This window comes from Camellia sinensis, chromosome 3 (assembly GCF_055761805.1).
Source record: "Camellia sinensis isolate YWXY chromosome 3, ASM5576180v1, whole genome shotgun sequence".
Taxonomy (NCBI): domain Eukaryota; kingdom Viridiplantae; phylum Streptophyta; class Magnoliopsida; order Ericales; family Theaceae; genus Camellia; species Camellia sinensis.
Window position 1 is genome coordinate 37,698,096 of NC_138963.1, and position 72,089 is coordinate 37,770,184.

Below are 72,089 nucleotides of genomic sequence, written 5' to 3' on the forward strand. Positions count from 1 at the left end.
TAAGCATGGATTAACGTTAATCATGGGTTGGGGTTGTTAGAGTCTTCCCTCCTTAAGGAGTTTGGTCCTCCAAACTCGAATTACCTTCATTTTGGAAGAATACCGGGTCCAAAGAAAATAGTTCTGAGTATATTTTCATCATATCTTCCTTTGTCTCTCAAGTTGCATAGGTCCCTCCATGATTTTGCCAATCGACTTTCACCAATGGGATTTCCTTGTTTCTCGATTTCTTGATTCTTTGGTTAACAATCTGTATCAGTCTCTCTTTATACGTATAATCATCTTTCAAGAGCACATGAGTCGGTTCTATCATATAGAGTGGATCTCTCAAATAATCCCGAAGCATAGACATATGAAATACATTGTGCATATGTTCCATGATTGGTGGTAAAGCTACCTGTAGACACCCCATTTTTGACCGACCTTAAGACTCAGACGTCATCGATTGAGCGCTTGGTGATGTTGCATATCGTGCTCGTTCAAAGGTTTCAGAGTCTCGGCTGCGAGCCTTGCCTCCGGACTTCTAGACTCTTTCATGCTTTGCCTCGGTTTGCGAACCAGGCTCGGTTTTCTCTGTTTTCTCCTCACGAAGGGAGGGAGAGGTCTCGTAGATCATCTCTCAGTGGCCGTAGGCTACGTTTTGTGGTCGTAGGCCATTTTGCTCGTTTGGAGCCCAGTTCCCGATTTTTAGAACCGTCGGCCGTGTGCCTCAGTTCGGGACCGCTTAACCACCTCCATTTGCTTTGATTTTTGGCATACTTCTTATTTGCTCCCTTTTGAGGGACACTGAGGTCCGAGAGACCCACTTCGTGGTTGAATGCCACTTTCGGTGCTTAACAGGCAGTTTTCGGGGCCCCGAACTGCGCGTTCTGGCCCCCGAACATTCGTTTTGCATCGGTTTTCGTTCATTTTTGGCAGGTACCTCTGTTTCATCACCAGGAAGGCTGTAGAAGGGTGAGAGGCCAGCAATTGTTTCAGCAACCAGTTATATTCCTCCGGCGCCCTCCGACACCCGTTTTTCTCACTTCCAAGCCAATGTTGACCACCCTAGGGTCACTTTCTTCAATCCTAACCCCCATATTTGTGTTGTACACACATGGGAGGACACCAAAAGTTGGTGGCCGGCCAGTAATTCCACCTAACCCTTTTGAACCCTTCCTAAAAATGGCCTATTATCTCTCATGTTTTACAGTTGACAATTTTGAACCATAGGGTTGTGTTGAGGGCACCTGGGAGGACACCAATTTGTGGTGGCCGGCCAGAAAATATTCTTGGCCCTTTTGACCCTTGGCCGGTCGGCCATGGGGGGTGGCTGACCGGCCACCTGTAGCTCCAAAAACTGGCCGGCCTTGCTCCTCAGGGTGTGTATATTCCAGCTGTATACTTTTTTCTCCCAAAAAATCTGTATCCGGGGGAGACAACTTTTGGGGGGAAACTTGGCTTGTTTTCCCCCCACTTTTTCCCTCCTTTTCTCCCCCTCTTTGGTCTATATACCTGGCCTCCAGCATTGGTCCAAGGGTTACAAAAATTTCCCTAAGAGCCTCTTGCATTATATCCCTCTCCCTCTCTCATTTCCTTCAAGAAAACAACCAAGTTCTACCATTTTTACACACCACTACCTAGCATCACCACCACTACTCCATTTCTAGTAGCTTGGGGAGCTTTCCAGCAGCTAGGAGGCATCACTTCTCAAGCCAAGAAGCAACCAAGGGTTGGTCTCCAAGGGTAAGTGTCAATTCCCTATTTTTGAGCTTAATTTTGCAACATTTTTCTAGCCATTTTGCTTGCTGTTTTGAGCTCCGACCAAAACTAAAAGTACCCTTTATTTGAGCTCTATTTCATGTTTCATTAAGGGAATTTTGTCATTTAAGGTCCCCATCTTGCACCTCCTTCTTTATCTCTTCTTTAGGCCCTAACCTTGCATGTTATTTTTGGCCTATATGTAATCTGTTTTGGGGCATGTTATAAACTGTAAGTGAGCTTATTTTGATCCCGTCTTCAACATTGAAGAAGGCTCATCACTGTTTGGGACCTCCATGTGCCACTTGTCATTATACCCCTCTTTGGTCCCCATTTTTGCATGATTTATTAGCCTATTGTGTCTCTGTTTTTGGACCTTGGTCCGAACTGAAAGTGGCCATATTTTGACGCCCTTGTCATGTTTCATTAAGAGTCTTTTTATGTTTGAGGCATGATTTGTATACTTTGTGTTATAACCTCTTTTGGGCCCTACCTTGCATGGCATTTTGAGTATGTTTGTATGCTGTTTTGGGGGCTGCCATAAACTGTAAGTAGTCATATTTTTGGTCCCTATTCAGTGTTGTAGAAGGGTATTTTTCTGTTTGGGCTTTGCATCTACCACTTGCTTCATTGCCTCCCTTGCGGAGCCACTTTTGTATGCTAATTTAGCCCAATTTGTGCTTACTATTTGGCCATGCTTTAAACTGTAAAAATTCTTGTCTAGGGGCTGCCTTGCTTCTGTCTTTTCATCCCATGTACCAATTATGCATGCTTTGTATAGCTTTAAGCCATTTCATGTACCTAGTTTTGCATTTCGGGAGAAATTCCATGCATTGGGTGTCATTTCGCCTTGCTTCGGGGCTGTTTTGCCCCTCATTTTGCTACTGATTTTTGCATGTTTGCATATCATATTCCATGTCTTTGCCATGTCTCATTAGGGTGGCATTTCGGTGCCTGAGGGTCGGTCCTCGGTTTGCGTGCACGCGTGCACGCATTTCGAGTTGTCTTGTTTTCATCTGATGGCCTCCTATGTGAGTGTGGCTGAGGCTCTCTCATGTTGGTGTAAGCCCATTATTGCATTGCGTATGCCATCTCATCCATAGCATTGTGTATGCCCGGTTGTGTATTACCTCGTGCAGCTTGTATGCCATTCTATAACATTGTGTATGTTAGGATTGTATCTTAGTTGCATTTCATGCATGTCATGCATATTGCATTGTGTTCGGGATAGGAGTTAACCCGGGCACGGGAAATGACGTGCGTTTCGTACTCCGAGTGACGGAACGTATCTCAATTCCCCCAGTCGCCGACACTCCGGATTATCCATGATGGAGTTAGGTTTTGTTGTGTTTCCATGTGCATTCATCCTATATTGAATTGTGCAATTCGACTCCTCGGCCATCATGCATCAAGATGCGTAATTGGTGGCACGAGGATCGAGGCATGCATACATTTATGAAAATACATTGCTATGTCCCTTTCCTGCTCTCTGTTGCAGCAAATCAAGAACCAGCAGTCTTCCGAGGCTTGGCACGTATTTCAAGAACAAGTGCAAACAGAGGCTAATTGGGGCATCGTCATGGATTTCCACGCAAAGGCAATCCGGGCATGCATCATTCATCATCCGGAATGGAATCAAGGCAGTCCCTGGCTTGCATGCCAGTTTATTTATTTTCTTAGTTAATTTGTTAATTAATTAGGAACTTGTACATATTTGGACTGTAATATTTATTTGGACTGTACTATTCTTTTATTTGGGACTATATATTTATTCGGACCCTCTGCGCGAGGGCAATGCTGTAATAAGTGTGCGTGAGTGTGATGTATGTCTTCCAACCCCACGTCTTTCTCCCTTTTATTTACCTGTTTATGATGGTTAGATTAGGGCATGTTTCAATTAGCATACAGTATGATAGCATGTTTGCATTCATTCATCTGTTTTGCATGCACCGGGCTCGGCGCATCATACTAACTGCATTGTATTTCAATTTCAAAGTTGAATACTTGTTAGCTGTTGCATCTCATATGCCATGTTTAGAATAGCCGAGCCTGCTATAGTTGCATTTTTGCATGTGTTGCATTAGGCATTTCTGTATAGTTAGGATCATGCATGGATTTCTAATTAGCTTCTTTTTTGGCTTGGAGTACTCGGTGAGTTTTATGCTTTAGCATCCTTGCATGCGTGTGAGCGACTGCCATGAATAGCATGTTTACCATGAGGCTATTTGCTTAAGTGATATATCTGCCTTGAATGCCTGTGGGTGAAGGTCGGGTTGTTTAGATTGGAATAAATCATCAACTGTTTGTTTTAAGCCCACTAGATAGTGGCAAAACCATGTTTTCTAAGCCCACTTGAGGGTGGCAAAATCTACATTTTAAGCCTACTTGCGAGTAGCAAACCACCTTTCAAAAACAAACACAAAATGTTTTGTTCCAATTCAGGCGACCCGGTCTATACTTGTATGTTGTGCGTATCACATAGTAATCTAGGCTAATAACCGGAATAAGAACGCATAATGTTTTCAAAAATAGATATCATGGTTAGTAGAGGCCGATCTTTGATCGGGCGAGTGGGGGTGCTCACGAACTGACCTTTCCCAATCGTACCCAAGTTCTCAAGCCGAGGCAACTTTGGTGATGACGGACACGTGGCCTTAGGCAAACGAGTCAGGGTTTCCTAAATTTCCCCAAAATAAAATATTTAGGTGGCGACTCTGTATCTGGCAAAACAGTCCATGTTTGGCACTTCTTTCAAAAAATCTGTTTTCTCAAAACGATTTGCCGGATTTGGACTCTTTGGTTCAGACTTAGAACTGTGACAATTTTAGAGTCTTGAGCTGTAGTGACCCCAAATGAACGGAACGGGACTCACCTTCCCGGGGCGTTCGGGGACGTCTACACTACCCGATACGTCACTGAATTTATCTTCTTAAGGATTTCATAAGGTCCAACATATCTTGGTGCCAATTTGCCTTTCACGCCAAACCGTGTCTAGCCTTTCATTGGAGTTACCTTGATATATACGTGATCCCCAACTTCATATTCCCTATCTCTTCTTTGGACATCGGCATAGCTCTTCTGGCGGCTTTGTGTAGTTTTCAGTCTTTGCTGAATCAATTTCACATTTTCAGTTGTTTCTTGCACAAGTTCTAGTCCCAACAACGGTTTATCACATACCTCAGCCCAACAGATCGAAGATCGACATTTTCTACCATACAAAGCTTCATACAGAGCCATACCAATACTTGAATGGTAGCTATTATTATACACAAACTCGGCCAACGGTAAGTAGGTTTCCCAACTGCCATGAAAGTCTAGAGCACACATCCGTAACAAGTCTTCCAACATTTGAATGGTCTGTTCAGATTAACCATCTGTCTGTGGATGATAAGTACTGCTTAACCTCAATTCAGTTCCCAGAGCTTACTGTAGACTCTGCCAAAATCTTGAAGTGAACTTAGGATCTCTGTCTAATACAATAGATATTGGTATGCCATGTAATCTCACAATTTCGTTAACCAACTTATTTGCATTATATAGTGATTTAACAAGTAAGAAATGTGCGGATTTCGTTAAACAATCAACAACTACCCAAATAGAATCCATACCTCGAGGAGAGCGAGGTAATCTCACAATGAAGTCCATGGTAATGTTTTCCCATTTCCATTCTAGTATTGGAAGCGGCTGTAATAAACCAACGGGTCGTTGATGTTCAACTTTGACTTGTTGGTAGCACAAACATCGGGCTACAAAATTTGCAATGCTCTTTTTCATTCCAGGCCACTAGAAATTTTATTTCAAATCATGATACATCTTTGTGTTTCCTGGATGCATGGCAAATTTGGAGTTGTGAGTTTCTATCCTTAAATCAAAACAATCCGGCACACAAAGACAACTCTGAAATTTCAACACATTGTTTTCAAATACAAACCCGGGCCTTGGTTTTGAGTCAATTTCATTCACAATCTTTTTTAGGAACTCATCTTGTAGTTGTTTCTTTTAAAATTTTTCGATGATTGCAGGCTGGGCAGAGATAGCAGCTAAGGTCCCACCTTGTTCTCGTAGTACAACTTCAATTTCATTCTTTTCCAAATCGCATAACAATTCTGTCTGTCCGGTGAGCAAACATAACAAACTGGCAATAGACTTTTGGCTCAAAGCATCTACGGCTGTATTGGCTTTCCCTGGATGATACAAAATCTGTAAATCATAGTCTTTGATTAACTCTAACCATCTTCTCTGTCTCATGTTCAATTCTTTTTGGGTGAAGAAATATTTGAGTCTTTTATGGTCTGTGTATACTTCACAAGTCACACCAAACAAATAATGACGCAAAATCTTTAAAGCAAAAACCACAGTTGCCAGCTTAAGATCATGAGTCGGGTAATTATTTTCTTGGGGTTGGAGTTGCCAAGAAGCATAAGCAATTACCTTTCCATTTTACATTAATATATAACCTAAGCAGTTATAGGAAGTATCACTATAAATCTGGAACCCATCTATTCTATTTGGCAAAGTCAGGTTTGGTGCAGTTACCAGTCTAGCTTTTAATTATTGGAAGGTGGACTCTCTTTGATCATTCTAATCAAACGCGACATTTTTCTAGGTTAACTGGGTCAATGGCATAGCAAGTTTTGAAAAGTCTTTCACAAATCTTCTGTAATAACCTGCAAGTCCCAAAAAACTTCTAACTTCTGACACATTTGTTGGTTTAGGCCAGTCCATAATAGCTTCAACTTTCTATGGGTCAACAGAGATACCATCCTTGTTGATTACATGCCCCAAAAAGGCCACACTGTCAAGCCAAAATTCACATTTGGACAATTTTGCATACAATTTATTTTCTCTCAGAATCTGTAAGGCAATTCTCAAATAATTCTCATGTTCTTCCCTGCTTTTGGAGCAAATCAATATATCATCAATAAAGACAATAATAAATTCATCCAGAAATTGTTTGAATACCGTATTCATTAAATTCATGAACGTTGCAGGTGCATTAGTTACCCCAAATGGCATTATCAAAAATTCATAGTGTCGATATCTAGTTCTGAATGCAATCTTCTCTATGTCTTCTGCCTTGACCTTTAACTGGTGATATCCAGATCTAAGGTCAATTTTAGAACACACTTGGGCTCCCTGAAGTTGGTCAAACAGGTCATCTATTCGGGGTTATGAATATTTCTTCTTTACGGTTACTTTATGCAAGTCACGGTAATCAATACACAGTCTCAAAGATCCGTCTTTCTTTTTAACAAACAACACAGAGGCTCCTCAAGGCGAGGTACTCGAATGGATGAATTTCTTATCTAAGAGTTGTTGGAGTTGAACTTTTAATTCTTTCAGTTCAGAAGTCGACATCCTATACGGAGTTTTAGAGATAGGTTGTGTTCCAGGTACTATATCAATGGTAAACTCAATTTCCCTATCAATTAACTTGCCAGGTAGGTCATTAGGAAACACATCCGGAAAGTCACAAACCACAGGAATAAGTTCCACACTGGTACTATCCGAAGACATAGCCAACACACCGCATAAGTAGCCCTGACACCCTTTTCTCAAAAATCTTTTGACTTTCATATATGAAATCAAGTATGGTGGAGGAAATATCCCATTCCCTGTGAATACAAACTCAGGCATACCGGGTGGTTTAAACGTGGAGGTTTTATTCACACAATCAATAGTGGCACCATATTTCGACAACCAATCCATACCCAATATACAATCAAAGTGGTCAATGCTCAAAGGCAACAAATCAATGCACAATGTCATATCACCAATCAAAACATCACATGCAGGATATACATAAGTGCACATCATAGAACTTCCTAATGGTGTAAACACAGATAGTATGCAATTCATGCGTTCTAAAAATCTAGCCAACTTTCGAGAAAAAACATGTGATACAAATGAATGCATAAAACCAAAATCAATTAGCACATAGGCATTCTGTGCACAGACAGAAAGTATACCTGACACTACTGGTTCAGTATTTTGTACATCTCCGGGTACTAGAGAAAACACTCTCCCCTGCCTTAGTGTTTCATTCCCGGTGTTATTCTTGGCATTGGTTCTTGCATTGGGCCTCATTACTGGAGTAGATCTAGCCGAACTTGCTGTTGGATGGTTTGCATTGTCAAACCTCATTGGACAACCCTTAATCATGTGACCAGTTTTGTCACAATGAAAACACGCACCCGATGCACGATGACACATGCCTTTATGTTTCCTTCCACATTCTAAACAGATTAGCATAGACTCACTACTTTGGCTTGAGCTGCTTGAAGATCCAGTATTTTGCTTTTTGTTTGCGAAGAAGGAACATCCCTTCCGAAAATTAGACCCAGATCTTTTGCTTCTCCATTCTGTTATTGGTGCCTTGGCTTGTTTCATTGCTGCTATTGTGGCTTCCGCCATTATCACTATGTCTAAGACTTCCACATAGGTAGGCAATTTCAAGACGCTTACTCGGTCAAACACTTCCAAATCCAGTCCGCCTTTAAATTTTCGTGCCTTCTTGTAATCAGTATCCACCATATGTGGAGCAAATCGAGCCAATTCAGTAAATTTGGCCTCATACTCGACCACGGACATCCTGCCTTGTTTAAGTTCTTGGAATTCAGAAACTTTCTGATCCCGAAAGCACTGAAGGAAGTATTTATCATAGAAGATTGCCTTAAATTATGCCCATGTCATATTCCCATTACTGTTTTAGATTAGCAACCACCACCTTCGGGCTTCATCTTTCAGAGTATAGGTGGCCAGAAGAACTTTCTGAACCTTAGAACAAGGGAATACTTCAAATAACTTCTCTATTTCAAGTAACCATGTCTCTGCTTTTAATGGTTCAATACCACCTAAGAAAGTCGGCGGTTTTATCTTCAAGAACTTTTGAGTTAAATTTATAAGATCATTGTTATCCGGCTCCGCTTGGATTGACGGGGATATAGGAGGTAATGGTTATTCCTCTGTTGTTGTTGAGCTATTGCCTTGGTTAAAGCTGCTAGCATTTGTTCCGTGCGACTTATTCGAGCCTCAGATGATTCAGCTGTTCTATCACTTCTTGTATTTTTCATTTACTATAGGTAAACGGAACATCATAAACATAGGCAAATAGTCATTTCTACATTACTCAAATTATTTGTTTCCATATCTTGTGATCATAACCAGATTTATGCTTTCACTTTCAAAAACACACATTCACACATGCAGATGGAATGCCCCTACTTTTTACTAGGACATCCTAAGCTCGTATGGACTTGTGTGTGTGGAAGAACACGTGCTCTGATACCACTCTGTCACGACCCAACCCGCCCCTATAGGTTTAGCGTCATAACTGGCCAGTAATCTTTTGATTACCAAAGGCCTCTTAACATAATAATGTACAATTAGGGACTGCGAAAGCAAATACATAAAATATATATAGTCTATCGAGATGTAAAGATGTACATGAGACAGGTAATCTTAAACTTTTATAAACATATGAGTGACGTCAAAGGATACAGTATTTACACGTCACTTCTCTTCAATTCTTAAGCAAGTCCCACTTTGGTTGAATTCAAGTCTACCTCCCTCTCACTCTCTCTTATGTTTGTGTGTGTGAGTAACTCAAAAATGTGTTCAAAATGAAATAAAAAGATGAGTGGAGCATGTGGGGAGTCTTATATATGCTCACTTGGTGGTAATTAATTAAAGTTAATTAAATGGGCATTAAGTTAATCTAATTTAATTGTTTTGAATCGAATTTCAATTAAACCTACCATAAAATTCTAAAAATTCTAATCAACTTAAAAATCAAGTCAATTTCTGAATCGGATGCTGAAAAGCCTTCAATTCACAAACCGAAACGAAACATGAACAAATCTTCTTACGTTAAACAGATATAAATACAAAAATGCAATGCACATGTAATTAACTCAGAATTTCCTCTTAATTACTTGTAGGCATACTTAAGCATGGATTAACGTTAATCATGGGTCAGGGTTGTTACATTATGCTAATCTCTAGGATTGTCTTCATCATCCTTTCTAAAGTATTCTTGACAATCTTGTTTGTTGCTTCAACCTGCCCATTTGCTTGGGCATAATAGGGTGAAGAATTCAATATTTGAATTCCATACTCCATGGCAAACCCTTTAATCTCATCTCCATTGAACACTGTGCCTTGATCGATAGTAATGGATTGGGGTAAACCAAACCTATGGATCACATTCTTTTTAAGAAACTCAATGACTTGAGTCTATGTCGCCACTTTTAAAGGTACTGCTTCTACCTATTTGGTAAAGTAATCAGTGGCTACTAGCAAATAAGAACGTGCTTTTGAAGAGGCTGGAAAAATTTGCCCTATCAAGTCCATGGCCCATCCTCTGAAAGGCCAAGGTTTCACCACTGAATGAAGATTTATGGCTGGAACTTTTTGAATATTGCCATATTTCTGGCAACTCTGACATCCTTTCACATACATTAAATAATCTTTTCTGATAGATGGCCAAAAATAACCATACCTATTAATCAACCATCTCATTTTATCACCAGGCTGATGGGTCCTACAAATTCCCTTATGTGCTTCAGCCAAGGCTTTCATTTGGTCTAACTTACTAATACAAAGTAAAGTCAAACCATCATGAGCCTTCTTAAATAAGTTATCTCCCATGACAACATAATTTAAGGCTTGACATCGTACCTGCCTATTACTCATTTCACTAGGATTCGACAGGTATTTTATTAAGGGGAATCTCCAATCTTCTTCTATCACATTTAAAGTAAGAATAGGCAAGAAATTTATACACTTATTCCTAAGTGCAGAAAAGTTTTTTCTCTTAATTCGAATCACCTTTTCTTGAGCTCCCTTAAGTATTTTTAAACCAGAAATTGCTTGAGCCATCTCACTGGCTTCTTTATTCTCCAATCTATATCTGTGTGTAAATGTGACATGGTCAAAGAAACTGATTAACCATTTGACCTCAATTAGATACTTCTCCAAAGCAACACTTACACACTTGAATTCTCCCAAGACTTTCTTAATGACCAACTATGAATCCCCAATAACTTGAAGACTTCTAATTTTGAACTCTATGGCCAACTCTAGGCCAATTAACAGAGTTTCATACTCAGTTTGATTACAACACTGAATATGTTGTGCTTCGAACTGATATCCAAATTAGTACATTTGCTTATTTGGTGCAATCAACACAATACATGCTCATACTCCTTCATTTGTCTTTGAACCATCAAACATCAACTTCCAAGGTTCATTCTCCACCATATTGATTTTATATAAATCTAAATCGACAGATGTACAAGGATGTTTTACTAGAAAATTAGCCAAGGCTTGCCCTTTGATTGCTTTTTGTGGCACATACTTGAGACAATATTCAATTAATGCTAAAATCCACTTATCCTGTCTTCCTCTCAAGATTGGTTTAGACAACATGTACTTGATAACATCTATTTCTGCTATCACAAACACCTCTGTGGGCAGCATATAATGTCTCAGTTTAATGGCAGCAAAATAAAGTGCCAAACATAGCTTTTCGACAGAGTTATACCTAGTCTCAACATCATTTAACCTTCTACTTAGGTAGTAAATGTCTTGTTCATGACCCATATCATTTTCTTGAGCCAATAAACAACCAATCAATAGGTCAGAAGCTGAAATGTAGAACTTCAGAGGCTTTCCTGCCATTAGGGGCAAAAGCACTAGAGGGTTTGCCAAATATCTTTTGAGTAAATCAAAAGCTTCTTGATGGCATATTTCACACTTAAACTCATGGTCTGACTTGATTTTCACCAAAGGAGAAAATGCTAAAGTTTTCTTAGCCAAATTGACTATGAATCTCCTTAAAAATTTTACTTTTCCAAGAAAACTTTGCAACTCTTTTTTGTTAGTTGGGGGTTTTGCCTTCAAAATTGCTCTGGCCTTATTAATATCCACTTCTATCCCTTTGTGGTGTACTAAGAAGCCCAAAAAATTTCCAGCAAATACCCCAACTGCACACTTTAAGGGGTTCATTTTAAGTTTGTAAGTCCTCATTCTTTGAAATGTCTACTGCAAATGTTCCATATGTTCATTAAAACTGTCAAATTTGATGGCTACATCATCTATGTAGACTTCTAAATATTTTCCAATCAAATCATGAAAAATAAAGTTCATTGCCCTCTGGTATGTTGCTCTTGTATTTTTTATTCCAGAAGGCATGACTACCCATTCAAATGTCCCTAAAGCACCAGGACACCTGAATGATGTCTTGTGTGTATCTTCTGGGTTAATAAAAATTTGATTATACCCAGTATGACCATTCATAAAGGATAAAATCTTGCTTTTGGCTGCTGAATCCACTAACAAGTTAGTTACTGGCATGGGATATTCATCTTTGGGAGTTGCTTGATTTAGGTTTCTAAAATCTATGCTCACTTTTAATTTGCCATTTTTCTTCATAACAGGGACAATATTAGACAACGACTCAACATATCTGGCTGTTCTAATAAAACTTGCTTTGAGTAATCTTTCAATTTCTTCATTAACCAATAAGGTGATTTCATTGGTTATCCTTCTTAGGGGTTATTTATGGGGAAAGAAATTTCCTTTAATTGGGAGCCTATGCTCTACCAATGTTCTATCTAATCCAGACATTTCTTCATAATTCCATGCAAAGCAATCCACATACTCAGAAAGCAAACCAAATAGTTTGCTCCTACATTCATTAGATAGATTAGTATTGACATAGATGGGCCTTTTACAGGCCTTACTCCCTATTTTATATTCATCTAAAAGATCCTGCACATCTGCCTTGAGGTCATCAAGCTTAGCAGGAGCAGCCTTCAAATGTTCTAGTTGTACATCTTTACAACTCAGAGGGCTACTATCGATAACACATTCTGCCCAAGAACAATTAGGCAAACATTTAGGGCTAAACTTACTCTCTAAGAAGAAATAAGAAAGCCTAGAAAAAGTAGATCTAATTACATTAGTTGTCTCATCCAGCTTCTTCTATCACTTGTACTTGCATTACTCTTTATCTTCAGTAACCTCCTCTATCACAGGGGTAGACACCCCACTTTTGACCACCCGTAAGACTTAGGCACTTGGTCTAGCGCACTCAATGATGAAAACTGCATTGTGTGATTCGAGCTCTCGGCGAAGAAATCCAACGTTGAGTCCTGAAATAATTTCAAAACCTTCCTATTTGTCCTATTCTTACCTCAGATGTTTATTTTTGAACATTGTGCTACCTTACACTAAGCCTGAAACAGGGAAATGATTTAGCATTTTAGGGCCCCGTCGTGCCCCATTGAGAGCCGGTCGTGGCTATTTGGGCCCAGCCGTGCCTTGCTGGCGATACATACTGTTCTGGCCAAGAGCCCTCCAGTTGTCTTTTTTTGAAGATATTTTTGACCTTTTTTTGCTCAAATTCTATAAAAACGAGGTTATATCTCTGTTTTGAGGGCTGAAAAATTTCAAAAGAACATATACACACAAGAGAGATCTCCTTCTTCCTATATATGTCACCTTTGAGCCAACATATCTCTCTTGATCAATATCCACACACAATACATCTGCTTAGATCATAACCTTAGATCTTTGGTTAAGGCTTGGGCATCACAATTCAAGCTTGAGAGTGTGCTTGAACCAAGTTTGTGTTACAAACAAGAGCTTACTTCTTTGAGAGGTATAAGCTTACCACCTTCTCTTTTACTTCTTGTTCTATCTCTTGCTATCTACTTCTTGTGTTTTTATGCTGTCTTGAATCCATTTCAAGTGTTTAAACTTGGGTTTGGATAGCTACCAAAGGATATAGAAGGTTAACACCTTCTCTTGCACTTTGTTTCATAGCTCAGGCCCTTGTTTTTACACTCTTTTATTTGCCTTTTAAACTAATTTTCAGAGCTTGGGAAAGGCTAAAAAAACATGGTTTGAGGTCTCAAAATATGGAGAGGTTAGCCACCTCTCCTTGCTTTTGTTCACTGGCTTTGCTTTGCCTTATTCTTTCCTACCTTTTTATGCTCTCTAACATGATTTTGGGTCACTGTTTTTAGCATATTAGGGGCTGTTTTAGGGTTGTTGCAATTTATTTAATTAGTATATGCTTAAATATCAAAGCTTGTTGCATTGTAAGTCTTCATATCTAGCTTGTTATGTTGTGTTATACATGCTTTGATAGCATTTCTATGGTTAATCAAGAATCAATCTCGCAATCATGTCTGCAATCTTCCCCATTTCTTCTTTTCTTCTCATTTAAGAGTTATTTTAACCGGTTGATGGTTATTCGAAATATGAGCTAGAGACCTATGCTCAATGGCTTAATCTCTATGAAGGTTTATCATCAAAGGCATGGTCTCTCCTTCATATTTAGGAGTACCTCTCACTTGACGTTCTTCTCATTTAGTGGACTTAATCATCGCCTTGGACAAATGGATTAAAGAATGGATAAGACTAATGAAATTGGCTTAAAATTGGATCAACCTACACAAAGAAGATGAATAAGGTCACTTGGGCTTGGTCGGACATTATGCCGAGTCTATTGTGTCAAGAGTTGTCACACGTCAATTCATGGTGTTTTGACGACCCTTGAAGCGTCTTTATTTCCCCCTTTGAGCTCACTCTATAATAAAGGGGAGGTGTTGGTGTTGTTCATTGCATTCATTGATTTTTATCTAAATCGTGGCCAAAACATCAAGCAAGTAACTTGCTCATTGATGGTTTTGGAAACGACTTCGTCCTTCGCTTGAGGCTTTCCATGACAAAGAAGTGTAAGAGGGACAAATAGGGCTTAGAAAATTCTGTCTGCACTATTTTTACCTCAGAGCACAAAAATACAGCTTTGCATAAAATTAGGGCACGACCGGCCCTTTTTGGGCCCGACTGGGCGTCATTGGAGGCCGACCGGCCCCCAATGTTTGGTAAACATAGTGTTTTATAGAAACAGAGGACATTGGCTGAAGGTGAAATAGGGCAAATTCCAAGGAAGGCAGACATAGTTGCTTCTAAAAACCATCACATGCATGCCATCCTTGTGCTTCTTGGTTCTATCAGATGTTGTAAATTAATGAATTGAGACGAAATCTCGAGGTACACATTAGATCATATAAAAATCTTGAGGTACGAAATCTCGAGATATGTAGATACCCCATTTTTTACCGTCCTCAAGACTTAGACGTCATTGTTTGAACACTCGATGATCATCCATACTCGTGTTTGTTTAGAGTGCCTGAAATTCTTGGCGGAGTGCCTTGCCTTCGGACCTCTCGACTTGTCTGTTTTGTGCTTGGTTGTGCACCAAGAACTTGTATCATTGTTTCTAGGGAAAGAGGGTGGCCTGCTGGCCAACCCTACAACCCATCGGCTAGGCCTTGCTTCCATTGGCCATCAGTGGTGGCCAGTCGACCTTGTTGATGGTCGGTCGGCCACAAGTTTTGGCCGAGGACCTTTTTTCTGCTTTTGCAGATATTTTTGGTGCCAGCTGTTCCAGCTGTTGAACACTGAGCTCATCTTCCATACACGTCTATGGAGGGATGAAGTAAGCTTTTTGCTTGCATTTCCTATATAAGGGGAGCTCCCTCCCTCCCTCTATTTGAGGGTTACAAAATTTTGGAGCTGAAATTTCCCTCTATCTCTCTAGAATTCTCTCTCTCTCTCTCTATATATATATATATATTATGCTTTATTGAGCTTGAAAGTGTATTTTCTTCACATATTTGCACTAGAACACCTAGTCAAACACCACTACCTTGTTGCTGAGGTGCTTGAGGGTCTTGTTTGGGCTATTGAAGGTTGGTTTTTGGTTCAGAAGTTGTTGTCTTGCTGCTGTCCTTCAAGGGTGAGCATATTTCCCTTTTAAGCTTATTTTTGTACACCATCTTGGGCACCTTTGCATGTTGTTTTTGGCCTAGTTGTCAACTACAAAAACCTCTGTTTTTAAGTATTAAAGATGTTGGTTTGAGTCCTTGTTGGAGTTAGGGGTGGTCCACCCTCTTTCATTGCTTATTTGCTAAGCTTTGTGCCATCCTTTAAAGCTTTTGAAACAATCTTTTCTTGGCCTTTAAACCACTAAATTCCAAATAAATTTTAGTGGTGGAAATGTGGTTTTGAGGTCCAAAATAGGAGGGGGTGGCCCCCCCTCTTCATCTCTTGTTTACATGTGTTGATGGCCTACAAAGTGAGCATGCTTTTCTACCATATTGCAGCTTGGTTTAAGCATGTTTTTGCCACTGATTTGCCATGTTATAACTCTATTTTTGGCTGGTTTGGTCACCTCTCGCATGCTTCTTGCACTTGTAGTGTAATATTGCTTACTAGCCTAGCATGTGTGATAATTTAGTCTATCATTCTACCATGAGTTAGCTTGATTTTAGCATGCTTTTGGCTCTAATTTAGCATGCTTGAGGACTGTTTTGAGTGGTCTTGGTCATATGAGGATTGCTTTGTATAGCTATAATTTAAACACCCTTGACTTGCTTTGAGCTTCAAAGTCTCTAGCATGCTTTGCTCGAGTTGTTTGTATGCCTTAGCTTCATTTCTCACATGATTTCAGTGTATATAGTGTAGTCACATTCTCGCATGTTCTACTCTTTCAATGCTTTTGGGAATTGTGCCTCATGCCTTGCTCGAAAGTCAATTTATATGCATGTTTGTCTAAGCTTTTGGGCTACCATTTCAGCATGTTTAGGCCATTATTTTGGCATGATTGAGCTCTGTCCAGAGCTGGTTTGTTTGTTTAGGCTATGTATTGCATGCCTCTTGTGTGATGCTCTTTACTAGCTTTGACGTTTTGGCCCTCAACATGTTATGCATGTATTGCTTGCATGCTTTAAGGTCTTTAGCATGCCATCTCAGCACTAAAGCAACTGCAACCTCCCCCATTTCTTCATTTTTCAATTTGATTTGAGGGTTGTTTGTCCTTAAGCTTGTGTTTAAGCATGAAGTAGGCTTTGTGCCCAAATGGCTTTAACCCTCTTTTGAGGGTTCCTCCTAGTCAAAGGGCATAATCCCTCTCATGTCCTAAACCATTCTTTTGGTTGACCTCCTCTCCTTAGAGGACTTGCGCATTGGACTGAATCAATTAAGAAATGGTTTGGTAATGTAAATGTGTAAACAAGAATCGAGCAAAGTAAAACATGCCAAGATAACATATGTGTGTTGCATTGTATGTGTTTGGATCGGATGTTAATCCAAACACTAGAAATATGGCACATTTCATACTCAAAGTGATGAATCATGTTGCGTTTCTTGGTCATTGTCACCCTTGATCATGCATGATAGGGTGACGACACTTAGAGTCTTATGTGTGCATTCACTAACATTGTGCAAGCTTGACTCTTTGGCCATCATGCATTAAGATGCGTGGTTGGTGGCTTGAGAGCCAAGTACTACACTCATTTGAGCTTGAGATATGATAAGGAGGGTAGTTGCACACACATTTCCTTACAAATACACTGCCATGCCTCTATTTGTGCTTTGTTGCAGCAAAAAGAGAAATTTCAGGAATTAGTAGCCAATCGGCCACATGCCCTAGCCGACCGGCCACCCAAGCCAGCCGATGGCCATTGCTTCTAGCTGATCAATTCATCAGCATGTTCCTGGGATCAAACAGAAGCAATCTGGAGGTTGACACAATTTTCAGAAGTCAAAAGAGTGCAAACAGAGGCATTTAGAGGCAAGGTAGTGGGTTTCCAGGAGAACGCGACTGAGCATGCATGCCCCCCTCGTCTGCGAGGCCATTTTCATCACTTCATTAGCTAGTTATAGTTAATTACATGTGCTGTAATTAATTTAGCTTAGTTTATTTTGTAATATTCTAATTAGCTTAGATTAGCTAATTGATTAATTCGGTTTGTAACTAATTAGCTTAGAATTAGCTACTTATTCAATTGTGTTATAATTAATTAGCTTAGCATAGTTAATTAGTTATTTTGTAATAAGTAGCTTAGTTTAGCTCTTATATATTCGGACCCTCCTCCGAGAGGGCATAATGTTGTAATAAGGGTGCGTATGTGTGTTCATGTCTTCCAACCCACTCTTCTTTCTCCCTTTTACTTATCAGCTTTTGATGGTTAGTTTAGGGCATATCTTGATTAGCATACTTTATGCTTGCATGCGTGCATCATTCATTTGTCATGCATGCACCGGGCTCGGCGCATCATTCAAACTGCATTGTATGTCGATATACTTACTTGAATACGTGTTTCAAAACATGTTGTCAAGTGTTGCATTCATATGCCATCTTAGATAGCCGAGCCTATTTAGTTGCATTATTGCATGTGTTGCATTAGGCATTGCTAGCATAGTTAGGATCATGAATTGATTTCTAACTAGTTTTCTGTTTTGGCTCGGAGTACACTGTAAGTGTTTACGCTTTAGCATCCTTGCATGATTGTAAGTGTTGCCATGATAGCATGCTTGCCATGAGGCTATTTGCTTAAGTGCTTAAACTGCTTGAATGCATGTGGATGGAGGCTTGATTGCCTAAATTGGAACAACTCGACGATTGTGAGTTTTAAGCCCACTTTGCGAAGTGACAAAATCATGTTTTTCTAAGCCCAGTTGAGGGTGGCAAATCCGTGCTTTAGCCTACTCGCGAGTAGTACTTTCAAACCATTTCCAAAAGCAAACATGAGTTAATTTGTTCCAATTCTCGTGATTGAGTCTATACTTGTATGTTGTGCGCATCACATAGTAAAGCTAGATTAATAACCGGAATAAGAACACATGTGTTTTTAAAACAACATATTATGTTAGTAGAGGCTGATCCTTTGATCGGGCGAGCGAGGGTACTCATTGTATGACCTTCCCCTCTCGTATCCAAGTTCTCGAGCCGAGGCAACTTTGGTGATGATGGACACGTGGCCTTCGGCGCGAGTCAGGACTTCCTAAATTTTATAAAATAAAATATTTAGGTGGCGACTCTGTAATCTGGCAAAGCAGTCCATGTTTGGCATTTTTTTTTATTCAAAATTGAGTTTTCAAAACGATTTTCCAGATTTGGACTCTTTGGTGATTTATTAGTCTCACATTGCACTTTGTGAGATTAGATTCAAAACTGTGACAGGAGTCCGAACTGTAGTAAGACCAAATTCGCGCCCTCTCCGAAAGGGGGGCATGCGGAGGAAGTCGGGTGCTACAAACATAAGTAAATGAATTGAGACATGGGAGACAATAAAATTTTGAGATCCTAGCCTTCAATTTTGCCTAAACAAAATGAAAGTGAAGGCATATGAATACTATTGGGTTCTCTAAATTCCCACGTTTATCATTCTAGAAGTGATCAAATATATATTGATGGAATTAACTTGGGTTGTGTAGGTACACATATCTGTGGTTGGTAATGACAGGATGAGAATATCATGGATTACTAAAAACCAAACACCAGCCATTGTCAAGTATAACACATCTCTAGGAATTTATGAATTTGCAGCAAATAGAACTACATTTTCTTATCACTTTATAATGTACCTACATGAGGTTGTCATTAGTCCATTGAAACCAAACATAATCTATTACTATCTTTGTGGACAAGATTTAAACCCTGAATTCAATCTCAAAATTCCTCCAGCTCAATTTCCTATCAACTTCGCCGTTGTAGGTATGTTGAACTGAGAAAAAATATTTACATATAGATTTTTTATATATAAAATTCATTCAATGAATAGTTTATAGATATGTCGGTTTTGGTGAGTGCGTCGGCTTAAAAAGCACTACTTTTTTCAGAAGGAGTCCTATTGAAAGTTGTGCACTCTATTTAATTTCAAAACTTTTTTGTTTATATCCAAAAGTCATGTGTACATTTTTCTTTTTCTCTTTCTCTGCACCTTCGTTCTTCTCTTTTTCTTTCTCTTTCTCTTTTTGATTTTCGCCGACCGACAACCATGCCCACCTTCTTCTCTTTCTCTTTTTGATATACAATCACCGACAACTGGCGACCACCATCGATTGGAGTTCACCAGCAACCACCAACCTCATACAATATCACACCAAACAAAGCAACCAGAGCAGAGCAAAGTCGAAGCAAAACCAATCCACCACAAGTAGTGCCAGCTCATTCAGTTTAACAAACTGAATAATTGTATTAGTTAGTGGTTGTAACTAACTATAGTTAGAGTGTGTTGAGTTTAGAATTAGTCAGAACTAGAGTTAGATTAGATGGTTATGATTGTATACAAATATCAGTGTAGGGTGTCACTATAAAGATAACATTGAAGAGTAATATTGAGATGCATTCGTTCACTGAAATTCATCATGGTATCAGAATAGTGCCTGCTCTAGCGAGCTTCAGAGATGCCTTCGATGGCGTCTTCAATGGCACCACATACTCTTCCAACAAATCTTGGTCTCTTGATTTCTAATCTTTCATCTTTCGTCAATGTAAAGCTTAATTCAACAAATTTCATAATCTAGAAAACAAAGTTACAGAATATACTCAGAGCAACTGATCTTCTTGATATTCTTATGAATCGTCTTCATGTCCTTCTCCTTTTGTTCGTGATTCAACTAGAAAAGAAATACCTAATCCTGAATTTTCTAACTGGAAGATGATTGATAATTATTTTCTCAACTGTGTCACTGTTACTCTCTCACCGCCGATTTTCACTTCAGTTCTTCATCTCAAAACTAGCTCTGAGGTATGGCTAACTTTGAATAAGCGAGTTACCTCTTTTTCTAGATCTCATATCCACCAATTGAAGAATAAACTGAATTCAATTTCTAAGAAAACTGAATCTATGGAACTCTACTCGAGTTATATCAAAGAATTGGTTGGTCAATTGAATCTTGACTCAGCTTTGGTTGATGATGAAGATATAGTTCTCATCACATTGAATGGTTTGCCAAGTGAATATGATGCTTTTAAAACTACTATTAGAGCTCGTTATGAAGCGATTACTATGGATGAATTATATTCTTTATTATGTTCTGAAGCTTTACATATTGAGGGGAAACAAAAGTCTTCTTCTGAGCTTTTACTGGTCTATGCTGCTATGAAAGATAATTCTTTTTCTACAATACATTTTTCTGCATATCATCATGGCAGATCTAACTACATAGGAGATTCTTGAGGTAATTACAGAGGAAATAGGTTTGGTGGTCGATATTCTTCTTCTTCCAGAGGAAGATATTAGTACAAAAATCAAAATCAAAATCAAAATCAATCTACCTTTGGTTCGGTTTGTCAGATTTGTGGCAAGCCAAATCACTCCGCATTTGAGTGTTGGCATCGCATGGATCCTTATTTTCAGTAGTCAAATCAGTCTTCTCCACAGCATTTTCATTCTTTCTCTGGTTCTAAAGCTTACACTACCTCTACCTCAAAAGTTGCTCCCCAGAATTCTTCTCTTCAACCTTGGTATCTTGACTCTGTTGCTACAAACATTACTAATGATCTCAGTAATCTGACTACCTATCAACCTTACTTTGGTTCTGAGAAGGTTACTGTGGCTGATGGCTTTTCTCTACCTATTCATCATACTGGCTTAAGTCTTTTACCTACTCCACATCATCCTTTTAAACTCCAAAAAGTGTTGCATGTTCCATCTCTTTCTTCTAATCTTCTTTTAGTTCAGCAATTAGCTAAAAATAATAATTGTTCTATTATTTTTAATAAATCTGACTTTTCCATTCAGGACAACAATACCAAAGCTACATTCCATAAAGGATTCCGTACTCATGGTTTTTATCATTTTCCCTTGCATTCTTCCCCTCAAGCATTTCATAGCACTACTACTTCTCCAGATTCATTCATGCTTTGGCATCAAAGGCTAGGCCATCCTTCAGTTTTAAAGTTTCAGCATCTTCATAAACTTTTGAATGTACCTATAAGCTCAAATAAAACTTCATTTTCTTGTATTGATTGTTCTATGTCTAAGAGTCATCGGTTGCTTTTCAAATTGTCTAATTCTCATGTTAATCAACGATTAGCTCTTATTCATAGTGATGTTTGGGGTCCCTTTCAACCTATTGGCTCTACTTCCATTTATAAATACTATGTGTTGTTTGTTGATGATTATTCTCGATTTACTTGGCTTTATCCTTTGAGTTATAAAAGTGAAGTTTACTCTAAGTTCTTGGAGTTTAAATCCTTTGCTGAGAAACAATTTGGATTTCCTCTAAAAATCCTTAGGACAGATGGTGGTGGAGAATTTATTAATCATCAAATGAAACATTTTATTAAAACAAATGGCATCTTGCATCAACAATCTTGCCCTCATACACCTTCTCAGAATGGTGTAGTTTAGAGGAAACATAGGCACATTGCAGAAACTGCTATTGCTCTTCTCCATCAGTCTTCTTTGCCTTTCACCTATTGGTTTAATGCTATTGCCACTGCCACTTTTCTTATTAACAGGCTTCCTAGTGCTTCTCTGTCTCATGCCTCTCATTTTCAAATTTTATTTCACATTTCTCCAGATTTTTCTTTACTTAAAGTGTTTGGTTGCCTTTGCTACCTTTGGCTTTGATTTTCTTCCATTCATAAGCTACAACCTAAGTCTAACCCACGTGTCTTTTTATGTTATCAACTATCCATTAAAGGTTATAGATGCTTCAATTTGCACACTGGTCAAACTCTTATTTCTAGACATTTTGTTTTCCATGAAATAATTTTTCTCTTTTCTACTACTTCTCCTACACCTACTCTATCTACTTTCTATTCCTTCTTTTGGCCTTCTTCTCCATTTTCTACTCACCTGCCACCACAGCCCCTGCAACCACAGTTGTCATAGCTGTACCATCAGTCTTCTTGTCCTCGGTCTATTTTTCCATAGCCTACTCAACTACCCCAACCCCTGCAGCCACAGCTGTCACAGCTGCCCCTGCAGCCTCCCAATTCAGTTCACCAGTCTTTTCCGCAGCCTACTCTACTGTCCCAGTAGTTTCCACAACCTATTTAGTAGTCTACTATGCTGCAGTTTCAATAGCCTTTTCTACCTACTCACCAGCCTCAGCCATCTCAGATGTCTCCGCAGTCACAGCAGCCTCGATTGCTAATTCAGCAGCCTCACCATCCTATATCTAACCCAGCCTCTTCTTCTCTTCCCAGTTTAGTAGACCAACCTCTTATTCTTATTAATTTTGTTGCTAGTCATTTACCTCTTCGTACTCCCTCTTCTATTTCTAACACTCATAACATGCAAACTAGATCCAAGTCTAAACGTTCCACTTCTCATCCTTCTTCTTCTTGTTTTCTTACTTCCAGTCCTTCTCCTGCTTCCTCTATTAAACCCCTTTCCTACCAATCAGCTCTTACCTCTCCTGTTTGGTTTCAAGCCATGTTAGATGAATATTCTGCCTTGCAAATGTAGCAAACTTGGTCTCCGGTTCCTCTTCCACCAGCTAAACAAGCCACTGGGTGTAATTGGGTTTTTAAACTTAAGAAAAATTCTGATAGAACTGTGGCTTGACATAAAGCCCCACTTGTTGCTGAGGGATTTCTTCAAGAGCATGGCATTGATTTTCAAGAAACTTTCAGTCCTATTACTAAATAGCCCACCATCCGAATTCTTTTATGTTTAGCTTTGCACTCTCATTGGTCTTTAAAGTAATTGGACATCTCCAACACTTTTTTCCATGGTCGTTTGGAAGGGGAAGTCTATATGGTTCAACCTCCTGGTTTTGTTGATCCTTCTCACCCACAGTTGGTGTGTAAACTTCATAAGGCTTTGTATGGCCTCAAACAGGTACCTCGGGCATGGTATTCAACATTTTCCTAATTTCTTCTATCTCAAGGTTTTGTCATAAGTCAATGTGACACCTCATTGTTTGTTCACAAGACTTCTACCATTATCACCTACTTGCTTATTTATGTCGATGATATACTTCTCACTGGTAATGACACCATTTATATTTAGTCCTTGTTGTAACGCCCCAATTTCCTATGCCCAAATGATAACACAACCATCATGGCTCCTTAAAGGAAAGCAAAAATAATTCTCCACACTTGCATTACATAATACAATTAATTCCTCAATGCGATTATACGTTTAATCCAAAACCAAGTAAATAAACAAATAGATATCCCTAAGGGTTTACAAGTTTCCAAGACTTAGGCCCGGTTACACAAAACAGTTATTCAAACCCACACAAATACAGCCCTTGGCTTACAAAACAGAGTCATGCAAAATGAGAGCATTGTACTCCCAACATACATACTTCCACGCCCCTAATTGGGTGGGATCACCATATCTTTTCCTGCACAAAAATCCCGTAGGGTGAGCATAAAGCTCAGTAGGAAATTCTTAACAAAGTATATACATTTTATACAAGTCTCAAGAGATAAAATGCACATGCCATGCTATGCACTTTTTGAAGATAAATCAAATTTTCATCTTTTGAAAACCATCATGCTCAATGATGTCATGCAATTTCAATTGTTCAAAATTTAACAATTTATTTCAAGGGCGGTAAATACGACTCTGGTAATCCCTAGGTCAGTGTCTGCAAGTAGACTATATAAGTGCTACCAAATTGTCATTTTTACTGGAATTAACTGGAAGACTCGACACCTATTCGCGCGGGTTTTCGGTCTTTTACCCCGGACTCTCAGGCCAACTTATTCAAAATCATCTACACCACCTATCAAGACTTACCAACGTATTTACCCCAAAACCATTCCATGAAAACTTGTTTCTCAACATTCTTTTCTCAATGCAAGTTTTCAAATCAATTTTCAAAGTTTAATGTAATCAAATCAATTGATATGCCAATTTCTCAAGATGAATATAAATATTTTTTATTCCAATTCATCATCCAAGGAGTAACACAATTCCCTCTTCTCAAGTATCCTCAACAATTAGTCATTTCAAGACTATTTTAACATTTTGAACAATAATTTTCAAAATGAACAACAATTCTCATATTCCATGGAATTCATCATTTATATAAATATAAATAAGAAATTTTCCAAACATCCATTTATTTTGACACACAAAATAAATATAACAATATCATTCATGGATTTTCAATCTCTTTTAAAAATTCTCAATTTCTAGGTTTTCTCACCAAAACTATACAACCCAAATCTTTTGAAAGAAAACTTTCCAAAATCACCTTTTCTTCAATCAACGAAGATCAAGACCCATAAGATCATTTTAAAAGAACAAGAGACAAACCCACTTTCAAAATCGCTCAACTTCTTGAATCAACAATCAATTTTCAAAAGTTATCAAAGGATGATTTTAAAAATCATCTAGATCTTGCAAAAATATATATAACTCAAAGAAAATCCCTACTTCAAGTTTGAAGAAGAATAGAGATGAAACCCCAAAATCAACGATGCCTAAACTCGATCTTCACCGCACACAACAAAGCCCTCGAAATGATAACCCACTTTGATGAAGAAGCAATGGCAAAACTCAAATGGATCTTGAGAAATCAAGGTTTTTGATCTAGTTTGTGTAGAGAAATGTAGAGAGAAGGGAGAGGAAATGTTTTTAGAGAGAGAGAGATATACAAAAGTGATCTGAAATATCAGATTTACGAACTAATATAACATGGTCCACTCAAACGTGGAAAGCCCCGCTCGAGCGTCGAATACACATTCCCAGTACTTTTACAGACAGGTCAAACTTCTGAAACCAAACATTCTCCGCTCGAGCGCATAAACGGCCGCTCGAGCGGATAAGCAACTTCGAATGCATTTTGCATTTTTGCTTCGGGGGAGCTGCTCCTTGACCCCGCCAAGGGGCGCTACCCCCTAAACCCTCGTGAGCTGACCGGGCAGCTCGATCCCCGACATAGTCAGCGAAGTGGCAAAACATGAAAGATACGCTACAACCCGATACAAACATGAGACATTACCTGTTCCAAACACACCGCTACAACCCGATAACCAAAATAAGGGGAATACAGGGAACTAAGATACGTAACACCGTTCAAAATCATACCAACCCGAGCCCGGAACACCACAAAGAGACGGGTCAAAACCGGGATCGCTACACTTATTAACTCATATGCACAAGGCCTTCTTCATGAAAGAATTGGGTTCCATTTCCTATTTTTTGGGTGTCTCCGTTACTACTTCTTCATTGAGTTTCTTTCTTTCCTATCATAAATATACTTTTGAACTTCTGGTTAAAGATGGTATGGTAGACTGTAAACCATGTGCCACTCTAGTCTCTAGCAAGCCTTCTTCTTTCGCTGATGATGTTCTTCCTTGCTCTAATCCATTTCTTTATTGCAGTATTGTTAACGCTCTTCAATATCTGACTATCACTCTGCCTGAATTAGCCTATGCTGTGAATCAAGCTTGCCAATTTATGAATTCTCCTTTTATTGACAATTTTTCTGTTGTTAAGTGGATTCTATGCTATATCAAGTGTACCTTGTCTCATGGTCTCACCTTTTCTCTTAGCTCGTTTCAGTTGCGGGCCTTTACTGACTCCAATTGGGCTGGTGATCCTTTTGATTGGTGCTCCACTTTGGGAAGCTATATTTTTCTCAATTCTAATCTCATCTCCTGGTCCTCTAAAAAGCAGCCTACAATGTCTCGTTCCTCTACTGAAGTTGAATATCGGGCTTTGGCTCATACAGCTGCTGAGGTCACTTGGCTGCAAATGCTCTTAGCTGAGTTTGCCATTTCTCTTCCATCTCCCCCTATCATTTGGTGTGATAATCAATCTACTTTTTCCCTTGCTGCCAATCCAGTTTTCCATAGTCATTCTAAACATATTGAAGTGGATTACCATTTTGTTCAGGAAAAGGTTGTTGTCTATCAGTTAGTTCTTCACTATATTCCTACCTAGGATCAAATTGCGGATGTGTTCACCAAACCTCTTTCCACTTCCCGGTTTTTATTTCTCACGCGCAAGCTTTTGGTGTTTCCTTCACCTATTCACTTGAAGGGGGATGATAGGATATCACACCAAACAGGGCAACCAAAGCAGAGCAAGCCGATGCAAAATCGACCCACCACAAGCAGTGCCAGCTTATTCAGTTTAACAAACTGAATAACCGTATTAGTTAGTGGTTGTAACTAAATGTAGTTAGAGTGTGTTGAGTTTAGAATTAGTTAGAACTAGCGTTAGATTAGATGGTAATGATTGCAGATAAATATCAGTGTAGTGTGTCACTATAAAGATAACATTGAAGAGTACTATTGAGATTCATTCATTCACTGAAATTCATCACGACCATCGATTCTTTGCTTCGCTCTCACCAACGGCGAAGGAGATGAGCTACTCAAATCTGATGTAGATTTACTCAGATCTACATCAAATCTGAGCAGATCTATATTAGATCCGGTTAGATCAAAATCAAAAATAGTTGTCGAAGTATAATCCTCTCTCTATATCTATCTCTCTTCTTCGATCTATCTCAGTTTATCTACATGTTCTCTGTTACACACTTCTCTCTTCCTGTTTTAATAAAGAAATTTTTCAAGTTGTTTTCAAATTTTACAAGCTGTGAAGACTATAAAATTTTACAGTTTTCAATTTTTTGGTGCTGAAATAAAATCATGCTTTAAAACTACAAAATTTTACTATTTCATAACATGTTTTTCAGTTTGATTAATAAGGATTAATGCTTAATAGAATCATACTTTAAAACTGTAACAATTTTACAGTTTCAAAACTTGCTTTTTAGTTTGATCAATATTAGAGATTATTTACTTAAAGCCCTCTATATGATTTTATCATAATTGTTGTCTAGTAGATTTTAAAAGCGTACTTGTCATCCATTTATTTTGACCATAAATCATATAGTTATGGTTATTGAATTAATCGAGTAGAAATAGCCCAATAAGACGATCGTATAGATCATAAAAGTAAGATTTGTAATGGGCTCAAATGGACCATCAGTCCAATCTACAAGACGATCCATATTCTATTGGTCTAAAATGAAAGCCTCACAAATTCTGTTTATATAACATTACTCGATCGAGCTAAAATGTTAAAACAAAGTCCATTACATCTTAGATTTTATAGTCATAATTTGCCTCTTTGTTGCCACAAAACTATATCATTCTTGTTGGGATGTGACTAGAGTTTTATTCTGGCTAGCTAGTATTGTAACTCAATCCAAATCTACAAATCTAGGTGACCTTGGACAAATAGACTGGACTACCTCAACCTTAGACCACATTGCAAAATCAAACTACCATATGCTACTACTTCTAGGGGATTTGTCATATATGTTGACTTAGACCAACTACTGTAGGACTCATTTGGCTGGCTAGTCGAGCCACTGTCCAGCCACTGGCCTTGGATGGTCACACAAGGCAACCATGATGTTGAAAAAGTCCCTGTAATTCACCACCATCCTTTCACAACCTACAATGCCTGATGACACATGCCATTTGAGAAAGTGGCTCTCATTCCAATTTGTACTATTCCTTTGAGGTAGCTGGTGTCCACGTCATCATGTTGGGCTCATACATGGATTTTGATGCCAGCTCAATTCAGTACAAGTGGCTTCAGACGAATTTGAGGGGGTTTAACAGGAGGAGGACGTCGTGGGTGATGGTGCTCCTTCATGCGCCATGGTACAATTCTAATTATGCACATCAATTGGAGCCTGAATTAGTTCAAACAAAGGAAGCCATGGAGGAGATGATTTATGGAGCTAGAGCGGATGTTGTTTTCGTCGGACATGTCCATGCCTATGAGCGCTTTGTATGCTTTTTCTACCCCCAATTTTATGATCCCATTTCTAACAATTAATATATATTTGTTAGTTAGCATTAAGATAACAATTTATGCAATCGTTATTATAAAAAAATAAAAAAGAAAAAGAAAAAAGGAGACTCAAAATGTGGTTTGGGAAAGATCAGATGTAGAGATAGTCTTACAGTTTTGGAAATTTTAAAAATGTTGTTTTCGTGACTCGACCCTACACCACCAGAGACTCTAACAGTAAGTCTTATCATTGAGTCAAGCCTCTTTTAGGCAATCTTTATGAAAATGAAACAATTATTAGCCGCTTGAAAACCAATTTAGACTGGATTTATGACAACATGAGTTTTCCAATGACGTCTATTATTCAAATTGGGCTTTATTTGTCAAGTTAAAATGTTAAAAATTTATCAAATGAGTACTAGTGGATGTTTGTGCTTAAAAGCATAGTGTAAATTATTTTGGGATGAAAATATAGTTGTAATTTATACATATCATATTGAAATTTGATAAAAACACTAAAATAATATAAAGAAATATTATTCTTCTTAAAGGACTTCTAACAATTTTGCTTGTATCACATGTTTTATAGAATTGAAATAAAAATAACAACGTATTGCAAATAAAAATAATGAAATCATATCTGCCAAGCAAGTTAAGAAAAAATTGTAAACACTAAACAAAACACACAAATTAAAACTATTGTACACTTGTCAACGCTCTATATTCTTAAAAAAAAAAAAAATACAAAACACCAAATGAAGCACACCAGCAAGTACTATGCGATCTCAACAAATTAAATTGAAAATTAAACATCAAACAATGCGTACTAGCCAATACACACCAAACCGTGCTCAGCAATCTAAAAAAAAATGAATGCATATGCTTTACAAAAGAGTCGGTTAAAGCTTTACAAAATATGTGTATGCTTCAACCTAAAAGTATTTAGTTACACCAAGAAACAAAAAAGCGTTACCAAATCAATTGTACATTCTTGAGAATTTTCATACAACCTTAAAAAAAAATTAGGGTAAATTATACAAATAGTCTCTGTAGTTTACATGATGTGTCAATTTGGTTTTGTTGTTTCAATTTGCACGGTTTTGCTTCTTAATTTAACGGATTGTGTCATTTTAATCCAATAAATAACGGTTGTTAAGTTTGGTGGACGGAAAGTCAAACAATGTGTCAATTTGGTCCCTGTAGTTTACACAATGTATCAATTTGGTCCCTATCAAAATCGAGCAAATTAAAACAACAGGGACCAAATTGACGCATTGTGTAAACTACATGGACCAAATTGACACATTGTGTAAACTACATGGACCAAATTGACACATTGTATAGATTTCCGTCCACCAAACCTAACAATCATTATTTATTGGATTAAAATGACACAATCTGTTAAATTAAGGGGCAAAATCGAGCAAATTGCAATAACATGGACCAAATTGACATATCGTGTAAACTGTGTGGACCATTTACATAATTTATCTAAAAAATTAATAACTATGTATGGAAATCAAGTGTGTTTTTCCAAATCAGTTATACATTTGGTTGAATGTATTTCGATAATAAAACCATTGGTAGCAAATCGGATAAAAAAATCTAAAATTTAATTTAAACACTTAACTGGTTACAATTAAGATGAGAAGAAATAAAAATAAAAAAACACATAAAAAATGCAAACATTAAGAGTAGGGAAACAACGAATTAAGAAAACACTAAAACGCTCATATCTACGAATTTACTATGCAAAATCTAGTGTGTTTTTCTAAGCATGCTATGATCATTAATACTCCATCTGTCCCAAAATATTAGTCCATTATTCCATTTTTATTGTCCCAAAATAGTAGTCTCTTTTCAAAAATTAATGACTAAAATAATATGAATTTCTTATTTTGCCCTTCTTTTAACCTCATTAACAACATAAAAAATACAATTATGACAATTGATATTGTCACGACCCAAACCCGCCCCTATGGGTTTAGCACCGTAACCGGCCAGTAATCCAAGATTACTGAAGGCTTGCTTAACAGTAATACAGTAATACAGAGTACAGGGGCTGGCAGAAGCCAATACAATAAATAAATAATGTCCAATGAGCTGTGACAGTCTATATGCCAAAAAGACTTTTCATACATATATGCAGTCAGTGACAAACAGTATGTACATATATACAATCATTCAGTTCAGGGACTTAATCCCTATTAAACAGTACCGTAACAGTTTATACAGTTCTACAAAATAGATACAGAGACAAACGAGGAAACTAAAAACACCCCTAAGCCATAACTTGACAGGCTCGGAACCTTGCAGTGAGGCACAGTGGTTGGCTTGACAAAACTGGAGCTTAACCCCAACGCTTCTAGCTGCGGTCTGGTGCCTGTACACCTACATATATATATGAGTAGTGAGCTAAAGCCCAGTGAATAACGTAATGCGTAAAGAGGTTAAGAATGAATGTCCTTACAGTAATGAAAACAGTTCATTAAATCAGTATTTCGGTCGTTCAGTCAGTACAGTCATATGTGGTACATCCATTAACACAACAGTACAGTAAACAGTAGGTCTTAAAGGACCGAACAGTAAATGATGGCCATCAGTCAGTAAACAGTAGTGGTTCCAACAAGGGAACCGACAGAGATCTCTGTAATAGTAGCAGTAAACAGTAGTTGCTAAGGATGCCACAATACGGTTCAGAATATAGGACATACATTCATTCAATTAACAGTATCAGTTCAAAAAGTAGTACAGTTCAATTATTCAGAAGATAATCATTTTGAACATATCTTTACACAGTTGTTACTCACAGAGTTCTGGACTACAGTAAAGCTAGAGCGCGTCCCCAGTCGCCAACCCTACACAGTTACAGATTGAACACACACTAAGCTACACAGTTGGGAAAATAATAACTTAATCCCTAATTTGCCTCGGTGTGGTTCTACATCTATATCCTCATTAAGATGCCTTAAACTAGGCCTAATAATGCCTAGGATGAGATGAGGATGTAAAGATGCACTTTAAAAGCATTTTCAGAACTTTCAGAAAACAGGGGTCACGCTCGAGCGTAGGTTACTCCGCTCGAGCGGACATGCAGATAAAGGTTTCCGCTCGAGCGTAGACTTACCCGCTCGAGCGTTCTGCAAAACAGTCAAAAGTGCTGGATAGGTGAAAATCATGCTCGATTGGGCGCTCGACACCCGCTCGAGCGTCAATTATTCCGCTCGAGCGGACTTCAAAACAGTGCAAGGTACTAGGAGCACGAATTTCACGCTCGAGCGCCAGTCACCCCGCTCGAGCGTGAGTTTAAAATCTGGAATTCCCAGATTTGAACCTCAAGCTCAAATTCAACTTTTAAAACATAAGTTTCGATCCTCATGGGCCAATTTTCTAGAAAACATCCCAAAACTCATAGTTTAACATGATTCCAAAGCTCAATTGTAAAATCAAAGCCCCAAAGGAATATCAATTCAACTCAATTTCAAACCAAAACTCAAGAACATAACTTCAATTGAACATGCAAGAGTTTGAACCAATTCAAAGCTTCCAATACTCGCTCTAATGAGCCAATTCCTTCAAAACCAAGATGAGTTCATGGTCCAATGTAAAAATATGAACATGCATGTCCCAAATTCTATGTATTCAACCTCAAAATGCTAGGGTATAAGCATGCATGCATGGAATGAGCTCCAATTCAACATTAATGAACCAATTCTTGACTTAGCTCTTTAAACTACCATGATCCATGCTAGAAGGGACTTAAATACACAATAAGAAGGATGAAACTCATACCTAGGTTCCTCAATTACAAGTCTAGAGGCTCAATTTGCCAATTTACTCTTCAATTCTTCAAGTTCTCTAGCCAAACTCTCAAGAGCAACTCAACTCTCTCTCACTCTCTATCTTGGTCGGTTGTAGGCAACAAAAAAAAAAAAGCTGATAGGAGTGTTTTGATCAAGTGTACAAAGGCTCTAATATGTTTAGCCTACAAGACCCACTAACAATGGCATTATGGTGATTAAGTCAAACTATGCAATTATCAATATTTAATCTAATTTCACCATACCAAATCAATTTTCAATTAAATATACCATAAAATCATATAAATTTCAATGATCTCAAAACATCAATCAATTTCAGATTCGGTCGCCGATAAGACTTTCAATTCACAATTTAAACACAAAAGCATGAACAGATAATCAAACAGTCAACAGATAGACATACAATTAAACAGATATACTTAATCAATTCAATTCCAGATTTCAGTCAATCCGTTCAGTACTTCAATCAATTCAATTACCAATCATAATCGGTTTCAGTTTAGCAGTAATCAGTGGTTAATCGGTAAACAGTGATAAGGGTTGTTACAGATATTCTTCAAAAAAATATACTATCAAAGGGTAATTTTGAAAAATCAATTTTTTTAAAGTGCAATAATTATACTACCAAAAAAAAGTTAGATTTTCCAAAAGAGACTATTATTTTGGGACGAAGTGAGTAATAATTATGTTTTTAATAAACAAAAAAACATAATTTTTGATCAAGTTAAACGTAAATAAGCTATAAAAACACATACAAAATATCTCTCTCTAAGACAAATTGGACATTTTCAAAAACCTTCACTTGTACATTCGGTTGAATTTATTTGGATAATAAAACCATTGGTAAATAACTGTCATGGATATAAATAATTAAGATATAAACATTTAAGATAATAATTAAGATAATAGTAATAAAAACACATAAAAAAATAAAATAAAAATAAAAAAAGAGGGGGCATACCTTGCAATTTTCATGAGAACCTTGGTGGAAATTTATAAAATATAAATATTAAGAATAGAGAAACAATTATTTACGAATTAGGAAAACACTGAGATACTCATATTTATTAGGGACAAAAGTCCCACTTATGCAAAAGCTATTGTGTTTTTCTAAACATGCCATGATCATTAATAATAATTATGTTTTTTTAAAAAAAGAACATAATGAAATTCAATAATTTATCAACATAAAAAGATAAAAACCCAAAATTATGAAGCTCACCATTTATCACCTGGAAAGTCCAAACTGTAATTGAAATTTATGCACAAAAACAATTTTAAAAAAAATAATAAATAAAAAATCACCAAACAACCATCACAATGAAGCAATAAATTTGAATACACACATAAATTTGATGAAGGTAACTAAAGCAATACACACAATACCGTCAATTCAAACTCGCTTTACCGTTGCAAAATTTATGTTATCCACCTAAAAATCGATGAATAACATCACGTTACATAGATGATTTAAAAAAAAAATGCAAACGATTAAATATCAAATGCAGAGAACCCATTGCTTTGAAAAAGGAAAAAAATAAAATAAAATAAAAACATTAATCAAACAAAACTAATGATGTGAATTGAGAATTAAGGATGCGTTTGGTAATAGGCTAAAAAGTCAAAAACTTAAAAGCCACAAAATCAGTTATCATGAGTTTAAAACAAACAAACAAACAAACAAACAAATATCACTTTAGCATGTTTCACTCACTAAAAAAATAATTTTTTAAACGCATTAATTTTAAAAAAAAATTTAAAAAAATGTATCCCAAACAACCACTTAGTAATCTTGTGATGGCCATCCAAACAACGCTTAGCATGATTTGAAGTGGTTGGAAACAATAATGGTGTGATCACATTACAGATAATTTGATAATTTGATTTTCAATTTTAAATAATAATAATAATAATAATAAAATCAAATTGTATAATTTTTATTACCCAAGACAGGAAAATGAGGAAGAGTAGCATGTTAACCAATTCGTCAACATAAAAATGGGATCAATTTATCAACATAAAAAGATGAAACCCAAATCATAAAACTAAAATAAAAAAGTTGATAAAACTTACAAATTTTTAGAGAGAGATAGGATAGTTGATGAACAAAACCAAAAGGATGAAACCCAAATCATATTTTATAGTTTGAAGAGAGGGAAACTCATTTGAAGAGAGAGGGGGGCTTTTCTAATTGGATTAGAGAGAGAAACCCATTTGAAGAGGACATTTTCGATCATCAATGTAAAATTATGAAGAGAGAAACTCATTTGAAGAGAGAGAGGGCATTTTCAATCAATGTAAAAGGATGAAACCCAAATCAAAAGGTTGACGAAACCCACAAATTTTTAGAGAGAGGATAGGATAGTTGATGAACAAAACCAAAATAAATTCCTATTTCGTAGGTTAGAGAGACAAACCCATTTGAAGAGAGAGAAAAAGAGAGAGAGAGGGCATTTTCAATCACCCATTTACTCAATAATTTTCTAAAGTTATGACGTCCCAAATTTTGGAAACATCAAGGTAAAATAATACGACAATACACTAGGGTTTAACTAGCAGATACACAAAATATAAGTAATTACACTAAAAGGAAATATTAATAATAGTTACAGATAAAATTTTTCAAGTCATTAAATACAGATCAATTCCTTGATATAAAAAGATTAATCAAAATACAGGAAATACGAAATCTACCCTCTAAGGCAGCCATGGTTCCTCAAAACTTATAGGGATTCCGCTCTTCGTGTAAAACTCACCTCCACTTGGCATAAAACGCTATAAGCTTGGAATACCCAGTAAACACACACACCCCAACCATTTTCCCATTCCAAATACGCAAGTAATATAACGGCATGATCATAACATACAGCGAAAGTAATAATTAAGCAGAGCTTATAATTAAATTTCGGTTCTCAAGAATAACAGTCAATTAAGTTAGTTCTAGGCAACTTATTGCGGGATACCGTTCCTACCCAATCACTAACATTGGCCACGGACAATTCTGACTCCCCATTGGTTAATACAATACCAATGTATCGTTTATCACATAACCACCAATGCGTCGCTTACCGCACAATTACCAATAATGCCTAACCAATGCGTCACTTACCGCATAACCATCAGTGCGTCGTTTATCGCACAATTACCAATGATACCCACGCACCTAGGTTACATACTCGAGTGGTGACATCAAGAGAATAGGCTTCCAGGGATACTCTCCCTGTATGAGACACTCACTGCTACCCTTATGCCTCATATTTCCGTTAAGCAGCCAGAATACCTCCCGTGCCATGTTAGGGTTCGAAAACACATTTGCGCAAAACTTCACAAAAATGGAACACATTCCATTATATCATACTCTTGAATCCATAGTTCATTATCTTATAAAATTTACTACAATTATCGCAACCCATTATCACCCTATTTGATTTTTCCTTTATTAAGTGCATTATGTTCTCAATTATGGCAAAAGCATGGTCAATATAATTACGAATCCAAACTAAATAACAAGTAATTTATTCATGGTAAAACAAATTCAAAATTTATCATAGATTACATACCAAGACTAAACCATTCAAGAAGTATAGAATATAAGAGTTGCAAACCAAATAAGAGCATATTAATACAAATTTCCAGATTTTCAGATTGAACCAGTTTGAAAATAATTATGAAAAAAAATACTTTTATTGGCCATAAGTACTTGGCCTCATGTGAGTTTGTAGATAAATAAGTCTAGCTTCAAACTCAATTTACGAAAGTAGGATATGTATTTTAGATTTTAAAATAACTCAGAATTACCAAGATCTATCCAGATTCATTGACTGTTATGCAAATTGGTTTTTCTCTCAAACCCCGCACTCTCTTGAGTTCAAACAAATTTTAGTTGAAATATAACACCAAGATTAAGATTTTGGCATAAAAGTAGACTCAAGACTATTTTTTTGGAATTTTCTAAAAGTAGAGAAAGTTGGCTGTTTTTCTAGTTCTATAGAAACAAATTTAGAAAATTTGTTTAGGTTATAAAAATAAATTCTTAGATCCTACCAAAATTATCACATACTCTAGACATATTACCCCATAAAAACAGATTTTGAGTTTATGGAGTTTTGATAGGAAAATAAATTCAAGAGAGGGAAAAGATTTGCTACTGGAAATTTAAGAAAGAAAGAGAAGCACACCATTTCTTGATTAATACACATTTATACAAGATTGTAGGTCTAGACTACAACATATATATATATATATATATACAAATAGCATGTATTAGGAGGGGAAAAACAAGTGGTAAAAGAACTTGAGAGAAGAACTGATGTAGGTTTACCTTTGTTGCACAAAACTCAACACAATTCTTATTTTTCTTCTTCTCTTCTCTCTCTCTCTCTCTCTCTCTCTCTCTCTCTCTCTCTCTCTTCCAAGATCACTCTCTCTCACTCCTCTAGTGCATGGCTAAAAATGTGTAAAATGAGGGGGAGCAGCATGCATATATATATAGATAAAGGATTGGGAGGTTTCTTAGGGACTAAGTTCCATATGTTCAAATTTGTTGAAGTTGTCCATCAATGCCATCAAGACCCTTTCATTCATCACATGGCCAACTACTTGAGCTCCAAGAAATATATATATATATATATATATAAATAGGAGATATTTGTATTTATAAACATAAAATAATAGGTACAAGTACATTAATTAATAAAATATTACAATTAAGGTTTGGAATGAAATAACATAGAAGTATATAGGGACCAAGTCTAAATTTATAAAATCTTGATATTTATTATTAATATACTAACATTAGAAAATAGTTAAAACAATAAATTTGGGCTCCGTTAAATTAAAGCGCAAAGAAAGGTGAGAAATCGAACGAAAACGGCGTTATCGGGAATTAAGATTTTAACGTAATTAATCTATAATTACAGGGTCTAATAATTAATACTAGGGTTTTAAAGGTGATTATTAATCTATTGGGATCAATTAGAGTTTACTCGGATTAATCCGCAATGCTTCCCGATTCTAGGGTTTAAAACGCAATTAAGTAAAAATTCAAAGGCTTTATTGAAAGAAACTCAAGGTAAGGGATTTAAAGGTAATTACAAAAATTAGGGTCTCTACAAAAGTAGTTAAAAACATATAGGGCATCATATTTTATAGTTTGAAGAGAGGATTGAAATTGTTAATGACCTTGTAATGAATAAATAGGATTAAAAAATAACAGAGATTAGAGAGAGCGAGAGAGAACCACTGTAGTTCAAAATCATAGGAGTCACCTGTTAATATTGCAGAACCGAAACTTGAGAGAAGGGGGAGGAAAATAGAAGTAAAGAAGGGTTGCTGGAGTATGTAAAAAGAGAGAGATAAATGTATGTCTAACATGAGAAAGAGAAAGAGTAGGTGAAAAGTCATATATTTGAGCAGGAGAAGCAAGAACAAAGATTTTATCTTGATCCTTAAATTACTTTATAAGTATAATCTGAACCATTGAAATCAAATGTATCTCTAACATATTTTAAGACATTTTCAAAAACTCTTGTGGCAGACTAATGCTTACTAAACTAGATTTTTAATCTGGTCTAAACAAGATTTTTTTTTAAATTACTAAATAATTAAGAACACAATCTTATTTTTGCACCCCTCTCTCATAGTTGCAATGGCAGACTAATGTTTACAAAGATAAAGCCATCAAGTTTGGACCAGCTTATATCACCATTGGGGATGGAGGCAATCGTGAAGGCCTTGCCAGTTTGAAAGTTCCTTTTTTCTTTCTTGAGCATATGTTGTTGGATAGGGAAGTTAATTTAGTGGTCCATGTAACTGTCCTTTGGGGCCCTAGCCTGATTTTAGGTCTAAAAATTTCATCTGAAGCTCAATTGTAAAATTGTATTACAATTCTAACCTCATCCAACATGCCCATATATTAAATGTTAAAAAAATAATAAATTTGTAGTTGAATTGGTACAAAAAATATTTGACCATTACATCTAGCCTTTCTTGGTACGAAATTTAGGAACCTATAGACAAAACGCTGGTTTGGCTCATCTAGATCAAATCTTCCATTGGCAGCCAACACCATCGATAACTCTATTTTCTATCTTTAAGTGCATTTTCTTTATTAGAAAAATAATAAGAATAAGTAAATTATTTAGTGTGTATATATAATATGCATATACATAACATATATAACTTGTTTAATATTATACCAATAGTCGAATGATTGGATGCAAAGAATATTATCGAGCTTGGCCCATTTAATAAACGGGCATATTTATCAATCATAAGTATCTTGAGATGAGCAAGTTAAGCAAGCCATCAAGCTGATACCCACCTCTTATATTTTTGGTGCACAAGTGGAATGGTGAGTCCAGTTTGGGCCTATGAATAGATCTCTATATATAAATCATTCATAAATTTAAAAAAAAATCATATTGATTCACTAATCATAGTCCTATGATTTTTCCTTTTTTAAAAAAAATAAATAAATAAATAAATAAATTAAATAAAATAAAATACACGAGAATGACGACATGAGTTTGAAACGAAATTAATAACCGGATCAATATGATTTTTTTTTTTCGATGATTGATTTATACATAATGACTTTTAGAACGAAAGACACAAGTTACCAGAATGGACTCCATGGGCCAAATTGGACCCAATAAGTGCATTAACACCCATGTAGGCAAACCAAATTGTTTAAAAACCCAACCAAGCCCATTTAATCTTCATTTATCTTTAAATTTTATTGGTCTAGAAATATTTATCTAGAGAGTTAAGGGAATGATAATAAAATACGCATAGAGTTCACAAAGTTTTAAATTTTATTATTGGTCTAGAAATATTTATGAAGAAAAAGAAAGATATAACGTTAACAAATTTGAAATTTTAGAGACTAAAATGACAATGATTTAAATAGCCCTTAGAATTGAACTAATTTGACTCAAATTAAAAAATTTAAGGACGAATTGTCAAAAAATTAAAACTTCAATAATCAAAGTGACATAAAATGCATACTTCAAGAATCATAAGCGTATTTTATCCTATAAATAATGATGAATTTTTTTTCCCTTGGTGATATAGAACTCAGTCTTATAAATAAATCTTAAATATGTATAATCACTTATAAACTACATGTATTAATTAAAAAAGAGTATTTGGTACACATCAGAGATAAATATGAAAATTTTAAAAGTGCCTCATAATGAAGCTAGCTCTCATGCTTAGGGGAAAAAAACCAGAATTTTACGTAAGCTTTATATAGTAATTTTTTCCCCCCAAAATATAGTGATCCATTGTTAATTGAAAGAAACCTTACTCTCTTTTCATTCTTTTTTTATGTTCCTTCAATCGATAAGAAATTATTTTTAAGTATTAGAAAGTTACATTAAACTAAACAATCAAATTATATAAGAAAGTCCAAAACAATACATACCACAATTTTAACACCAACAACAACCGCTACAAAAAAGTAAATAAAAAAAATATATAAACTAATTGTCATGTACATCAAGATATTAGGTTTACTCGTGCAATGAATTGAAACTTGTTTTTGTTTTCTAGGGTTAGTTAGATATGAAACTTATTATAACATGTGTTGTTCATGAACAGGTTGTAATAATAATTTTTTTCTTGGGGTAATTAAGTATGTCACATTTCTTTGCCTCCTAAAATTCCGGCACCACCTTTGGGATTTCATGACTATGTTCTCAATGTCAGATGTGGGTCATTTTCTCAACCCTTAAAAATCTGTTCTTGTGATGCTAAATTTCAAAACTTTCTCGGCTGAGAAAATAGATTGTCCTTTTCAGAATTGAGTACGGATTTGGCCTTGTTTGAGGTGTCTTAAAAAAGTTAAAAAGTCATTATCTTATTTAAGTCACGTCATCTTATTTAAGTCATATCATCTCTCTACCACATCACTTCAAATCCAACCCATACCCAACTCATATTTCATAAGAAGTTAAAAAGTACACTTATTTAGATCATCCCAAACCACCCCATAGGTTGTGAATAAGAAAGCATTTTGAAAATTTTGGGCCATGGTGAAAATAATTAAACAGTCATTTAGTTATCGAGTTTACGTTCTTAAATGGATTCAAAGATCCTAAGATTCTGCCTAAAATACAATTTCTGATTATCAAAAAATAATAATAATAACTGATGTAATTGGAATCTTTCATCAACCTATAATTAGGAACAAGCTTGAGTTCGATTCGTGTTTTATTGGCTAAAAAATCATTTGAGATTAATTTGTTATTTAAGTAAATTTGTTTATTTTCTAAACTCAACCTAATAAATTTATATGCAATTATTTAACAAATAGAGAGTAAATTACACCATCCTGAAGATTTAAAAATATATATATATTTATAATAAGTTTCATAAGTTTGACATTACTACACATTTAGTAAAATTAAAACAAACATAACTAATACAAGTGGTGCATAGACTCCAGGATAATCAGGGTAAAATATATATTCAGTGTAAAAGGGGGCTTGGTACTAACCAATGATTGATGAGAAGATGATGAAATGTTATATGACCTAAAGCAGCGTGGTATAATTATATTAAATTTATGGGGTTTGGTATATTTTCTAAAACCATACATTACTCAAGTTGGGCTGATGATCTATTCGATTGAAACTTACACTACAAAAAAATACACTTTTGGCGACTAACGCTTTTGTCGCCAAAAGCACAGATTTTAGTCGCCGAAAATATTTGCCGACCAAAAACTTTGGTCGCTGGATTTGTCGCAGATGCATTGTCGGCAAACGTAGTGGCGACTAAAAGAAATTTTAGTCGCTAAAAATCGACCAGAATTAGTGACTAATCTGTTAGTAGCCAAAACGGGCAGTAATTAGCGACAAAAAAAGGATTTAGTCGCTAAAAATCCAACATAATGCCGACTAATTTTTAGTAGGCAAAAGATAAGCTATTACCGACTAACGCTGTTTTAGTCGCCGATGAGTCCTATTAGCGACTAAGATATTAGTCGCCGAAAGTGTCATTTTTAGCTACTAAAGATTTTGTCGGGGAAAGCTTCTTCTAGTTTAGCTACTACAGGCTTTAGTAGCCAAAACTGTTTTCAATTTTTCACTACAAAACAATTAGTCACCAAAACTATTTTCTATTCATTTTAGCTACTAAATATTTAGTCGGCAAAAGATATTTTTATTTTTTTCGGCTACCAATTTTTTTGTCACCAAAAATGTCATTTTTTATTTTTTTTCATTTTAATAATTTTTTTTCAAAACCTATATATATCCACCACAACCTATAATACAAACAAATCAATATATATATTTATCACCTATTCCGTAATGCATGTTTCACTTACAACCATCAAACCAAAAATAATACCTTACAATGTTAACTTATATATATAAACCAACTAACATATTCCAATTACAAATAATAACGTCATACATTCCAACTGTGTTACCAAAACAATGTCCTCTATACACAAAACATTGTTACTATACTATGCATTGTAATGACCATTTGACATGGTACAAATTACCATGGTAATATGTACCACGACAAAAGGTAATCTATACATACCACCAGAGCAATTAACACAAGTTCCAAAAATACTATGTACCCTGCCAAAAAATATATGTATGATTCATCTAATTTCCACACAAAAAGCCAGGGACGACAAAAAACTTTCCAACTTTGCAATGTGAATTATCTTCCGGACAAAAAAAATAGAAGATCCACATGTCAATGCCAAAAGCCACCTACACAACAAAAATGTCACCCATTAGTTCCATTGTAAACAAAAATTTTCACAAAATTTTCACCCATTAGTTCCATTAGTTCCATATATGCACAAAATTTAAACACATAATTAGGCAAATTCTCTGAATAAATTAATATACATGTGAGGATCGTCACACAGTTGTTATCAATTAGACTAAACTAACACAAAAGCATAAATTCATGATCAAAATCGAATACATTAAATTTATAAGGATCAAAATAATATAAGGGCCAAAACATATAGACCATCAATGTAATTTATCACTGTATATATTAACCATGTGTTGCATATAGCAGCTGAGAAGGCTGCAAACTGATGATACTCCCCAGAATTCGGAATTTTGGAGAAGTTTCACATCCATATGGTTCATTTGGATACTATTTGACGATTTTTGCAGGTAATATATAGTTGTATCAGGTACTCATAACTCTGCCCGTAGAACAGGCTATCTTGACATGACAAATGTTAACTTCTACCGAACAATACGAAGAATTTTGTTATTCAGACTATAGCCAACTATTTCCCAGCATGGACTTGGACGGAGTCAGTTCACATAAAAAACAAAAGTAAATTCCACATTTAGAAAAAAAGGTCATCATTTTTGTTTAAATTTTTTTTTTTTTTTATTTTGTTGGAATTCCATGTTGTCTTATGGAAATCAGATTATGCCATCAAGTGGTTACCTTATGAAATCAGATTATGCCATCAAGTGATTACAACCCGATGGAAATCAAATTATACCAAAGGGAACTAACTTCATATTTCATTGAAATCAAGTGGTTACCTTATGAACTTCAGATTACCGTCCATCTGCTGCAAAGTCTACTCACATTATGCCTTATAACCTATTCGAAGCACATAACAACAAAAATTTGCATAGCAACTTTAGAAACCAATTTTATGCCAATATGATCCATATTTTTCTACAACTTGCATTAGCTTATCAATAAAATTATGTTTACCGAATTGTAGGATGACCATCTGAACCCTGCAAGAGGGTTGTCAGTCGTGACACCACGTCGTTCAAATGATTGAGTTGTACTTGTTGTGCCTCCCGTGCTTTTTTTTCCTCTTCAATTTGTTTCGTCAGCTCCTCTCTTTCCCTCATAATTTCCTCCCTATCTCTTTGTCGCTCCTCTTTCTCCTTTAGCAACTCCTCGTGATCTCTTTGCCGCTCCTCTTTCTCCTTCAGCAACTCCTCGTGATCTCTTTCACGCTCCTCACGAAGAGCCTCCAATTCCGTTCTCATTGACTCCATATGTTTGTCACGTGCTCGTGCCACATTCGAAGCTGTTGAAGAGGGTTGTGGGCCTATCCCACATCCACGCAAGTAATTTTTTTTTGCCCCGAGCACTTGCCTTGATAGTTCTTCGTGGGTCAATGGCAACCCCGCATCGGTGGCTACGACTTGTAGATTGACCATATCATCCTATCATGGCAAAAAAATAAGAAAGTCAAGATAGTTGAAGGAATTGAAAACAACTTTAGTAATTGATACACAACAAAATTGGTTTCAACATTCAATACTCACATGTAGCTCACCACATTTGGGGTCAATCCAGTCTCCCGTCTTCTTGGACTTGTGTGATTTCTTATAAAATTCAGGGAAATCTATTTGTCCATCCTCATTTGCCTATTATGTTTCAAAAATTTCCATTGATGAAGTACTACATAGTAATATTCAAAATGAAGAAGAATCAATCATCCATTATATTACTAAACAAATAACTACTTCTCACCATAAGCGACATTGCTATAGGAAATGATCGCGATCCACTTGTATGATTGTACGGGAGCATAGCCCTATTTGCTTTACCAGCTTTAGAGCGTTTCTAACAAGAAAAAAAAAATTACAAACATAAACCAATTTTGTTAGAATTTTTATTCATATTGACATCAATGAATTTCAAGAATGGGGTTTCTAATTAATTTGTTACCAAGTGAGATTCGTCTTTCCAAGCAACATCAATAAGATATCTCCAGTCATCCAAGCTCACTCCACTAGGCGGATGACTATACGGGTCATCAACACCCTTTTCCTCAAGTTCGAGGAACTCTTGCTTTAGATTGTACCTCCAATCCTTGTATAGCAAATATGCCTTTCTATCAAGAATTTGTTGAGCTTGTTCATCATTATCAAAATCATCCCCGATAACAAACTTGTCCTACAAACATAATAAGACAATTACTACATCAATTAATTTAAGCAATTACAAATAACTTAATAACGACATTATGGGAAGATAAATCTCGTACTAGCACCGCTTGGATGACCGCATCTTTGGTACTTTCATTGATTTTCGTCCATGACTTCACGCTCTGAAGAGGGCACAACCGTCTAATTTGCAATCCCAACTCATTCGTCGCTGGGGTTGCATTCCCTCCTGTGATTGCGTTCAACACCCGATTGACATACACATGTAATTTCTCTCCTTTTTTCCTTGCTATTCTTTTTTGCACTCCTTTGCCCAATGTACGTCCTCGTACACGAGTTGCTCTTTTTCGCCCTGCTACAAAAGGGGAAGCACGCCACAAATTACAAACAGATTTAAGGTAAGATGTTCGAGTATTGCTTGTTGCTTCAATTTAAAAAAAAAAAATACATAAACACATATAAGCATCTTAATTACAGCGAAGACAATAACTGACTATGAAACTAATATCGTTAATTACAAGTGTACAACCCTTGGTTTCTTTTAAGTTTAGAACTCAACTAAATCAATGAACTTTATGTTTAAAAACATATGTTTAAACAGTGTGCCTTACTACTGTTTGCGTTAGTTATGTATTTTTGTCATCAGCTGAGTCAACAAGAATAGGTTTCTCCAAAGCAAGGGCTGTGTACTTCTCTGACAGCTTCTGCAGTAGTTGTTCCAAACACTCGGTACTACTGCCAGCAGAAACCACGTCCTCTGTAACAGAATCCTTCACCAAATCATGCACCAAATCCTCCAATATTCTTCTTATCTCACCTTCAAGATGCTCCTGATTTCTGACTTTCACAACCAATTTCTCTTGCAAAGCCTTCTGCAACTTATCATTCTGAAGTTCAAATTGGACTGCCTTCTCCGACACCTCATCATAATCACGAGTTAGAATCTCCAAACTATCAGAGAGAAAAGATATAAGACGCTGCAAGCGTGATTCAAGCTTTTCTGAGTCAATGCCAGTTCCATTCAGCTTAACGGCACCTTCAACATCTTCAACCAGCTTTAGAATGGTATCTGAATCAAGGCCTGTTTTCTTCAGTTTCTCCATTTCTTTTGCCATATCAATCAACTCCAAGTTCAGTTTATCGTTCATAGATTTGAATTGCAACCTCTCACCCAGAAGCACTGCCAGTTGCTCCATGAGGGTATCATAGTTATCAAGATGTAGAGGATCTATAAGGTTCTCATTTTGGTTAATGATCTGGCTTTGTTCTACATGCTGACATGAATCATTTACAAGCCTCTGAAGGTTACCATGGACCCCATGTAATACACCAATAGCCAATTCATTCTTTCTATGCAAATCATTGAACTTTTCAATCATGTCCTTGTATGAACTGCACATTGCTGTGTGATCTTTGCCAGAAGCTTCTAATTTTTCCTGCAGATTGTCAATCACTTTGGTTGCAGCATCAACAGAAGCAGTAGAAAACAAGCTCCTGATCAATGCATCAAGCTTCTCGACTGTCTGAACAACCTGACCAACAGTAGAATTCCATTCTTGCTCAAGTATTGATGCCCTCTCAGCTACTTCTTTATGCAGAACTTCCACTTGATTAGAGATAGAGGAAGCCATCTCATCTGAACTTGAGTGCATTTCATCCAACTGTCTGTCCAATACACTAATACGTGGCTGATAGTCACCAAGCTTTTTAACAAGCTCACTGTTCTCTGCTCCAAGAATAGTACTGTGTTGCCTTACTGCTTCATACAGACCCAGAAGCTCACCCTTCTTTGCTTCAATATCACACACATGTTGCTTTATAAACTCATATAAAATAATGACTTCCATATTTGCTGCTTCAGAACTGATATTGTGTTCCTTCAGAGCTTCATAAGCAACCTTGAGCTCCCCAAGTGCATCATCAGCAAGATATGGATATGGCTGCTGCTGCCGCTCTAAGGATTGCCCTATTTTTTAGACAATTATTAAATAACAGCCCATTCTGGTTTGAATGTGCACCCTTCCTCCTTCTTCCTTTCCTCTGTTCAGTGCCTTTCATCTTTAGCTCGTCCTTTCTCATTGTTCTAGCAGTAGCACTCTGCAATGGGCCATCCCTCTGTTGTTTATCCTTGAAGGCTGAGTTCTCCACTGTAGACAAAGCCTTGGACTGGGCTATACAGTCACTCAAATTTGAATTAACCACCCTCTTTAACCACTGAACCAGGCATACAATCATTACCTCCATCTACATCATCTGACAACCCTTCCACTGTGTGATTTCCATTGATTGACCCTTCAACACTTTTTGCCACATCATCCTCGTCATCCTCCTCTGCAGATTTACCACCTTCCACTACCTTCATCTCCATTTTCATCTGTCTCCGTATGTGTAGCATCATCCTGACCCCTGTTTTTGGAAAAGTGATCGACCTCATGTGGCAAATTAGATTCCATGACTTCATTTTTCTGGTAGCTATAATTGCGATTACACTAACAGTTATTGACTACTAGGTCTTCATACACTCCCACTTATTGAACCAACTAAGGCATTCACATTGACTAACAAGATTAACAGACAGATTAACCTACAAATTAACAAAGGCATTCCTTACCAATCAGGTTAACAAGGCATTCACATTTTCTTTGTTTTTCTTCCTGTTTATGGGGTTCTCATTGCCTTAAAGACCTGACTTAGGCAGCCCAGGAAAAAGGAAAAAAGAATTTGTAACGAAGTAAGTGAAATGCTCTTACCCACGCCACCTGGCTGCGTCTCCTCCACCACTGTTTGTGTATCATCTGGTGGCTGTGTCTCATCAGATAACGTCAACGGGGTGCCAATAACTGCTGGTGGACATGCTTCAGAGCCTGATAATACGTTGCCACTTGTTGCTGTCTTCCGCCGCCCCGTCTTCATACCAGGAACCATGGTACCTACATAAGTAACCAGTTGGAGCCTTGTATTAAGTAACCAGCAGACTAACCATGAATAGAAACATCCCAACTCAGATTAACCAGCAGATTAAGCAACCAGCAGATTGACAAGATTAACAACCAGCGACAGCAGCCAGAGACAGACCAAAAAAACTTATCAAGATTAACCAGCAGATTCACTATGATTCACTATGAATTTGCTTCAGTAAATCTGCCAGCAGATGAGTAAACAGCAGCAAACATACATAAATCTGACTTCACTATGAATTTGCTTTTCAATTTTCTGCCAAAGTTCATACAAATTGTATAGGAAGTTAATTACAAGGGTATTAAGTCCATAGAATATGAATGTAGTTGGGAAATTGGGGTCCAAACAAGAAGAAGAAGAAGATGAAGAAGAACAAGAACAAAAAAAACAAAACAAGACATAATTAGTCTACTCACATTTAAAACTAATTTACTGAATAAACAAAGAATGAAGAAGTCATTTGAATAATTTGAGGGTGGTTATGATGATTTTATAAAATACCCATTTCAAATACCCATTTCAATACTAATTATTCAAATGGGTATCTCGAATACCCATTCGAAAAATGAAGAAGTCTTTGGGGTGGTTATGATGACTTTATAAAATACCCATTTGAAAACTAGATTCCACAAGCCCAACAACATCAACAGCAACATCAATCTCCAAACTGTACATTCAAGTCCTTTTACACCTTATCTTGGAATTAGACATCAAACCCTATATTCCTATGGACCCAGTATGATTTTATTCACCTATCTTATACAAATAAATAAAACACATTTTTCATTGCTTAAAATAACAAAAAAATTTGTCTTTCCATTACACTGTTTTGGGTTGTTTTAAACAAATCAATTACTAAGTTTTTTTGTTATAGTGTTTTCAAAAAACAGTTTTCCAGATTAAATGTGCAGATAATGATATAAACTAGTCCTCCAAATGATCATTACTTGTCTAAAACTTATACTACAATCTTCATAGTTTTGGGATCTATACCAACTTATCTCTCTCTCTATATATATATATATATAGGCCTATGTACAGCAGCTACAGTCAAGTAGGATAAAGCTCTCTCAGTTGGAGCAGGATCTTCAGCGAGCTCGAAGCCAGGTTCTTCATTTTTTCTTGGCAAATTCTAACAAGATCGCTTAAAGCCCCCCATCACATCAACAAAACAAGACAGACAAACAAACAAAGTTCATCAACAATGTACTTAGAGAACACATAAAGTAATTTTACCACAAAGTGAGTTAAAACTCTAGGTCCGTATCTGTATCAAAATCAATTTCTATCTCATCTTCTTCGTCATCACCCGCGATTGTTAGTTCATCATCGTCATCACAAATGAAAGCATCATCCATAACACCCTCGGGTTGTACACGCTTTTTGGTATGCGAAACTTCCATTGAAATTATTTCAGGTTCAATGTCATTCCGAAGCAAAACAGCATCATCATCAATAGGGTCAGTCGGTACAACAGTAGTGGTCTCATCTTCTTGCAAGACGTCATCAAATTCTGGCACATCTACTTCTGGCACATCCCAAAGTCGTCGATGTTGAAACTTTTCTACGACTCGCCAATTCGGCCCTAAATTCGTATCAGGAACATAGAAAACTTGTTGAACTTGGCTTGGGAACACAAACGAGTCATCTTTATACCATCGACTTCTTACATCAACGGTTGTCACATGTGGTTCGACACGCAAAGTTCGACTACTACCGGTGTTATACCATTCACATTGGAACAAAACAACCCGATGTCCAAACAAATATGTCAGCTCCCACACTTTACAAAGGTAGCCGTAGAACTTTATCAATTGGCCTTCGTGGTCGCCTTCCACTACCAACCCACTATTTTGGCATTTACGACGGTTATCACGGTCGATAGTATGGAATCGGACGCCATTAGCAATGCATCCCGAATATGTGTTCACTAAGGCATTAGGTCCATTGGCTAATGACCACATCTCATCGGTTGCTTCGGGTGACTTTTGATTTCGCAGTTGGTTCATCTACAGAAGAAAGTATGTCAAGTTAATTCAAACTTAGAATAATGTAACATTATTTGCAAACTATACAATAACGAGCTTCAGCTTACGCGATCTTTGAACCATTTAGGAAATTCTTTGCATTGTCGCGTTGCAATGTTGCAATCACTTCCATATGTTTGTTGCAACACGAGCTTGTGTTCCCTACTTAATACAATGTAATTCATAAGTAATTGGAATAATGAAGACTTCGAAAAAAAAAAAAAAAACCGTGTACAAGATGTATGTTGCATGTATGATGAGGAATCGTACTCTAGATATTCGTCAACTTCCAAACTATTGTGTAGGACAAACCAATGAGCGAATTCGCGGTCAGTTACGGACACATCAATTTCCCTTGTGAGTTGACCAAAAGGACGAACATTTTGAGTGAAAATTGCCAACCCCGGCCCATTGTCACCTCCATCGTAGTTCCTTTCTTCCCGGTTAAAGACCGTTTCAACTCCATCCAAATACATTGAACAAAACGTCGCACACTCTTTCGATATGTAGCCCTCGGCAACGGAACCTTCTGGCCGAGCTTTATTGCCAACAAATCCTTTAAGAAGTCCGAGCATCCTACATGTAAACATCAGGCTGATCGTTAGTATGGTTACATTGAACTATATTTACATTAAAAAAGCACCCCCATCGTAGTTATACCTCTCAATAGGATACATCCATCGATATTGCACAGGCCCTCCAAGCATAGCCTCATAAGGCAAATGAATTGCCAAGTGGACCATGACATCAAAAAAAGCAGGAGGAAAAATCTTCTCAAGCTTACAAAGTATAAGTACTATTTGTTCTTGCAATTGCTCCAAATCAGTGACCCGCAATGTCTTTGAGCACAACTGTTTGAAAAAAGTTCCTAACTCAAACAATGTGGTCCCAATCTCGGTAGGAAGGTATCCTCGCATCCCAATGGGAAGAAGACGTTGTAGAAGGACATGACAGTCATGACTCTTAAGGCCAACTAACTTACCACCATTCGCAGTGACACAGTTGGATACATTTGCAGCATAGCCATCAGGATACTTAATCGATTTCAAGAAATCATAAAACCCTTGTCTCTCTGCCAGGGACAATGTGTAGAATGCCGGAGGCTTCTCGAAAGAGCCATTCGCATGCCTTATCAAGTGTAACTCCTTTCGTATTCGCATGTCCTCCAGATCCAAACGTGCTTTGTCTGTGTCCTTGTTCTTGCCATCTATGTTCAATAGTGTACCAAGCAGACTGTCACATATATTCTTCTCTATGTGCATGACATCAAGGTTATGTCGAAGCTTAAGTGTTTTCCAATAGGGAAGGTCAAACAAAATGCTTCTTTTCGTCCAGTTTGGAGTTGGCTTTTCAGTCCTTTGTCTTTTTTGGTTGGTTGGATGCTTTCCATACGGCTTGTACGTCCCCAAATTAATTTGCTCGAGTATTTGTTCTCCCGATAACTCCACGGGTTTGGACCGATTCTCAATTTCACCGTTGAATAGCCTACTTCTTCGCCAAATATGGTTCTCAGGTAAGTACCGCCGAGCACCCATATACCCTATCTTACTTCGCAAACTCTGAGATGAAGCATCCATGTTGCAATTAGGGCAGGCCAAGTAACCTTTTGTACTCCAACCAGACAAGGAACCATATGCGGGGAAGTCATTGATGGTCCACATGACTGCTGCATGCATTGTAAATATTTGGCCATTTAAGGCATCATATGTTTGCACACCATGCTCCCACAAAGTAGTTAACTCTTCTACTAATGGTTGCAAATAAATATCGATGTCTCTTCCAGGTGCGGATCGTCCTGGAATAAGCAATGACAGCATGACAAATGGATCTTTCATACACTTCCATGGGGGTAGATTGTAAGGCATTAAGATTACGGGCCACATGCTGTACGATGTACTCATATTTCCAAATGGATTGAAACCATCTGTGGCAAGCCCTAGTCTTACATTCCGAGGATCCGCAGAGAACGTAGGATGCAACCTATCAAAATCCTTCCATGCCTCACCATCAGCTGGATGTCGTAGTACTCCATCATCCACACGCTTATCTTTGTGCCATGTCATAAATGCGGCTGTTTTTTTCGACATGTACAATCTCTTCAACCTCGGTGTCAAAGGAAAGTACCTAAGTATTTTGTGTGGAATTTTTTTACCCGTCTTGTCGTTCAACTTGTATCTACACTCCGTACATGTAGGGCAATTCTCCAATGTGGCGTTGTCCTTCCAAAATAGAGTACAATCGTTTTTGCATGCATGAATGGCCTCATATCCCAAACCCAATTCACGTAAGAACTTTTTCACTTCATAAAGAGTCCATGGAACAGTTTCATCACAGTTTGGTAGAATGTCTTTGAAAACTTGCATAACCATGTCGAAAGATTTGTTGCTCCATTTATTGTACACCTTCAAATGAAGCATCTTAATTACGAAGGACAAGATGGAGAACTTTTCACAGTCTGGATATACTTTGCGTTGAGCATCATCGAAGAACTTCATGAACTTCAACAAATTGTGCCTCTCCGAACTAGTACGTTCTTCGTCGATATTATCATCCATGAGACCACTCATGTAAATCTCTTGTAACATGGTAGGAAGTTCATCCACATTTTCGTGATTGTCAGTCATTCGATTCTCATTGGTTTCGGTATCATCGTTTCGCATACTACGATGATCACGAAACATGGGAGCATGTTCCCCATGGTGCACCCAAGTTCGATAAGAAATTGTGATTCCTCTTCGAATCAAATGCAACCGTACAACGTGTCGACTAAATTTTGTGCCGTTCAAGCAATCAACACAAGGACAACGGATCTCATCCTGCGGCCCTAAATTCTTTGTAGCGAACTCAATAAATGACTGAACACCCTCTAAATACTCTTTACTTTTTAGCCGATCTTGTATCATCATCCAACTCTTATCCATTATTGGAACAGTACACATCAACCAAAGATGAACCTGGGAATGGACGGGAACTTGGAAAAATACTCTGTAATGGAAGAGAGCTTAAGTAAGTTTAAGGGTTCGATTAGCATTGCTTGTTGATGTTTACCGAAATAGTAATGACATATCGGGATGTTATGCCTATTTCTCAGCTGCATAGAGTTGGCTAATTTCAGTAGTAACTCGGCATGTATGCATACGCTAATGTGACATACATGAACAATTCTATGTCAAGTCATCTTACAGGGAGATATATAATTTATATGTAACAAACATTATACTGAATTCTATATATTTGTTCCAATCAGTAGCAAAATCATTTTAAAATTCAAGAAAAATATTAGACATTTACTACATGGTGTAAAACATAGATGGACACTTTACAATAATAATTTTACTCCATAATTTGACTGTATGATGAAAGAAATGAAGAATTTTTTTTCTCAAAGTAAAACCGAAAGTGGGGAAAAAGTATATCATAAATCATCAGTAAAGCTGGTAAAGCAGACAAAGTAGAGAACTGAAAAAGCATACACATATAAATGAGCTTTCAATAGACAGACATTAAAAGTAGATACATTTCAAAAACACCATACAATTCAAAGAACAACCTGTTTCTTAACCTAAATACATTTTTTTTTTTTTTTTAAAAAGTTTATATCATTGTAAGTTGAAATGTCAATGTTTTGGCATCGAAATGACAATTGGTGTTTTGAAATTTATGCTTATCCGTCAGCATAATTAACTATAGAAAAATCAAACATAAAATAAATATAGATAAATTTAAAATTGCAACTTTTCTTTAATTTATTGTTTTTATTTTTTATCACATGACATTGCAAATCAACACTATAAATCCAAGCAGGCACATTTATCAATTGGAAGGTATTATTGAGTGAGTCAGTCTAGTAACATCAATTGTTCTAGCACTGTTTTCAATAGTTAAGAAATAAATGATCTAATTTTGAACTAGTGTCATGGACCCAGTGATAATAAATGATCAAATTACACACAACAAATTTGTGTTTTTTGAAATTCATGTACATAGTGAGAATACAGATAATTAAGTGATTCAAACAAATGAAAATTGAAAATTTACTCAAAAAAAGCGGGAGATGAAACATTGGATTTAACTACAGAAATTACATGTAACAGAGAGTACGTATTTGTAGCATTGGAAATCAAACAGATAAGTTACTCCAAGTCTACAATCCCGAAAATGGAGAGAAGAATGTTTACTTGATCAACGAAGTCTGAGCCTGTTGCATACTCTGTTAGCATCCCAACAGCAAAACCAAACATTGCCCATCTGCTCAAAAAATAAATGAATAAATAAAAATACAGAAAGATGAAAAATCCCAGGTTAAGAAATTGACTTGCCTCGCAGAATATTGAATTGATTTGTGTATGGAAGCAAAAATTATATTTAGAAACAATTTGAGCGACTAATCTATACTCCAAATTAGATGAGTTTGTTCAAACCAATGTAGGACAAGAAAATCAGCAATAAAACTTCAATAGTTGTCAAACATGCTCTGTGTATAGCCATCCACAAGTAGCATTGGAATTCAAGAGTGATGGATTGTAATCAGTGTATACCCATACCGAAAAAACCTAATAAAGAGGATTGAAAATAGATAAGCCTCTTGAGTCCAAGATGTAAAAGAACCAACCTGGAAGGGGATACAAAAAAGCTACCCTCGCAGGTGATTTGATGAAACAAAGAAAACAAAAACAAAAAAAAAAAACAAAAAAATAAAAATAAAAATAAACCAGAAGCGGGGATGATACACAAAAACAAAAATACCACTGAAGTTTATTTTTTTTATTTTCTGAAACACAAAAACAAACCCAAAAACTACAATACTTTGAGAAACAGATGATTTGCAGAAAGGGATACAGAGAAGCGGGGATGATACAGAAGGGGGGGAGAAAAGAAGTAGCAAACTTAATACCTGTAATCAGAAGCGGGGATGATACAGAAGCGGGGATACAAAAAAGCTACCCTCACAACCTCTTTCTCCAACCTCACGAAATCAGAAAAAGCCCTAAATACCTGTAATCAGAAAAAGCCCTAACTTAATCAGAGCTTTGATTACGAAATCGATAGAGAGGGAGAGAGAACATTTCAAAAACATTTCGATAGAGAGGGAGAGAGAAATACCACGTGAGCCACGGGGATGGAGAGGGAGAGAGATACAAACAGACAGACACAGATCGATAGAGAGGGAGAGACAAATACCTGTAATCAGTGGTGGGCCGGACTACAATGTTCGTGGTCGCGAGCGCCGGTGATGAACGACGGTGGCCAGCGGCGCAGAGCTTTGGTATCGACTGCTCTGTGGTGTGTGTCAAACAGAAGACAAATAATCCTTTGTTAAATGTAGGCGCCAATATTAATGAGTTTCCCTCTAAAAAAACATTTCGAAATTCAGCGACTAAATATTTGTTTTGGTCGCCAAAAAGCATAAAAATTTCTCCCATTTTTTTGACGACAAAACGTTTTTGTCGCGAAATGTTATCATACGGCGACGAAATTGAACTTTGGTAGCGTAAAGTGGTTCAAATCAGCGACTAAAAACAAATTAGTCGCCAATAACACTGTATGGCGACTAAAAACTTTGGTAGCTAAAAATGCTAAATGAATGCCGACTAAAAATGGAAGTTTGGTCGCCGAACACCCTGTTTTTGGCGACTAAAATTGGTTTGGTCGCCAATTTTAGTCGCCAAATGTACGATTTGTTGTAGTGTTATATCAGTTTGCAAGATAAACAAATTAAACTTAAACACATATTATAAACTTATTAAGTTGCCGATGGATTGACCCAGGCTATAACCCAAACAGTCATAAGGTAGCACTTTGGTGTTAGTGAAGTGAGATTTTAAATTCGAGTCAATAAAGTGGTGCCGTTCTGCTGTAGGAAGTTAATTCTACTAACTTTCTAAAAAAAGGGGCAAAAAACACTTAACCCCCCTGTGGTTTTGGATTGGTCTAGATGACCCCCCGATATTTGGAAATATGCAGACACATCCTCTATAGTTTGAGACTTATCTGCAATCGTCACGTCATTAACGTCTATGTCAAAAAGACTACTTTACACTTACTGACACAGACACAATCACCCTCCACACACACGTCACACATATGCACTTTCCTTCTCTCTTCTTCTTTCTCTCTATACAGCAGATATCACATCACATAACTCAACTCACTATTTTTTTGAAAAAAAAAACAAATTTATTTTATTTTATTTTTAAAAAATACATATAATTTTTAATATATAAATTCAATTTTTATAAAATTAATACTAAAAATATCAACAAATCTTTAAAATAAGACTCATATTTAATAAAAAAAATTAAATTAATAATAAAAAAACTTACATAATTAAAATAATATGTATGATTTGAAATTAATGTAAATGAAAATTATTTAGAATTATCTTTGAACATAAAGTATTATTTTTATTTACTAAAAAAACGTAAAGACTAATAAAAACATATTAACTCAAGGGCAAATTACACAAATAGTCCCTATAGTTTGGGACTTGTGTCACTTTGATCCCTGACTTTTCAATTGTGACACATTTAACCTTGAATTTTGAATCTTGTTTCAAATAAGGACAATTGAAGATACCATTGTTTAATTTCAAGGGCAAAATTGGCAATTTAATAAAATATAAACTAATTTGATAAAAATAAATGTCAAAAATATTTTTTAATTTTTAAAAAATTATTTTTATCCACCAATGATAAAATTATGTAAAATTGATAAAAATTAATAAAAATTACATGATTAATTTTTTAAAATTAATTTTACATGATCATCATTCAAACACATAATAAAAATTAATTTGGTAAAAAAAATAAATAAATGTTTAAAAGATTTATCAATTTTATATAATTTTATTTTTAGTGGGTAGAAATAATTTTTAAAAATTCAAAAATATTTGTTTGACATTTATTTTGGTCAAATTAGTTTATATTTTATCAAATTGACGATTTTACCCCTGAAAAATCTAATGATATCTTCAATTGTCCTTATTTGGAACAAGATTTAAAATTCAGGATGAAATGTGTCACAATTGAAAAGTCAGAGACCAAAATGACACAAGCCCCAAACTATAGGGACTATTAGTGTAATTCACCCTTAACTCAAATTGTACAAAATTAATAGTAATAATAATAATAATATTCAAACTACACAAATGTTAACTTAAATTGTATAATTAAAAAATAATAATAAACCAAATAATTAAACCATACAAATATTGTTTTGTATTTTTATTAACACGAATCATACAATAAAAATAATACAAATTAATACAAAAAAATACACTAAAAATAACCAAAAAAATAGTCATATATATTTTAGCATTAAAGGCAGTTTCAAATATGTCATGAGAAATCCAATTCATCATATTTGACTGAATTATGCCTTCTATTTTTCTTTAAAAAAATAAAACTAATTTGTTAAAGAAAAGATCAATTTCTTATGATTCTATAAACAAATTGTATAATAAAGTTTAATAAAATATAATCAGGTGTTTTCCCTCCAATGTTGTTTGCAGAAGACATTTCAGTATTCCTAACAAATTGTATAATAAAGTTTTTAAAAAAATAAACAATAAAATAAAAAAGACACTAGAGTGGAAGACAAATTAAACAAATAAATATTTTGATTAAATAAAAATAAATAAGTAAAATAAATAAAAGATATAAATTTAATTTTAAAAAAAATTATATAGTAAAGTTTAGTAAAATATAATCAAGTATTTCTTACTCCAATGTTACCTGTAGAAAACATTTCAATATTCCTAATAAATTATATAATAAAATTTAAAGAAAATTAAACAATAAAATAAAAAAATAAAAAGACACTACAGAGTGGAAGACAAATTAAAAAAAAAATTGATTAAATAAAAAAATAAAATGTAAAATAAATAAGAGATAAAAATATAATAAACAAATTAAAAAAATAAAAATAAAAAGGAGAGGGAGTATTAATTGTTCCAGATTGATTCCACTTTTCTCTCCAATTTAGGTGGAATATAACATCCATTTCAAATCATCTAAAAGGTAGGGTCATTTTGATATTTTGATCAAACTATTTTTTAAGGAAAAATTGTCAAACGGAGCAATACTTGCACATGGGGCGTGTTTTGGATATAAGATGTGATAGTCGCAAAAAAATTTAAAATCATAAGGGAGATGTCTGCATATTTTCATGTTGGAAAATAATGATTTTTTAGTAATTTTAATTTGAAATTAAAGTGGGACCCAACCGTTGGTTGAGGTGGGTCTGAGTGATTTTGTATTCTCCTGAGTGATTTTGTATTCTCTTAAGTGAGAAGATTGCAATACAAAAATAATGAGTCGAAACCATTGAGTTGTGAATGAGAATTGTCTCATAAAGTGGGCGTCAATAAAGTTAGGTTTAGATTTGGACCGGGCCTAGACTTGTACTTGTACTTGTGCATGTGCTAAGTTTGGTCTTAGACTTGGATTTGGACTTTAAGTTTGGGCTAAGCTATGTTGTATTGGGCTTAACTTATGTATGTGTTTGAGAAATGGGTTTAGATCGGGTTATGACCTAACATTAATATCTATTTTATGACCTACTTAGTTGGTTTATTCAAACATCATTATATACATATTTTTGTATATATATTAAGCACATAGGAGGTTTAGACCTTTGTAACTCTCATCTTTTGATGATGGAGTCGATGACCATATTAGTGGCTATAGGTTTTCAACCGTTGTAACTCTAGCCCTAATGGCTAGAGTTGATGGCCTTGGTTAATGGCATTTGATGACCCAATTGATGTTAACCTCATGGTTAACGCTCTCCCCTATTAGTATAAATAGAGGCATTTCTCCATCAACTTAATAGGTTGTTTGAGAGAGGTTTTGTAATGAAAAATGATAGGGGTGTTTGCGGATCGATTTTGTGCGGTTTACAGTTCGGTTTTAAGCCGCCCACACCTATGAGGTTTATTTCGTTTTGTTTTTCCTTTCTCATGTTCCTTCACAAAATCTAAAAGTTAAACAAAGTTTTAATAATGTTTTTTCACAAATTCACAGGCAGAAAGGAAAGATGATGTCTCCAAATTGTCTCAATTCTGTCCCGACAACTTAGGATCACAAAGAACAGGTTAATTTCATGCAGTTTATGATGGTAGTCCCAATAATTGATATTTTTTTTTTTTTTTTTTCATTACATAAGATTTATGAATGATTTTTTCAAAAGAAAAGAAAAAAAAATTAAGATAAATAAAGTATTAACCTTTTCTTTTTTCCTTCACAAATTTAAGATTCAAACATCAACTAAATTTTTTTTAAAAAATGAGAAAATATGGATCACATAAATTTTCCCAAGAGACACTTCAAAATTTGATCTGAGATGCATTGATTATCTATGGTTTGATTCTTTAGCTACTGTGTTTGTCTTTAATGGACTTTTTTCATATCTTAGTCATTTTTTAAAAAACTTTTTAAATATATTAGACAGGTTTAAAAAAAGGACTAAAAATAATTTCTCAAAAATTAAACAAGACAAAGTCATTATCGCCAATGCCTAGTGTTTAGTGGTAGAAACTTGCGAGTCCAAAAGGTAAGATAAGATCGGTGTTGGACATGTTCTATGTATGTCTCATTATAAATAAATAAAGAGATTTGTAGTTCATAATGAGACTGTTTGAGAAAAGAAAGACATGAAATACAAAAAGTTTATCATAGTCAAATGTAATCAAGGATTGGAAAAGCAGAATGTTCTCTTTCACAACTCTAAACTAAAGTGAAGTATTCTTTAATGTGACACATTGTTTATTTATAATATCAAAGTAGTTTGTGTGTCACATCTAATTTCAACATTAGGGGTTGATTCGGCTGAATATAATGTTCAGATTTAAATCTAATCACTCTCTCATACAGTATTAATTGTAAAAGATATATAATAATATTAAGTTGGGGTACTTACGCTGTGGACTTATTGTCTAATAGGTCATATGAAAAAAATTTATCATAAAAAAATGTCACTAATTATAAATTTTAGCGACAATTTATAAAAATTATTGCAAAAAAAAGTTACTAATTGTCAATTTTTAGCGACATATATAAAAAATTGTCACCAAAAAAATATTTTTAGTTACAATTTTACCAAAATTTATTTCCAATAAAACATAATGAGAATTAAGTCTAACTATTAAGACTTATTGGTAGTTTACCCTATTAAGTTTCACATGAATTCATTTTAATCTCATTATACTTAGTCATACTTCTTTTTATTCACCAAGGTCGAAAATATTCATACGTGTTGAGATTTTAATCCTTAACTTATTAACTCCTACTAATTTTTATATTATTGTAAATCTTATCAAAACTTTCCAACACGACATTATACCTTATTTTATATTTTAATACATGTGTTGTAAGACATGACATATACCTATGATAAATTTTTTTTTTCTTTTTTCTTTTGAAAAAACAAAAATATTATGTTAAATTTGTGTCTGAATTTTTTTTTTTTTTGATATGTGCAGTCATCTACAAATCACATATATCAGATAAGACCAAGTACAACATTAAGAAAAATTGAACTTAAAGAAGCCTGGATTTGCAAATATCTAAATTTATATCTCAATTATTTGAAGACAAACTTATTATTATCAAGACTAACAAAACTAACAAAAGTTAAAATTTTAAATGTTTGTGGCGAAAGAATGTCCTTAGGCCTCGTTTTGGCAACATAATTTTTTAGTAATTTTTTAATTTTTTGATTAAAATATGATGTAAAAAAATTAGTATGTTTAGGATAATTTTTTGATTTTTTATGAAAAGATGTGCAAAAAGTAGAGAGAAAATAGAATTTTTGACCTTTTGATATAGGTTATTGGCTTTTTAAATTTTTTTGTAATTTTTTGACTTTTTAACTAAAAAAGTCACTCGTCAAACAAGGCCTATGAACTCGTTTGCGATATGGGTTGATTTTTTGGCTTTTTAATTTTTTGACTATTTTAGCTTGAAGTTAAAAAATCATTTGAGATAGTTTTTTTGGTTTTTTTTACTTTTATGAGAGAAAAAATGAAATGATTATGAATTAGATGTGATACTTTATTCTATTTAACTAAAATATCTTATTTTTATCTTATATGACTATTTTAACCCCAATGACATGCCAAACGAACCTGTATCTACAAAGAGAGTAGGGTTGCTGTGCTTTTTAGTTTGCATAATTGTAAAAACAATGATGATAATGTACAGTGTAGTAAATCAAATTAAGGCTTTATTTGTAATTAATAAGAGGCAGGAATACAGATGATGACATTGAGACCATCCTTGTGGGCTCTCAATGTATTTGGACATCATCCATGTACCTTTTGGTCAACAGAAGGGCTTCAAGTCCCCACAAAATTGAGGGGTAGTATGGTCCATAGCAGGAGCAAGCAGAGACTTTGGTCCCAAATTTAGTAGTTATTTTAGTCTTATATAGTATTCGCATAACTTAATTTCAATATTCTGATAATAGATTCTGGTTTTTTTTCCAAGTCTTACGAATTGAGGCCTACAGAAAGACCGACTTACTTGAGTTATGTGACGCTTGTTGAATGGTGTATACGAATCAGTTAACGAAACCACATTCGTGTTGGAAACTAAGGCGATTGTTGGTTTAAAATTGTTTCTATTGCCAAAGTAGTCCTAGATAGGGGTACAGTGTACTTGCAACAACAAAACCTTACCTTGAGAATAGTAAAATTACTTGAAAGCCGATCTTGTTCTTAAAAAAAAATAAAATAAAATAAAATAAAATAAACTCCCAATAATTATGTTCAACTCTTTAACATTCTGGCTAATCAAACAAAAGGTTAATATCATACCAACAAAATATTTGTGAAAAAATATTAAAATATTTTATTTAGATTTATCTAAATAGTAAAATAATTGTGAAAAAATATTTTAAAAAATTAATAAATACATAAAAATACGAAAAATATATTGAATTTTCAAAAAAAAAATTGTATTTTTGGTATTTAGTGAATTTTTTTAAAAAAATTCACAAATATTATACTTTTTAAATGTATTTATGTTAGGTGTGTCTAAAAATTAAAAAAAAAATTGTTTAAAATATTAAAAAAATTCAGTGGAAACAAAAAAATACAGAAAATGAAAAAATAAAACTTTTTAAAATGTGAATTCTGAAAACTAAAAGCAAACAAAGTGATTAGTATCTTAGTGGTGCAAGTTCGAGTTATGAAAATAACTTATTTAAAAATAAAGTAAAACTGTGTACACTATACTCTTTTCAAACTCTAAGTGCATACTAAAATAGTATACTTAGGCCTCGTTTGGGAACAGGCTAATTTAGTAATTTTTTAGCTATTTTGTTAAAATATGAGCTAAAAAAATTAATATGTTTGGGATGACTTTTTGCCTTTTTACAAAAAGTTATGCAAAAAGTAGAGAGAAAAGAGAATTTTTGACTTTTTAGTATGAGTTGGTGGCTTTTTGAAATTTTTAATAACTTTTTGACTTTTTAGCTAAACAGGTTGCTTCCCAAACGGGGCCTTATTGTCTTTTTATTTATTTATTTTTGGATCACATAACAATTTACATTTCTACTTTCCTATACATATTTTCGTAAAAAGTCAAAAAATTACTAAAATAACCTATTTTCAAACAACCTATTATTAAGAGTCTCCAGTTGATAAAACTAAAAGCTTATTGATGTAACTTTGAAGTGGTTTCCACTAGTTATAATAAACATGAATACCACTAGCAAAAGTCCAACCCCACCCTTGCCTTTGGTTTAATTAGGCCCCCCCAAGAAAAGGAATTTATCGAATTGGTTTTTGTCACAACCAAAGTTGCAAACAAACCTTCCTATAATCCGTTTGGATTAGCATTTCATTCCTAATCCGTCGGTAAATAAAAGTTGAGATTCATAAAGGATTATTAGAGGTTTGCTGATCGTAAATTTAAAAGTGTTAAAATTAGTCAAAATATGTATAAATTAACTTAGATATTAGATAAAATAAAATGAAATGAAAAGTTAGAGATTGAGAGAGAGGAGAGCTAAACAGTGGAAATTTGGTATGATCACACAGTTCTATAAAAATAATTACTAACACTCTAAGCTCACAAGTCAAGATGCCCTCCTTATATTTCCTTCTTGGATTTTTTACTTGTAGGGCCATTTGGCTCATTTTTAGGCTCAATTTTGATAATTCGAACTGTTCATATTTTAAGATTTGTTCAGTATATTATACTTGTAAAAAATCAAGTTAATCGGATATCAGAAAACATGTATTCGGAAAACTGTTTATTAAATTTTTAAAAAAAATAGTTTTTAGTTCGATTTTTCCAAACACATGTTTTCTGATATCCGATCAACTTGATTTTTTACAAGTATGATATACTGAACAAATTTTAAAATATGTACAGTTTGAATTATTAAAATTGAGCCTAAAAATAGGCCTAGTAGCACTGCAAGTATAAATGATATAAGGAGGGGATCCTTGCTCCTAAGCTCACGTGTAGGGGGTTCAATGTGTGCACTTAAGTACAATAATGTAATCCCATCATTAGCCTTGCAGGAATTGGTATTATGTGAAATGATTAAAATTACCTCAGAAAAGTATATAGAGGATTTAAAAGGGATTGTAATGTTGATGAGGTTTGCGTGGGCTGGTTAAAAAAAGGCCAAAAAAATAAAAGTTGACCCTGTTATCCTTGCGATATGTAAAAGAAAAATAAATAAATAAATTGCATTACAAGTAATAATATAAATATTTATAAATAAAAAAAAAAACTTATATACAAAGACTTCACTGGATTTTGAACTTATCACTTTAGAATAAAGAGTCTACTGAGATATATTTAATTCACAAGTGACACGAACACATCATACTTGTACAAAATTTTTAATGGAATAACATTTTTCCTTGACACTAGTTTTATGATACTTCATTTTGTTTTTATAATTCTAATATCATAAATTTTAACTTCATGTTTTTAGCATTGTTTCAACCTAGATCCTCCATTATTATCCATTAGTATTTCAAACCAAAAAAATGTCACATGTGATTCACCTAAAAAATTTAGCAATTTTGGTTCTAGAAACAAAATTTCAAATTATATCAGTAATTCTTATAATTTCACCTAATTTTATTCCGTTCCATCTAGTTTTGTGCTGTAATTTTTCTATCTAAAATACAAACATAGGAATTTTAATGAAACAAAAATGAAAATTTAGTATTATAATTGATTCAATTAAAACTATGAAACCAAAGTAGATCTCACTAAAACTATAGAGATCAATAATCTAAATTTCCAAAAACTAAAGATAATCAAGAGTTCACATGTATTTGTACTCCAAAAATTGAAAAGTGCTCGCATGTACCAATAATGCCCCCAATAAGATTACATGGGTGAACTAGCTACCCCCCAATGGGTAATGCAATCATATCTCTCTCTCTCTCTCTATGGTGTTTGGGTAAACGAAGGGCCATTACCCAGATGGGTCAGTGCATAATTGTATTAATAGGGCAATGTAGATGATGATGGATGGGTGGTACTCAATAGGGGGTTGAATGAAAGCCTCTCTTGTGATCTTTGTCCATGCAAATCTTTTGATCACTGCCATACATTTATGAAAATCAACCCCTCTCTCAGCTTCCTTTAAAATCATGAAAGAGAAAACTACTTTTTATTAAGGGGGTGGTGACTCAAAAAGATTAAAAAAAAAATTGCTGCAAAAAGCAAAAACTTATTTAAGAGGGGTTGTAAAGGGTTACTTGAGAAGAGACCATTATTATTAGGGGTTTGTCATCATTGGTTGTTTCAGACCTAAATTTATAACCTCCCTCTTCCAAAACCCCAAAGATTCACATCCCTTCACCAATATTAACTCTTTCTTCTACTTTAGGGCAGACCTCTTTTTGGACCTATGTTTGATTGACTGGACCATACTTGAATAAAACACACTAGTGGGTGTGGATTTTACCCTAGAATGGACAGACCATTTCAAGGTCATACCATGCCTCTAGCTTAGGTGGTTTGGGTTCATGTTAGGCTTAATTTGGATGACATAAATTTTAAGGGATTATGGAAATTAATTTCCAGGACTTTGTAATTTTAATGTTTGAATTAGATTAGAATATGAAAGGGAACTTTAATTATGCATTGCAGTAGAATTATATTTCTAATAAAGTAATAATTTGATTTCCTCACTTCTCTGTGAAAATCTTATATTCCTGTAAGAATATTACTCATTGAAGAATAATAATTGATAATACAATTTGTCCTAGTGGATGGATCGGATTGGTCCAAGCTCCTCAAGCCCAAGTTCAAATGATCAAGCCCACCAGATAACCTGCAAGCAAGTTCAACGGGGAACGGGGTAGTCCCCCAATGAACCCTCCGACGAGCAAGTTAGGAAGAGAAGTAGAGTATAGAGGGAGAGATTAGAGATAGAAAGCTTAACCTTCTTCTTGTCTTCAACGTTCACTTATATCCTTTAGTAATCATTTCGTTGTCCCTTCCGACCTGCTCTCCTCGCCAAAAGCCTATGCTGTAGCTTACCTTGTTCAGGGTAAGGGGGTCCTGTTCCGACGGAGAGGTGTTGTCGTAATAAATGCTGTGATAGGCTGCATTAATGGTGATGTGCAGTGGCAATAACTTTGCAGATCTTTGTCTGCTGATGTGGCTCGTCCTTCTCTTGCCGTGTGTCTGAATGTCATTGGCTCTTTATGCCATGTTAGACTCCAGCTGTCCTGCACCTCACCAGCTGGGTTATGCATTGGGCTCCAAGTGATGGGCTTGGATTGTCCATAGGTGATTCGTGGCCTTTATGGGCTTTTACACGTCAGTAGTCCCCCATTCCCGAGTGCAGCTTTAGTACAACGAAGAGAATATTAATGACGTAGATGAGTGTGTTAGGGATTGGCAGGATGGAGGGCGATCGGCAGGGGTGATCGAAGGGGTGAACCGACCGGGAGGTGGTCCAACTGTGCAGGGTGACCGAATGGAAGGGCCGATCACAGAGAGGACCGACCGCAAGGTTGGTCGAGTGGGATGGTCGACACCAAGGAGGGCCGACCGCAAATGGGGGCCGACTGCGGTGGTTGGCCGAGCGGGATGGCCGACTGCGAGGAGGGCCGACCGAAAGGAAGGCTGACCGCGGTGTTGGCCGAGTGGTAGGGTTGACCGCGGTGTTGGCCGAGTGGGAGGGCCGACCGCGAAGGGTGAGGTGGAGGGGCGCGGGGCTCGAGATGCGGCGTGTCACGTGGTGATTTGAAGTGAAAAAGACAGGGTAAGGGGAGGAGATAGTGGATCGTGGTCGTACACGTGGCAACATCCCGTAGGGGGGAAGATTAGGCGTTGGATCAGAAATGAAACGGTAAGTCATTATGGGTGTTGAAGAGACAGTTTTGGCGGATGATTTTGAAAAGTTTTCAAACTGACAAAAATTAATTGGGATCCTTAGAATACGGGCAAACCGTGGGCTTTTGGCATTATTCGATTCACCTACTTGTTTATGAAAAATCAAATTATTCCAAGTGTGAATTCCTTTGTTGCTCACAATACACCTCTGCAACACTTTTTCGATTTCCTTGCACCTGCCTCCGAAGCGATTCGCAAACATACCACAGAAATGGCCCAAGAAGGGAATGCGATTGTCAGGGTGGACCCACTTGGAGATGATAATGCGGTGGAGTTAACGCAGCAATACAGGATGGAAAGGGTGAGGGAGTCGATTGTACGATCCTACGGTTCCACCATGATAGCAGCTCCAAAGCCAATCAACCAGGCAGAACTTGACCACTGGCACACAAAGGCAGATAAATCAACGGTCACTACAGCGGATTTGGAGGCTATTCGCGAAAAATACCAGGTGCTGCCGAAATAGAGTTGTCATTGCCGACGTCGACGGAGAGGCTATCCGATGCCAGGCTAAGGCAGTTTGCCCTTCATGAGGAGGCATTGAAAGAAGGACTGAGGCTGCCCCTGCCGCAGGTGGTAGTAGATGTCTTAAATCGCTTGGAGGTGGCACCGGGCTAACTAATGCCCAACGCGTGGAAGATCTTGCTGTCCTGCACAAGTGTCTGGCTGAAGGCGAACGAAGGGGTGGCCATGACAGTGGACGAATTCTTCGCGTGCTACAAGGCCTCGGGGCAGCAAGAGACTTGGGTCACTCTACAGGTGGCAGCAGGGAAAGGGCTGGTGGCGGGTCTGCCGTCGTCGATCAAGGGGTGGAGACCACGGTGGTTCTATGTGTCCGCCAGTGGAGGAGTTAGAGTGCGCACCATCTGGAAGGTGCCCACCAAGTCGATGGAGCCAAAGTTGGGGGCAGCAGCAGAGGAGAGGGTGAAGAGGGTGAAGGGGTAGAGGAAGAAAGAAGGGGCCAAATGGGACGAGCTCGTTCAGCCGTCTGCATTGCTTGAGGCAGGGTTGGGTCCACAGCCGAGCGGTGGGGACCTCGACCGAGTGGAGTTGGAAGCGAGGAGGAGGGCTCAATAGGTGGAGGATCAGACCATCCTTGCGAAAGCCCAAAAATTCAAAGAGTCCCAGGCTGACCGACCACAAAAACCCGCAAGGGAGAGAATTCGACCTCGCCCCAAACCCTTGGGAGAGAAGGACTTAGGCGAATTTGTGTCGTGACCGCCCCCAATAGACCTTTGAAGGAGAGATCTTTGAAGGAGATGGAGGCGTTGGGCGTGGTGAAGAAGAAGAAGAGGGTGAGGCGGAGTGAAGAAGAGCCTGCCCAGAAGAGGAAGAGGGAGACGAGGGTACAGGAGACCAGTGTGGCCAAGGAGGTAGAGGGGGGGAAGTTAGGGGGACCCCAGGAAGAGTGATTGCCTCAGAAGTGGTGGACATCGCCTCAGAGGGCATGGAGGTGGTACCATTGGTGGCGGCGATCGTCGTAGGGGTCGCAGAAGCCGCCCCTGAAGGGCAAGTAGAAGATGGGGCAACTGACCCTGGGCCAAGGAGGGAAAAACAGCCCCAGGGGGGGCCTACACCTCAAGGAGGGGGAGTCAGTCTGATTACAGCGATCTATCATACGCGTGCGGTGGCGGGGCAGATGGAGGGAAAAGAAGGCCCAGCCAGGGCAGGGGCAGACCGCCTGGTAGGGATTGTAGAAGAGGCAGCCTTGCGCTCGGCATCTAGATTCAACGAGGCTAAACTGCTAAGGGGGTTATGCTCCGCTCAAATGGAGGTAACCACCTTAGCAGGGGCTCTGCTGAGGAAGGCGGGGGCTGCCAAACTCAAGGCAGATGAGGCCAAGGCTCAGCTTGCCAAGTTGAAGAAGAAGAGTGCAAGTTGGGAGAGTGCCCACACTGATCTGCAAGCGGTTAGGGTGGAGCTGGAGAACACACGCCGCCAGGTTGTGTCGCTCGAGTTCCAACTGGCTGGCGAGCAGAAGAAGTTGGATGAGGCCCAAAAAGCTTGTGCAGTCGCGGTCGAACGCCATGAAGAGGCAATGAGCAGTAATGATGAGCTGGTCAGGCAGAAAGACAAGGCAGATGTGAGGATTGGTGATCTATAGAAGGAGCTGGAGGGCGAGCGGGCTAAGGCAGTGGAGGAGATGAGGAGCCTTCAGAAGGAGTTGGAAGCAGAGGGAGCCAAGGCGACGGCGGAAAGGAAGAGTCTGAAAAGGGAGTTGGAGAAGAAGAGGGCTAAGGCTGCGTCTGAAAGAGCGACCCTGCAGAAGGAGCTGGACGAAAAGAAGGCGAAGGTAGCCTCTGAGAGGGCGGCCTATCCCGACCTGTGCATCGCAGCAGTGGAGCAATTCAAAGGGTCTGCTGAATTTCAGATGGCAGTTGATGCCACGGTCGCTAGCAGCTTGGCTAGGCAAGAATCCGGGGGGGCGAGCCCATCAGGAACGACTGCGGGAGGCAAAACCGAAGCAGAAGTTATTGAGAGCTTCCAACAGTCAGATTTCTATAAACACGAAATGGATGAGTTCTGGGACAGTGGCTGAAGATGTTCAAACGCAGGGCTGAAGAACTGTTCCCAGACTTAGACCTCAGTAGTGTAACAATTGGTGAAGATGATGTGGCCCAGACCCTCCTGGATGAGGGCATTGAAGAAGAATACCTTATGTCCAACGAAGAGGAGTGATTGAAGAAAAAGAAGAAGAAGGCGTTGCCCAGACATTGTGTGGTTGTTTTTGTTGTTGTTGTTGTTGTTGTTTTTTTTTTTTTTTTTTTTTTGAATTGTTGTAATAAACTTATGTACATAGTTATGAATAAATAAAATTTCAGTTGTGTTTGGCATTTGATTGTTTTTGCTTGTGTATTTGAAATGAATGAGGCGTGGGTGAAGCGGGTGTATGACTCATTATGAAATGCAAAGTGAAGTTAATTTTGTAATAAGAACTAAATTTAAGAACTCCTCAGTGTAGAGTGAAATTGAAGTTGTAATGAAAATTCAATGCAGAGTAAAGTTAGGAACTCCTCAATGCAGAGTGAAATTTAAAATGTAATAAAGACTCAATGCAGAGTAAAGTTAGGAACTCCTCAATGCAGAGTAAAATTTAAAATGTAACAAAGACTCAATGTAGAGTAAAGTTAGGAACTTCTCAATGCAGAGTAAAATTTAAAATGTAATAAAGACTCAATGCAGAGTAAAGTTAGGAACTCCTCAATGCAGAGTAAAATTTAAAATGTAATAAAGACTCAATGCAGAGTAAAATTTAAAATGTAACAAGATTATAAGTTTGTGTTTGCCACACTGCTGGAATAGATTAGTGGTTGATCGGAGTGAGGCTTGGCTTGTGAGTTTGATTGAGAAAAGAATAACCTGACTTTTTTAAGAACGGTTTTGGAATTCGACGGGGCGAAGAGTGGTGTAGAGATTTGGAGCTGGAATTTGCATGGGTGGCCTTGACCGAGTCCTGCATACGTGCTCATTTGGGGCAAGACATTGTAGGTAACTGAGTCTGACCCTGAAACTGTGGCGCTCGGTCTGGCTGAGACTTGTCAGGCAAGCCGAGTGCTTCATGTTCGGTCTGGCAGAGGCTGTTAGTGCTCGGTCTGGCCGAGGCTTTTTAGTGCTCAGTCTGGCTGTGGCTTTTGGTGCTCAGTCTGGTTGAGGCTTTTAGTGCTCAGTCTGGCTGAGGCTTGTTTAGTGCTCAGTCTGGCTGAGGCTTTTTTTTGGTGCTCAGTCTGGCTGAGGCTTTTTTTAGTGCTCAGTCTGGCTGAGGCTGTTGATGGTTGGACTGGCCGAGGCTTATGGTGTGACGCTCGGTCTGGCTGAGACTTGTAATAAGTGCTGCAAATGAGAATGTTATTGAGACAACACATAGATAGCCAAGGTATAGAATTGTTGTCATGATCAATGTAATCCAGTCGATACAAGTTTACATTAGGTAACAAAACAAAAAGAAAATACAACAACTGAGCAATACAACAGTAGGAACTTATTGAAAGTAGCGTTTCAGGTGTGCAGCGTTCCATGGGTGGGAGAGGTCTCGACCTTCCATGTCCTGAAGTCGGTAGGTGCCCAGACGTGGTCGGGCTTTCACAACGTAAGGTCCTTCCCATTTGGCTGCCAGTTTACCCTCAGTCAGATTTTTGGTGGCAAGAGTTGTTTCTCTCAAGACAAGGTCCCCTACGGCGAACTCCCTTGGTCGGACCTTCCGGTTATAATGTGTTCTCATTTTCTGTTGGTATGAGGCCAGTCTGACCGCGGTGGTCTCTCTGAGTTCTTCGATTAGGTCTAGGTCTGCCCGACGGAGCTCTTCCGTTTGTGCTGGATCCGGATGCAAAACCCTAGGAGTAGGCAAACTGACTTCTACTGGAATAACCGCCTCAGCGCCGTATGTTAAGCGAAAAAGGATTTCCCCAGTGGGAGTCCGAGCTGTAGTTCGGTAAGCCCAGAGTACATTTGGTAGTTTCTCGAACCAAAGCCCCTTTGCAGCCTCGAGCTTAGTTTTGATGATCTTTAGGAGAGAACGGTTGGTGACCTCGACTTGACCATTGGCCTGGGGATAACCGGGGAAGAGAAACATGGTTGAATCTAGAGGTCGGCGCAGAACTTCCTGTACTTGGCGTTGTCAAATTGTTTGCCGTTGTCGGAGACGATGGCCTGAGGGATGCCAAATCTGCAAACGATCGACTGCCAGATGAACTTGGTTGTGTTCCGTTCGGTAATGGTGGCCAGGGGTTCTACCTTTACCCACTTGGTGAAGTAATCAATGGCGACGATCACGAACTTGGTCTGACCTCAACCGGTGGGAAGTGGACTGACCAAGTCGATCCCCCATTTGGTGAACGGATAAGGGCTGCAAAGTGTGATCAACTCTGAAGGAGGAGCATAGGGGATGTTGGCAAAACACTGACACTTATCACATTTGAGCACGAAGTCAGCCGCGTCTTGGTTGAGGGTAGGCCAGAAATATCCAGTGCGAAGTATCTTGTGGGCCAGGGACCTGCCGCCCGAGTGATTTCCGCAGATACCCTCATGAATTTCTTGCATCACATAAGTTTCTTGAGTCGGATTGAGGCACCGCAGATAAGGGCGTGAGAAACCACGTTTGTACAAAATGCCGTTGACAGCGATGTAATTGGACGACCGGGTCCTGACTTTGGCGGCTTGCTGTTGGTCGTCTGGAAGTTCCCCCGTTGTCAGAAATAGAAAGATGTCCGACGCCCAAGGGATGGGCTCATTTTGGAGGAATTGTATTTCATGCTGGTCAGGGGAAATTGAGGGGTGGGATAGGTATTCAAGGAGGACACCACTGCTGAGGTCGGACTGGTCTGCGAAAGCCAACTAGGCCATCTCATCTGCCTTAGAGTTCTCTGCCCGAGGAATGTGCTTGATGTGGAAGGTATTGAAGAGGCGAACAAGGAGAAGTGCAAGATCCTTGTAAGCCCGCATTGTGTCCTCCTTGGCATCGAATTCTCCCGTGATCTGTTCGACGATGAGCTGGGAGTCGCTGAGTACTCGGATGTGGCTGACACCAATGTCCCTGGCTAGGCGAAGGTCTGCTATCAGTGCCTCATATTCGGCCTCATTGTTATTGGCCTCAAACAAGAAACGGAGTGCACATTTGAAATAACCACCCTCAGGGGCAGTGAGGATAAGGCCCGCCCCACTACCTTGCCTACGGGATGATCCGTCGACGTTGAGAGTCCAAGAGTGAGGGTCTTCTGGCTCAATGGGAGCTGGTGGGGGTAGAAAGGCAGTGGTTGGGGTAGGATCAGTGAATTCCAGGATGAAGTCGGCTATAGTCTGCCGCTTAATTGTTGTTCAGGGTCGGTAAGAGATGTCAAACTGGCTGAGTTCCACTGACCACTGCATGAGTCTACTAAAAAGTTCTGGCTGCTGCATGACCTTTTTCAAGGGTTGGTCGGTGAGGACCACATGGAATAGGCTTGGAAGTAAGGATGGAGTCGTCTAGAGGCGGTGACCAAGGCCAAGGACAATTTTTCTAACAGTGGGTAGTTCTGTTCCGCTTCCCTGAGGGCCCGACTGATGTAGTAGACCGGTCGTTGGACAGAGTCGTCTTCCCTGATAAGTGCTGCACTGACAGCGGTGTTTGATACGGCTAAGTAGAGGAAGAGGGGCTTGCCCATGATTGCCTGTAAAAGGAGAGGAGGGTTGGCCATGCACTGTTTCAACTGTTGAAAAGCCTCTTCGGATTTAGATGTCCATTCAAAAGTTTGCCGAAGAACTTTGAAGAATGGTAGGCACTTATCTGTTGCGCGAGAAATGAAACGATTGAGGGCTGCAACTCGGCCAGTGAGTCTTTGGACCTCCTTAACCATTCTGGGTGACTGCATCTCGACCAAGGCCTTGATCTTTTCAGGGTTAGCTTCAATGCCCCGCTGACTGACCATAAAACCCAGAAACTTGCCAGATCCTACGCCGAAGGCGCACTTCTCTAGGTTGAGCTTCATTTGGTACTTGCATAGGGTGGCGAAGGTCTCCCGCAGGTCGGTCAGATGATCAGTGGAGAGTTTGCTCTTGACTAGCATGTCGTCGACATATACTTCCATATTCCGACCTATTTGGTGATGGAAGACAGCATTGACCAACCGTTGGTAGGTGGCCCCAGCTTTTTTCAATCCGAATGGCATTACTCGGTAATGGT

General features: G+C 37.0%; 2 protein-coding genes and 1 pseudogene across 3 annotated transcripts; 1 reads left to right on the plus strand and 2 right to left on the minus strand.

The window, feature by feature from the left end:
- The first annotated feature begins 18,930 nt into the window (after window positions 1–18,930).
- On the plus strand, window positions 18,931–38,028 carry LOC114307122 (putative purple acid phosphatase 20; annotated as a pseudogene).
- A 3,249-nt stretch (window positions 38,029–41,277) lies between these two features.
- On the minus strand, window positions 41,278–54,740 carry LOC145822467 (uncharacterized). 2 transcript variants are annotated; one of them, XM_082919536.1, is made up of 11 exons: window positions 54,237–54,740; window positions 53,950–54,050; window positions 53,234–53,303; window positions 46,821–47,000; window positions 44,172–44,422; window positions 43,853–44,080; window positions 43,655–43,747; window positions 43,447–43,548; window positions 42,878–43,344; window positions 42,700–42,760; window positions 41,278–41,892 (listed from the first exon to the last, which is right to left on the minus strand). In XM_082919536.1, exons 4-10 carry the CDS (start codon window positions 46,993–46,995, stop codon window positions 42,754–42,756), a joined length of 1,323 nt encoding a protein of 440 aa, XP_082775662.1. In that variant the 5' UTR covers window positions 46,996–47,000; window positions 53,234–53,303; window positions 53,950–54,050; window positions 54,237–54,740; the 3' UTR covers window positions 41,278–41,892; window positions 42,700–42,753. The 2 variants fall into 2 exon arrangements, with proteins under 2 accessions (XP_082775662.1, XP_082775661.1); XM_082919535.1 differs by having other exon boundaries at window positions 44,172–44,425.
- On the minus strand, window positions 48,276–51,976 carry LOC114292018 (uncharacterized). Its single transcript, XM_082917951.1, has 4 exons — window positions 49,716–51,976; window positions 49,368–49,631; window positions 49,124–49,217; window positions 48,276–49,037 (listed from the first exon to the last, which is right to left on the minus strand). Exons 1-4 carry the CDS (start codon window positions 51,974–51,976, stop codon window positions 48,276–48,278), a joined length of 3,381 nt encoding a protein of 1,126 aa, XP_082774077.1.
- Window positions 54,741–72,089: the final 17,349 nt, after the last annotated feature.

Excerpts from the sequence above, each read along its gene's own strand:
- LOC145822467 (XM_082919535.1), bottom strand. The coding sequence starts at position 46,995 with ATGGTTCCTGGTATGAAGACGGGGCGGCGGAAGACAGCAACAAGTGGC. Across the intron at positions 44,426-46,820 it reads GACGCAGCCAGGTGGCGTGG|CAGGGCGAAAAAGAGCAACT; the intron begins GTAAGAGCATTT and ends CCCCTTTTGTAG. Across the intron at positions 44,081-44,171 it reads CGGTCATCCAAGCGGTGCTA|GACAAGTTTGTTATCGGGGA; the intron begins GTACGAGATTTA and ends TTATGTTTGTAG.
- LOC114292018 (XM_082917951.1), bottom strand. The coding sequence starts at position 51,976 with ATGGATAAGAGTTGGATGATGATACAAGATCGGCTAAAAAGTAAAGAG. Across the intron at positions 49,632-49,715 it reads TGGATGTATCCTATTGAGAG|GATGCTCGGACTTCTTAAAG; the intron begins GTATAACTACGA and ends GTTTACATGTAG. Across the intron at positions 49,218-49,367 it reads GACCGCGAATTCGCTCATTG|GGAACACAAGCTCGTGTTGC; the intron begins GTTTGTCCTACA and ends TGTATTAAGTAG.